General features: G+C 37.4%; 8 protein-coding genes across 14 annotated transcripts in view; 4 read left to right on the forward strand and 4 right to left on the reverse strand.

The window, feature by feature from the left end:
* Positions 1–6,010: 6,010 nt before the first annotated feature.
* On the reverse strand, positions 6,011–36,609 carry LOC147849245 (uncharacterized). Of its 4 annotated transcripts, none has more exons than XM_087337724.1 (9): positions 36,602–36,609; positions 8,947–8,998; positions 8,056–8,156; positions 7,883–7,959; positions 7,584–7,666; positions 7,365–7,473; positions 6,770–6,780; positions 6,568–6,669; positions 6,011–6,485 (listed from the first exon to the last, which is right to left on the reverse strand). In XM_087337724.1, exons 2-9 carry the CDS (start codon positions 8,983–8,985, stop codon positions 6,288–6,290), a joined length of 720 nt encoding a protein of 239 aa, XP_087193850.1. In that variant the 5' UTR covers positions 8,986–8,998; positions 36,602–36,609; the 3' UTR covers positions 6,011–6,287. The 4 variants fall into 4 exon arrangements, with proteins under 4 accessions (XP_087193850.1, XP_087193848.1, XP_087193849.1 ...); XM_087337722.1 differs by having other exon boundaries at positions 8,056–8,162; XM_087337723.1 differs by lacking the exon at positions 36,602–36,609 and having other exon boundaries at positions 8,947–9,054.
* LOC147849246 (transcription factor TGA2.3-like) lies at positions 9,866–13,280 on the forward strand. 4 transcript variants are annotated; one of them, XM_087337731.1, is made up of 9 exons: positions 9,956–10,068; positions 10,585–10,724; positions 10,823–10,891; positions 11,055–11,114; positions 11,196–11,273; positions 11,616–11,661; positions 12,149–12,423; positions 12,639–12,875; positions 12,973–13,280. In XM_087337731.1, the coding sequence occupies exons 2-9, from the start codon at positions 10,647–10,649 to the stop codon at positions 13,117–13,119; spliced, it is 990 nt and encodes a 329-aa protein (XP_087193857.1). In that variant the 5' UTR covers positions 9,956–10,068; positions 10,585–10,646; the 3' UTR covers positions 13,120–13,280. The 4 variants fall into 4 exon arrangements, with proteins under 4 accessions (XP_087193853.1, XP_087193857.1, XP_087193855.1 ...); XM_087337729.1 differs by having other exon boundaries at positions 10,050–10,068; positions 10,529–10,724; XM_087337727.1 differs by lacking the exon at positions 10,585–10,724 and having other exon boundaries at positions 9,866–10,068.
* Positions 14,213–16,028, reverse strand: LOC147849247 (uncharacterized). Its single transcript, XM_087337719.1, has 2 exons — positions 15,473–16,028; positions 14,213–15,057 (listed from the first exon to the last, which is right to left on the reverse strand). Exons 1-2 carry the CDS (start codon positions 15,931–15,933, stop codon positions 14,355–14,357), a joined length of 1,164 nt encoding a protein of 387 aa, XP_087193845.1. The 5' UTR covers positions 15,934–16,028; the 3' UTR covers positions 14,213–14,354.
* LOC147849248 (GDSL esterase/lipase At5g03610-like) lies at positions 21,551–24,317 on the forward strand. Its single transcript, XM_087337717.1, has 5 exons — positions 21,551–21,637; positions 22,507–22,698; positions 22,968–23,227; positions 23,590–23,896; positions 23,991–24,317. The coding sequence occupies exons 1-5, from the start codon at positions 21,577–21,579 to the stop codon at positions 24,200–24,202; spliced, it is 1,032 nt and encodes a 343-aa protein (XP_087193843.1). The 5' UTR covers positions 21,551–21,576; the 3' UTR covers positions 24,203–24,317.
* LOC147849249 (uncharacterized) lies at positions 25,896–28,510 on the reverse strand. The gene is made up of 3 exons (XM_087337733.1): positions 28,342–28,510; positions 27,181–27,386; positions 25,896–26,356 (listed from the first exon to the last, which is right to left on the reverse strand). Exons 1-3 carry the CDS (start codon positions 28,432–28,434, stop codon positions 26,092–26,094), a joined length of 564 nt encoding a protein of 187 aa, XP_087193859.1. The 5' UTR covers positions 28,435–28,510; the 3' UTR covers positions 25,896–26,091.
* On the forward strand, positions 35,464–37,842 carry LOC147849250 (uncharacterized). The gene has a single exon (XM_087337720.1). The coding sequence runs from the start codon at positions 36,113–36,115 to the stop codon at positions 37,391–37,393; it is 1,281 nt and encodes a 426-aa protein (XP_087193846.1). The 5' UTR covers positions 35,464–36,112; the 3' UTR covers positions 37,394–37,842.
* An 8,409-nt stretch (positions 37,843–46,251) lies between these two features.
* Positions 46,252–53,326, reverse strand: LOC147849251 (homeobox-leucine zipper protein PROTODERMAL FACTOR 2-like). Its single transcript, XM_087337726.1, has 11 exons — positions 53,055–53,326; positions 52,687–52,964; positions 51,834–51,975; positions 51,397–51,585; positions 50,398–51,210; positions 49,807–49,908; positions 49,516–49,722; positions 48,767–48,941; positions 47,782–48,062; positions 47,254–47,349; positions 46,252–46,637 (listed from the first exon to the last, which is right to left on the reverse strand). Exons 1-11 carry the CDS (start codon positions 53,100–53,102, stop codon positions 46,272–46,274), a joined length of 2,697 nt encoding a protein of 898 aa, XP_087193852.1. The 5' UTR covers positions 53,103–53,326; the 3' UTR covers positions 46,252–46,271.
* Positions 53,327–70,056: 16,730 nt separating this feature from the next.
* Positions 70,057–70,737, forward strand: part of LOC147849252 (uncharacterized) — a 1,797-nt gene continuing 1,116 nt past the window's right edge. Inside the window, exon 1 of the mRNA XM_087337732.1 lies at positions 70,057–70,737. This exon is cut by the window's right edge and continues 429 nt beyond it. Coding sequence (XP_087193858.1) covers positions 70,072–70,737 — 666 coding nt within the window. The 5' untranslated portion in view covers positions 70,057–70,071.

Consider the following 70,737-nt stretch of genomic DNA (forward strand, 5'->3'; position numbering starts at 1 on the left):
AATATGCGGGGGCCTTAATAACGACAAAATTAAACGCTTACACATAACTATTAGGTTGGTTCCCATCACATCAATCTTCAATCAAAATATATACATATGAAAGCTCGCAAATCACTATAATCATATTGATTGCACTACTTTTGATGTGTTGGCCGTTGTAATATATAAATACAAACAATGCACCAATCCATAGTGTTATAACTTGAAAATGCAAAAGATGCACCATACCCACAATGTGAATTGGAACAAACATTTCTTTAAACCTATCCTTTATGATGTTTTCTAATGTTACAGAGGTGGTTGAAAGCAAGAATATAAATGTGATCAATGAGCACCAACAATCAATTGCATGGATATTTTGTTGTCATCGTTGATTGGGTATTGGCTTTTACCATCCATAAGCATTAATGTTATATCACATTATCACATTAATACTCATGTCTTCATAAATTGGGCATGAATTATAAAATAATTTTCTTGTCATATCCAATTTCTTGTTCTAGATTAGTGCTTTAAACCATATGTATTGCAAAGGGTGCTCATTCTTTGAAATGACCATTAGTTGCAAAACATTGAATTCATAAGTGATTCAAATGTATGTCAAGTTGAAGGACAAACTTTTGCATGAGTGAGAATTCTACGTATTCACTTCATGTAAATTTGAAAATCTAGTTGTGATTATTCTAAATGCAAAAGAGGTATTTGTCACTTGGTTTTCATCTACTATTGAAGGTCACACATGCAAAGCAATACAAGTTAATGTAACAACTTGTCTAGTAAGTCATAATCTTAAATAATCTCATGTTTATTCTTTAAAGAAATACCATGGCAACATTAAACAAACTTGTGTAATACATATGTGTTTAAGTAATAATCATAAATAATTGCCACTTAAAGCATTTATCCATTGAGGCATCTCCTATGCAACGTAAGCACATAATCCCAGAATTTATATTGGCTAAATCCTTTAAAGGATCTTGGTGCATTGGCTATCCTAGTAGGCCGTTACATTTTTTGACATTGCATGCTTTCTATATGCATGCATGCTCACACACCCACGCACCTACACAAACATGTGTGCTCTAGCCCGATCAAGCTCTCGAAATACATATTTTATTAAATAGTCATATTTGTAAAATCTCAAGATCCACTAAGGTGAATCCTTGCCAAGAAATGTTCAAAAAAAAAACTTTGTGATCTTTTTATAAACAAATAAATTCTCTTTCAAGTTACCATTGAGTGGTCAATATATTTTTACGTCGATTGATGCATTTGAATAGGAATTTGAGTGCCCATTCCAATGGAAAATGGTATAAGCTATTGGTCGTACAAAAAAACCCCATTACTGTAGCTATAGATTATCTTGTAATAATTATGATGTTGAGATATTTTATGTAGATCAATGTGGTATGAATCTTCAGGAACCACACCATCTTTTAAACAAAGTTTTCATATGCTATGCAATATTTATTGCAAGATGGTTAGGGTTCATGTATGGAAATGATCATGTTTGTACAATGTCGATATTGAGACGTCTAAAGTCTCAAATGCATGTTTTCTAATTGCAAGCATATGCAAATTAATTGCAACAAATAAGAGATAAGGTTTTAAACTATATGGTCTTGTTGCTTCATTCCTTTCATAAACCAAAGATGGATATCTCATCCTTTCATAAACCAAATATGCATATGCAAATTTGGTTACGTTTTGGACCTTTTGAGGTTATTTAAAAAATGCTTTGAAAAATGTTGTGCTATTGAACTTCGTATCGTGACTGCCGTGATGATACATACAACAAAAGTGATAAACAATTAACAAAATAGGAATAGGTCAATATCATCCCATTATAAGCTTCTCCTCCCATTATAAAAATAGTCTAAAACTTTCTCCTCCCATTACAAGCTAACTAAGGGTACAAGTGTATAAGGAAAATAAAAGTTCATTCTATGGAATAGTGTTAGTTTTAGGGAATTGGTGGAGGGTGGGATAAATAAGTTGTAAGATTAGAAATGTTCAATGATGACTTAGGAAGATACAAAGGTAGAGTTTTAGGTTCATTTGTCTTCCATGTTTGGTTGTTACAACCCCAAGCATCGACTGGAAGGTGCATTATGCCTCCTTGTCCCTTACTTTGGCCACATACTTGTTGTCATATGTTCCTCTATCTCAATGAGTCTATCCTCATTTGCTCATCGTAGAGATGTCGTTTGTGTTGTCTCAATGTTCTATTTAGAAGGGGCTAGCCTTCTTCCTAAACAACTTATATAGGGGAGTTAAAGATAATTTAGCATTAGATAATATGAAATTGACTAAACATACATCCCATATAGGAATACTTGGAATACCAACTATCTTTGTCCATCATTTCATCAAGGTGCATATATATTCTCCCTACAAGACTTGATGTATTTCATCAAGTCTACGTTCCTACTAGCTAGAGAGTGTGTGTGAGAGATTTTGAGAATGCAAGTTGTTGTAGAAATGTAAATCGATAAAAAAATAAAATCACAAAACATGGTTAAAAGTAAACCATAAAAAGTGATCCTAAAACTTAAAGGGGGGACAAATGCAAATCAATGGCCAATGTGCTCCATTATGTATCGTTTTTCTTGATCTATGGACTAAAGCAAAATAAAAGAATAGTCCTAGCTTAATGTTGCTAGGAGAATTGAAGTTAGTATACTTCATTATAATATATATGATAGAAAAGCTATCATGCAACCCATTTGGCATGCCTAGCTTGTACATGATGTGTTCAACTTTATTACAAACGTAGTGAAAGATAATTATGTTGTATATGACTAAAACAATTCACTACTTTGTATTTCAAATGCATACATGGTGGTGTTACACTACCTTTGTCATTGTAATCATCAACCATTATTGTTTTTTTTTACCACTATAATAGAGCCAATAATATTGATTCCCTCAAGATTGCATTGTACGTAGGTTAGTAAGCTTGTTGTCACTAATCTCCATGTTGGGAAGCTAGAAAGTGGAATGAATTGGGATCTATATTGCCAAAATGTGATCCACGGCATATACAATAGATTTGATATCGAACCCCGAGGAATGGAATCTAGAAAGCACCTAATGTTTCAAGTGACAATCTAACTCAAAGACTGTTTGAAATATGGATACGTTTTTCTTTATCAACATGTGTGGTTCACAATATTCCATAAGGACCCGTTGCATAGTTGGATAAAGTGAGTTGGCTTTACTCAAGACTCCTTTCATAGTATAGTCACATTTCAACTTTTCACTTTCAACATACATTGCGGAATGAGATTTAAAGACTTATAATTCGTTCTATCCAAGTTTCCATGTTTGACTTTCAATGGATTCAGTTGGAATGAAAATATGAGATATCAACGAAATTTGGATCAGATTTAATGCAAACATGATTGTAGGAACGAAATCATGAACAAAGACCATGACCTGAAAATCAATTTGTGAAACCAATGACAATGTTTGCAAATAAATGATGGACATATTAGTTCCTTGTACACTAAGCAAATATGTTTTTGTACAGAAAAGACACGTCTGTTAAAAATGATGAGCATCTTGAAGGTTCCAATCCCTATTGGGCTTCTCATTCTTACTTTGGCTAGTTTCTTGCATATGTGTGTACACTCGACTCTACCTAGGTTTTCTTTTGATTCTTGATGCATGTGCTCACGATTCTCTATTAGTCTAGATTTAACTTGCATAAGTTGAGTAACATTTGTAATCTTAAAAATGTCATTTAATTCATTAGACTTTTAATACATGCACATAATCACACACAACTCTTGAGATTGCTCGTGTAGTCTTGATATATGAAATGGTTCACATTCTCATAGACCTTGCCGATTCTCAGCATTGTTGTAGGCATCTTTAATAACATTAAGAATTTTTATGTTCGGTCATACATTTGATGGTCAAGGAATGGTTTGGCATGAAACTTATGTATTCGATCATGAGTTTATCGATTCGACAATAAAAGTACAAAGGCTTTGGCATTTCTTTTTTGTTGTTGTTTTTTGCAATCTTTAGTAATTTGTGTAAACTTAAATCGGCAGTCCAAAATAGCATGTCGAGTTCTCAATCGGGTTCTTACACAACATGAATGTCTTACATGAGTAACGAATGCTTTGATACAAATCATTCTCTTTTGGGGGATACAATTTACAAAAATCATGTTAGAATAATGAAGAAAGAATAATGAAGAAAGGAAACACGTGTGGTAAAAACAAGTATTTGTTTCATTTTGTTTTTGAGTTCCTTCAAATACACACACAAATTTTAATGCTTGATTATGACACTCGTAAAATTGATCAGTATTTTTGAAATCATGACATCAATATTTTGAAATTTCTTACCTGATCTGAAAAACAAGGAAGCTTGCTATAAATACCACACTACATCTGTCCCTGTAAAACACATATTGATTCCAAATCACATTTGACAATCACGGAAAAATATTTCTACAATAAAGTTTCGATGAAATGCATGCACCTCAATATATTCACATTGTATAACATATCCGAACAAATAACCCGATTAAAGAAGAGTCACTAAACCAGACTCGTGCAATATCAAATTTAACATCCATAGCTTACACACACACATTTAGCCTTTTGAAAGGATTACTGAAATACAACATTAAAGCCAATATGACACATCAAGCAAACAAATAAACTAACATTGAAGTAAGTATAAATGTTTACAATATTAGAAACATCTCTTGTATCACAAATAGATTGTCAGTCATGCTAGTTTCTATGTTGATATCTTATATTGTTTGCAACACAAATCTTGCAAATCACATGACATCCCTAAGAAATCTTCTACATGAGAAACAAACATGTAAACAACATACACAAATGTAAGGAAAACACGGATCACGATTTTAAACACTTTTTAATGATAAATCAAGCTCCTTTTTCATGTGTACAATTGGATATTCAAGAATATTGAAAATCATGATAATGTTTTGGGATTTTAGAATACAATACTCACATTGAAATTTGGATCCTCTTTATATATAGATAGAAAGCCAATACCCATGAATAGAAATCTCGTAGAGAGAGAGGGAGAGAGGTACATTATAGTATTGTCTTTGGAGGTCAAATATGACCTATGAGACCAAAGATATTACATTTCACGTTATACATGTGAAAGTGAGTAGCGACTCTCGATGTTCAAGAACTTTACCAATGATTGTTGCAATCAAGAGTGCACATTATGGTTGTGAGAGAAATTCGTGCAAGGATTGGGCTTGGTCAAAGATGTGTGGAAAGCATGGTTGAATATGATCACAAGCAGAGCATTGTATCAAAGTGTGATATTCAATCTCTCGAACCTGTTTAGGGCAAAGTGAGCAAGAGAGAGAGAGAGAGAGAGAGAGAGAGAGAGAGAGAGAGAGAGAGAGAGAGAGAGAGAGAGAGAGAGAGAGAGAGAGAGACGCACGTATAGATATCGTCTGATCTTCAATTTCCTTAAGTTTATCGTGAGGGGTGACAATAGCACTAACACATTCCACACATTTAACCAAACTTGACCTAAACAAACTTACCTTGGTTAGGATTGAAAACCTAGTTTTAGGCACATACTCCAATTGTGTAGATTTCTTTGGATCAAATAAATTATGTCACCTCTCTAGCTGAAGAGTTCCTCTCCCTTACCCACATTAACGACAAGAATTTTGACACTATTTGCTAAAACAATACATAGAATCATAGTTTAACGTTCCTACTTGACTTGGTTGGTATTGGAGTAGCTGCCCTATACAAATGCTGAATTCTTAATATTTATGATTATATGAGTACATTGAATGTTTCTTTGACATCAGTGAGGATTGCTTCTGGCTTATCTTTGTGAGTATTCACTTAAGTTCTTCTATGCTTTGCACTAACACTTTCTCTCTACTTCTCTGAATTTAATAATGCACCAGGCTCACCATAAGCATTGATGCACAGATGAAAAGCCGTTAGTTATACAATAAAAAATTGAACAAAAAACAAAATCGTGAACCAAAATGAATTACAGCCATTTCAAGTGACTGCATTAAGATTAGACAATTTGAAAAGAATGAAATTCCTCTCGTTCCCCTTTGCAGAGTTTGAAAGTTCTCATTTTCTGTTTGTAGGCTTTAATTTTTTTTATTTCGATCGAGATACAAAAAAGGTAATTCACGCATAAATTATGCCTCAATGAGAATCTGAGCATTACAAATTGTGAAGTATTTGCCTCCAGGTTCTCAATAAAAAATATGAATCAGCCATGCCACAACTCTAAAATTGCCTTTAGGTCTCATTGCCTTCCAGAGTAGATTCAGAATCTGAAACGTTTAGGTTCAAGGCGGAAGATTCTGAACCTTCGGTTTCCGATTCCTCTAGCTCCACAATTGCATCAAAGCCAAAGTCTTTTCCGGCCTTGAACGACCCTGCTAGCTCATCATTTGATTGCACTGTCTTGAAATCATTCTTAACTTTGATTCCTTCCTGGATTTGAACCCAGGAGAAATAACAAATCTTTCAGTACAAAGTTGTTAGAAGTCCTATAGAAGTGTAAATAAAAAAGTACCTTCTCCACATATTCAAGAACAGATGATGTGACTATTTCCTCGACGACGAATTTATCTACAGTTTTCGGACCCATCATTCTATATAAGATTTCTCGTGGAATCTGGGACGATAAAGGAAGTAGTTGGCAAAGAATGCATTAGAAATATGGGGAAGATTAACATATTTGCTTCAGGAAGGTTTATTGTAGAACAAATACTTACATCAGGTTTTCCTGCATAGGTTTCAGTTCGCAGCAGTCATAAAAGAGGTTAAGAATTAGTTAGATAAAAAGACAAGGTGAAACAAAGCAACCCACACGATTAGAGAAGAGAGAAAGAGAGAAGGGAGAGGCATTGAAAATCAAGCATAAATCATTAAATTAATGGTTATACGAAACGAGAAAAAGGAAATAGTGTTTTTCTAATTTTTGGTAAGACGAATGAGTAGGCTATAGCAGTGCAATACCTGTACCTTGTTGGATAGGAACCAGATACCTTTAACTTCCCAAAAATGATGAGAATACCCCTTAGTACTGGAAAACTTTATACAGTGGAGGGGTGTTCTGTAACTTAGGCACATTGTCTTAGTTTTCGATAACTTAAATATTGTCCTGGTTATTTTTTGAAACTTAAGGGCATTCTAGCTAATATTAACAAGATCGCAGTATTTTGCTGTTGATCCTTAACAGCTATCACTAGTATTTGGAGCCCTTGTACCGTAAGCCATAAGTTCAAGTCTCACCCTCGCCACTAAGACACTGCTAAATGAGCACTGCATTGGGGAGGACAAGAAAAGCTGCAAAGTTTTTGGCCTAACCTCCTTTGAGCTTACGAAACCCTTCAACTGGCGGTGCTGATCTCCTTAAGCTCTCAAGAATTGAATCAAAAGCTTTCCGTGTTGCCTTGGAATTGAGATTAACAGTTACCTAAATCAGGTCAAGATGGGTCAGCTTCACATTGTAAGGGCAATAAAACAGTGAAAAAGCACATGCGCACACATCATCATCATCATCATATAGCTCCCACTTGTTCTCACTTTCAGCTGAGTTGTTCCAACTGGCTCTGAGGTAACTGTAGCATTATTACCAAACCGAATCTTCACAGTTCGATCCACTTGCCCTGCATGTAGCACAACCCATTTATCAACAAACCACAGGCATGTCTTTTCTAATGAGCAGATTAATAACTAATTTACTAGGTGTTAACCAAGGCTAGAATATGCTCATTAGCTATTGGATGAGTATAGTCTGAAATGGTAAGATCTGGACAAAAACTGTGATCCTAACATATTGACACAGAAACTTTGAAGTAAGAAAAGTAATTAGTTGCACTAACCAGTTGATTCGGCGAATGCAATTCCAATTTTCCGATGTGATTTCAATTGGAGATGGTTAAAGGAAAAGTTTGGAAATCTACAATGAAAAAAGACCAATTTGCACAAGCTACTATAAATACGGAGCTAAAGATATATGGTATTCACACATCATAAGTTTGATTGAACCTTGCACCTCAATGGTGGAATGAACCCTCTGGAGTAATTCAAATGGCTGTGACTGTGTATGAAACCCATGCATTGTGAGCATCGATCGCTTGATGATGATGCCTTGAACTGAACCTCGAAGTCGATAAAACCAAACATTTCATCAGTAGATTGCATATGAAGACACACATATACATGCATGCATTTATGCGTGTATAGGTTGTTCAGTCATAGGTTATCGCCGTATAAAATGTTATCAAGTCTATCCAATTACTGGACCAGCTATATAGATTTGCCAAACATACTATTTTTCTTATTTTCTTCTCTTACACGTGTTCCAAATAGCCCCTTTTATGATATGTGTAACCGTTCCTGAGCAGCTTGTACCAAGGGAGCATTTGTTTTACAATCATCTTTCTTAAGAATTCCACATAGCTCTTTCCGTGATATAGTGGTAAACTCTATATAGTTGGAGCCTGGTTATCTCACATTATAATTTATAAATGTGCAAAACAAACTTTACGCAAGCTATATGTGTATGCAAAATACCTTCTTCCCCAGTTGGTCTGTGGGGTTATTCGGATTTTAGGAAGTTAAGTCCACGAGTTTGTTTTAGGCACAGTCTCTAGGCATGTATGGGTTTGTAAGATCAGTATCCCCATTCGTGGAGATACGTTTGTAAGGCTCCAAGAAAAGGCCTTTTGATGGACATTCACTAAATCCTTCAAATGGTGATGGCACAGTAAATAGCTTAAATTTCGATTCCAGATTTTCGATGTAAGGTTTAAGCATTCGAAATACCTATTTATGTATATTGAGAGCAGTTCATCTTTTCATCTTTTCATGAATAAACTTTGGGGTTGAGGTAGAAGCTACAGAGACAGAGGATTTTGTGGAAGGAGGTGGTATAAGCACATACCTGGCATGTGGTAAGAGGGAGGGGGAGGATGGCAGCCATGGCTAGAGCAGCAGAAGGAACAGGAACGGAGCGTCGTCGACCATGGCCATGGAAGAAGGCCTTCTTTCTTAGATAATGCACAACGTTTTCCTAAATTACAGGGACTACCCTCCCTCCCCTGGAAGCGTCTCTATGTAATTGCCGGGACTGCCCTTCCACACCCTCAGCCTAATGCACCTAATGAACATGATTAATTCAAAGAAAAGCAAGCACGTACATATACATATGGTTGCCATCTCTCTTTACTCCCAATTCTACTACACACATGTTCTACTTTAGGCCGCCATACATATGTATACCATACCTAACAATGACTTTGAAATTCCTAATGCATATCTCCAAACAATCGGTGGGCTACCGATCCATATACCGAAGAGAGTGCCATAATCACAATCATCGATAATAGTGATGCATACCCCTTATAATCCCCACTTCCTACTAATAATATGTACCATTGCTTCCATTTGGCTAAGCTCACAATCCATTCTATGCAAGTGGGGATATCGCGGCACCATTATAATCCATAGCCCAAGCATGTTTATGAATCCAACTATAGAACTCCCGACCGGTTGTCAAAGCAATGTGGACTCTTCGCTAGTAAATTCCTCGAGAGCCATACGCAATGTTTTACGTGGTGTTATCCCTTGGTTCACAAATACGATCGTCTCTTGTCGTCGAGCTATGGAAATTGCATATGTATATCTCTTTGAAATCGCATGACTGAAAATAAGGTTCCATCGTGTTCACACCAGCCCACCCTCCATGTTCTGTTCTACTGCTGTGTCCGGCCGGGCAACCAACAAACTCCCCCTCCTCCTCCACCCACGCAGGAAACACATCCTTTTGTTATTATTGCTACCACGGGAATGCTTCAATTATCCTCCTCCTCCTCCTCCTCCTTTTCGCGCGTGCAACAGAACAGAAACTCAGAGACATCCCTCCCTGAAAGTGATGGTAATGAGTTGTAATGATAACCCAACCTTTTTTTTCCCCAATGTGAAGGCATCTCATTTAGATGAGGCCGAATGGGTCATTCCCCCTCTCATCGCCATCTCTAGACATGCAATTCTCCTTGGATACTCTGTAAGTGCCCTTATATCCTTCTTCTTCTTTTCTCTTTAGTTTAGCTGCATTTCGAGCATGTGTTTTCCTGTCATTTCTGTCGCGTATTGATCTTCCCAAAACTTAGAAGAACATAAGCTCAGGTTAGATAGTGGCAACTCTTTATTCATATCAAATATAAAAATATATATGTTTTGAAAATAATGCATTTGGTTGGATTATTGCATATACATTCGATTATAGATACATTTGTGCATTATCACCATCGTTCATGAGATGTGTGTTTTGCTATTTGATGTGAATTTTGCTTCTATTTACAGTCATTTCGAATGAATCATGTGCTTTTTGGAGGGCACTTTTTGCATAGATTAAAATCAGAAAGAAACAAATTCTGATCATTTTTATTTATACCCTATGATAACGGTGTTCCTTCTTTTTGTGCATACAGTTTTGCTAATTAACTCAATTATATGCATTTCAGGTTATGTTTTCTGTTTTAGCCATTGTTTCCTTGGCCGTGGTTTTCATCCTCACTAGAAAAACATGTTATGGGCAAGGACAGATATTCAGTTCATGATCATTTATTTTAGTCAAAATAAATGACTGAAACGTGGGCAGAGAATAATCCATATGCTCAAACATCAGAAAGCATGGAGCAATTACTAAAAGATGAACATGTATGTCATCATGTTTTCCCTATCATGTGCAAAACTTGTCTCGAATGATTCGGCTTTACCAAGACACTTCTCATCAGATTAAACTTTTCTTTTTCCAGTTTGAAAATATAAATGGTACAAAATTGAGGAATTCTGACTGTGATAAAAGCAATATTACTGATATCAAGGTAGACAAAATAATGAAAAATCCCCAAAATTAATGTTTTCTCTTATTGAGAAAAGCAAATTGTTAAGTCAAATAATTTTAATATATCATATAAAAAATTAAAAAGATGGTGTTGTTTTGTGTGCATCAAATATAAAACATGATAATATGCATGGGTCTTGTAGGTGCTCAGAAGGCTTGCTCAGAATAGGGAAGCCGCTCGTAAGAGTCGTCTCCGGAAGAAGGTTTGATGACTGGAATTGATTACTTACTGAGCTTTGGTATGATTGGTTATTGTGCGTTGATATGGACCATCTTTATTCTAGGCATATGTTCAACAATTGGAATCAAATAGACTGAAGTTAAATCAACTCGAGCAAGAGGTTGATCGGGTTCGTCACCAGGTATAGGAACATGAATAGTCAGAAAACTTTTCAATCATCTCAGCATAAATGAACACAAGCGTAAACTTGGTTTTGCAGATGAAACTTTTAAGGATAAACCAATGTGGAATGTCAAGTATTCACTAAGCATACATGATCGGAAAATTTTATATGCTATAAAACTTTAGAAATCTTTTTGTAAGTTTGGGCATGCCTACCTAAAAATATTTCTCTTGAAAAATAGCCAAAACTTTTTGAAACCCTTGGAAAGATAGCCATTTGGTGAAATATTAATATCTTTCGCTTCTTTTCATCAGACTCTTCCTTTGTCTAAATGATAACTAAGACTCCTTAAGACCTCAGGGAAATCATGCAAACGGAGATATTTGCAGCCGATCAATGAATGCAGGTATTACTCCATTTCTTTGGACAGCTAATTATCGATATATGGGATGGTTATTGGTTTGTTATATACAATGGTAACCTATCCCTTTTCATTGAGAGGCAGAACGATATGAACCCAAGTCTTAAGGATTATGAAACATATAACTTACCACTAGAATACAATCCCAATACTATTAGAAAAACGACAAATAAAGATGTGTCTTTTGTCTATTAAAGGCCAAAATCAGCCTACGAGACAAAACATAGACGTGTGTATGTTGCCTACGTTTCCAAAAACATTGTAATGTGAGCATTGCTCAAATTTGAAAGAGAGATAGTGTTAACATCCACAGAAGATTGATACGATCTGTGAAATGGGGCCAAGCCCACGTTCGGGATTGAACTTAATTTCCCAAAATTTTATGTCTTTTGGTGCTATTATGGACACCACCAAGCCAAAACCAACAGCCACAAAAATAGGTATATTTATGTAAATAGCTATGCTGTATCAGGAACTGCTGCCTTCAACATGGATTATGCACATTGGGTGGAGGAGCATATCAGAAAGCTTTCGGAACTTAGAGCTGCATTAGCAAATAATTATGCAGGCGATGCTGAATTGCGTTGTCATGTAGATAGTATTGTAGGCCACTATGATAAACTCTTCCGATTCAAGGGAATTGCAGTGAAATCAGATGTTTTCCATGTGATGTCTGGCATGTGGAAAACACCCACAGAGCGATGTTTTATGTGGATGGGTGGATTTCGGCCTTCTGAACTCCTTAAGGTGTGTCAATTCATTTATAAGTACTTTTGCATGCAGATGTATGTACCTGTAAATGTATGTATATACGTATTCTTATATATCCCACATTTCCTTTTTCTTTTTAGTTTTCCATGCGTGGAAGTTTTTACATGTTTGAGCTAAAACATTAGGTGAACCCATTTGGTACATCAAAGAAAAATCTCTAATTTTAGGAATAATGTAATGGCTTGAATCAGATGGTTAATCCTGAGCTTCAGCCGCTCACTGAAAAGCAACAGCTAACAATATGCAACTTACAACAATTCTCTCAACAAGCTGAGGATGCCCTCTCTCAAAGTATGGAGACACTTCAACAAAATCTGGCCGATACATTATCAGCTGGTTCACAAGAGGTTCACAATGTTGCAAATTATATGGGCCAGATGTCAATGGCCATGGGGAAACTCAGTACATTAGAAAATTTTGTCCGACAGGTTGTCGTCATGTCATTTGGATTTCTTACATTGTTGTACAACCATATGGATTTGTTTATCTTTTTAATTCTTAGTATGACTAATGAATCTTCAATAGGCGGACAATCTCCAGCACCAGATGTTGCATCAACTGCATCTTATTTTGACACCACGACAATCAGCAAAGGGTTTGGTAGCACTCGGAGATTATTTCTCACGTTTACGTGCCTTGAGCTCTCTTTGGATTGCCCGACCTCAAGATTAAAATCTCAATTTGTTTTTTAAGTCTGCTGCTTCTCAGCATTCTACAATGATATTGCAAATATATGAACCTAGGATCTAACATATTGTACATAAGTAATGGACACACTAAATCCAGATGTATAGATGGTGAATAATGACAATAAACATTTTGTACAAGTTGAATGAGTTATAGATGCATTATATCAAGATATATAGATAATGAATAATCCCAATTATGTATGCCTCCAAGAGACTTGATATTGTCAAGGACTCTCCGGAATATGCTTCTCTTGATGTTGATGCCTTTTCCATGAAGGGTACCACTTCTAGTAAGTTTTAAGATCCAAAATATGTAACGTCCCTATTAAATTTACTTGGTGTTTTCAAAACCCTGCGTTGTTACACATGAGTACTACCTTCCCATGTACTCACTCTCTGGTTTGGCTAGAGGTCATGAGCTAAAATGGTGATATTGATAAATTTTATGTGCGATTACTATTTTGTGGATCATGTTTTATTTTCAAACAGCAATTTCTAGGTTTCCAATCCTTTGATGAACACTAGTCCCTAATAATTGAATATAATGCCATTGATGTTGAAAAGCTATATGCATAGGGAAACAAATTGGAGACTCAAAATTCAGCCACCTCGCTTCAGAATAAAGTTGTGCAAGGCATCAGAGTAGAACAATTAACAAAATCCATAGATTCCTTGTGACAGTGCAACACTCTATCATGTAAGTTAAGTGAAGATACCCATATTCAAGCAAAAGTTTGGAAAGTGACTAATAAATTAGTTATCAATTATAAAGGCATGAACAATTCTAATAATGATCTAAAATCTCGAAGTAACTTTACATGAAAAACACAGTACATTGATTTTCTGAAACCATGCCCTCCCATCCACTTACTTCTATTTAAATTTTATTTTCTTCAGTTCGATCCATCATACGATTTAAACAATTGAAGATTGGCCTTGAACTCATAAAATATAAAGAACTGAGATATAAAAAGCAGAGCGATGCATGAATAATTCTTTTAGTAAATTAAGAAATGCATTACTAACAGGCATATGTAAGTTGTAACAAATGGCAGAGAAATGCATTACTTAAAAGAACCATGGAAAGCATTGAATATATTCACATCAATACAAAAAACATCATTGTGCTGAAATGAGTACCCATGGGGCAGGAAGAAGAATATTTGACGAAGTTTAGAAGAACATGAGCAAGTAGTTATATTTAAGAGAAGGTTCTAACTAGATGGTATTTCTAAGTACACAAACAACTAAGAAGGGTTTGGGAGTGACCTTGCCTTTAAGAGACTTCTTCTCTAATTCCAAGTCCTCATCAAGGGCAATCTCGATCATGCGGTGCCGATGTTTCACACGACCGGATGTGGAAGGAACATTGACAAAGTAAGCACTACTAGAGTTCGGAAGTTGGCCACAAGGAATGTAGCTAAGGTAGGTCTTGTGGGAAGGCTCAGCGATATTATACCTAAGGATAGGTTGAACTATCCCTTGCTGTTTCCACCTCCCACCTTCCCTTGTCATTCTATTCCTGGTCATGTTCCCTTTCTTTGTATACTCCGTAGTGCAACAAAAATAAAGACAACCCATAGTTGATGTGCCCATGAAGTGCCATGGATGACTGTTGTATACATTTGCATTGATCACAATGTTATCAAGGGCGTGAGGTTTGTTCTGCTTCTTTGCGCAAAGAAACTCAACCAAGCTTCGCTCTTGAATCAAGTGAGCATCGAGGTTCATCCGGCCAATATCGACATCGCTCGTCTGATACCGCACATCTGCATTATCAGAATTCATGAGTTCTAAGGATGTGGCTTTGTCTTCCCTAATGTCATCATCATTCTCCACTTGTAATTTGGGATACAAAACAGGCTGAAATATATTGGAGGTTGCATGAGCATGAGATGCCAACTGCATTTCTCGCTCTGGCCTACACAAATAATTGTACCACACAAGTGAGATCAATCAATATGCAAAAGGAAGAGCTCACTGAATTCAGTTATGTATTTCTGTATCAGAAGAATCTTTAGATAATAAGTAACAAATAGCTACTTATGTTTATCTATGGTGTTCTAGTCATGAACTTATTGAAGCACAGCCAGCACAGTGCAGCCTCGTAAACAAAAGCTCATAATGTCCAAACGAATCCTGCAAGAAAAAAAAAACCTAATCCATACATAATGTGCCTCTACACTGTGATGGAAGTATCCACAAGACTCTAAAACTTAAACCATAATGCTAGCACCAACTAAACCCTGATCCCAACAATCTCAACCATAACTTAAAACCACACCTAAACCCTGTAACTCCCCAAACCCTCAAAAGCGTCAAATAACGAGTCAAACCTTTGCCATTTGGAAAACCCGCTTCTGTCGTCAGAATGGATAGACCTCTTCATGATATGATGAGTCGCTGCAGCAGGGCTTCTTATACTGAGCTCAAGACACAGCTCTTCATTACAGGTTAGGGAAGAAGAATCCATACATTCATTTTCATCGTCATTACTAGCATGGTGGTGGTGGTGGTGGTAGCAGTTACCATCATCTTCCTGATCATGGTCGATTATCTGGATATGGCTGTATAGACCAGAAACTCTAGGAAGGGTACTGGGATTAAAGGCATCTAAATTCTCTGCATTCATTTCTTCTTCTTCTTCTTCTTCGTCTTCATTTTCCTCTTCTTCAATTTGGTGTTCTTCTTCTTTGAGCTTGGGATGAGTAGTCGTCGTCTTGGAGGGTGACTTATGCAGGAAAGGGTTCATAGGCCAAGTCTTCTTCTTCTTCTTCATCATCATCATCATCATCATCAGATTCTTCTCCCTTCTTCTGTCTGTGGCTCATCATCCTCCTCCTCATCATCATCATCATCGTCATTATCTGAATGGATGAATTGCATGAGAGGCGTGAACAGAGGCATGGACAGAGAGAGAGACAGAGAGAGAGACAGAGAAAGATAGAGAGAGCGTGTGTGTGTCACGTGTGTGTGACACGTGGACAAAGCCCATTGGTAGGGCCACCCTATGTGGCGTGATTCGATTTGCCGTCTTCATCTGCCTAAGTGACCCCACCTCACCTCACCTCCTCACTTCACTTCACAAAGGCCACAGAGAGAGAGAGAGAGAGAGAGAGAGAGAGAGAGGCACACCTCTGCATTTGCAATTTGTCTTGTCGCTACTTATGTATGTACATGTATATAGGTATGTATATAGGTTGGATGATGTCTCTTCTCATCCTATATAGGGCAGGCACATACATACATACATACATACATACATACATACATACATATGCATCCCCTGTGCCATGCATGCATGCATGCTTGGTACATGTTGTGTGTTCCATACACAAGACCAAAAAGAGAGATATCCAAATTACGAAGGATGGACAGACATTTGGCGTTGTGTGCACTTTTGGTCTTGTGTATGGAACACACAACATGTACCACGCATGCATGCATGCATGGCACAGGGGATGCATATGCATGTATGAAGCATCAGCGATCTTGTTGTTGGGGAACACTGAGAAATGGTGATCTTGTCCATGAGTGATAGTAATGAGGCAATTCATCAAAAAAGAAAACATGGAGCAACATAGCTCCCCGACCCGGTGCAACACTTGAAGGATTGATTGTAACTAAGTGAAGCATTGGTTTTTGTTTCCAGTTTGTCTTTTCACCTACTCATCGGTTCAAATGGCTTGCTACGGAAATGTATGAGTATTAGTTTTTACAATGCAATCCTGATATTTTTCAACCCTGGTGATTCCCTTGTGATGGAAAGCTTATCGTTGTCAATGTTAATTGTAAAATTTTCATGGTTAGCTCATGTACCTATAAACTACTAATAGTTTTTCCATATGTCTATAGCTTTGATATGACATATAAAGGCAATACTTCCACATTGTGCATTCATTGGTAATGTTGTCTTCTTTCTAGGGATTCAAATCTTGGTGTATCACATCCTGTACACATTCAAATGTGCACTTACAACCTTGTACTAGTGTCTAGCATGTGAATGCACTTGTAGTTTGAGGGATGTACATTGTAAAGTAGTCCTCTCACATAATCCCTACACTCTTTCCCCACTACAATCTTTCTCATCAAGAAATGGCCACCACAAAGGATTTCGCATCTTGGCCTTACAATCATGTGCAAGGTTGCATCGATTGATCGTATTTTAGGATGTAAGTTTGATGTATCCCCATATCATGTGAACATGAGTTTGGATTTCCCATGGCCAATAGCCATTGCTAAGGATTTTACCTCTTGGCCTTACAATCACGCATGACGCGGCATGAATTGATGGTATTTTAGGATGTACATTCAATATATCCCTATAGGGTGTGAACATGGGTTTGGATGTCCCATGTTAATGGTATATCGTTTTCTCTTTGAAACTTATTCCTAACATCGTTCCAATTAGTTATTTGACATATATCCATAGTTCAATCCAAAGAGATTCATTTTATTGCCAACCAAGTCCTAGAAAATTGATAGCCAAACTTAGTGGGCAATGGTTTGGGGTACTAAGACAAATAATGAGAACCTAGTGCCATTCTTTGAACTCCCAATTGCTTTAGACTTAAACATGGGTGAGCTTCAAATATCACAATCATGTAATTTTCAACAACATATGGTTTACTTATATGAAGCCATATTCTATAATTGTATACCAACATTACCAAATCAGCAACAAGCAAGTATAGTCACTCATGAACGGGATATCCGCATTGTATGACAAGTGGAATAACCATTTCGTTAAAATAAACATAATGGGCAATGTTTGTGCAAAGGTGTGATAATGGAATACCATTCTTTATGCGTGTTCTCTAGGATATCCCTTGTGTGGATTCGAAACAAATTTGTTTTAGATTGAAAATATTTTTATCAATAAGGTCATTAGCCTACATAGATTTGAATTGTGTGTGCTCTTCTAAGCATTTAGTGTGCTCATCATTTCTAATTGATAACCCATCATAGATGCAAACCTTCTTATCTCAAAATTGCACAATCAACTGATTTTGAATTTTGAATTTTGAATATCATGTAACTTGAGGTACTCCAAGGTACATGACGGAAAAGCATGTCCAAAACAAGTAATGAGGGTTCCTTCTCATTTGTGGAAACATGAATCATGATGCTTTCGTGTGATGAAAGATTACAAGAGTACCATTAAGCTAGTTTATGTAGACCACTTCTAGATCATGCTAAAGGTATACGAGCCTAATCAAATCTTTATAAAATCTGCGTTGAAGTTCAATGAATTCGTGGATGAAAGGTTTCACAATTGATTGATTTGTTACTAGGAATACATATGGCAAGAAATATGGCACTAGTACGAAAAGATACATGACATGAATTTTGTCGACGAGATGGCATGCATATTTATGACAAGAAACCATTTGGCTTAGCGTGCATGCATCATTTTGAAAATATATTGAACACATCTTCAAATATACGAATTATCGCATTGTGAATCATGAAATGATTTCAGCATTGTATTGGGTTGGTGTTGTCTGACCACTGACACCCATCTTCCCCAACCATAGTTGTCCAATATATGTGCAATTTACATCACCATCAAAGATGAGGCATTGATATGAAGGGCAACATATGACTCATAATTTATATAAAGCATAGCATGTGGTCATGGTTTTGAAGTGTGTATAATTATCATTCATTGTATTTATCGACGAGAGACAACAACATGAGTTCCGAACACTTGTTTCCTTTGTCTTTTTATTATCTTCAGACATTAGCACACATGCACTTGTCCTTTATCGGTAATGTCCCTTCTTATGTATCATGTTTTAAATTAGAGGTATGACATGATAAGTTTACAATGATATCTATTAGGTAACATATACTATAGTCATGTTCATAATTTGTTCCTCTAGTTATTTCATCTCTCAACGTGGATGTATAATATACACATTTTGTACAGTAAAATTAAGAACTAGAAACATGGTATGGTTTGATTTTTATTATAATCGAAACTAAACAATGGTTTAAAAAGGTTTTCCCCTATACCTTGGATCCATTGTGCAATTCTAGTTTGAGAAGAGTTTGATATGTGATATCAATCCTGAGTTTATATTCTACCAAATGTTCCTAATGGCCTCCGTCTATTCCCGTCTATCTAAGCGATGATATGGTCAACTCATCGTCTTTTTTTCTTTTAGAGATTGACTAAGATTGTTTGGGAATTGACGAAAAAGTTAAGGGCATTTGGGAGGCTATGATGGATCATTGATACAACATACTTGCGAAAATAATGTGAAACGACTTGCGTCGTTAAATTTGGCATGAATACCTATGTATTCGTATAAAAGTATGTTTGATAATGAAATGTGAGACATAAAAGAAAGTTGGCACACTATTTAGAAATTTGAGAGCTACTAAAAAGAGGATATTCTTAGATAATTTAAGAATATCATTCATTTAAGCACTATTTTAGTACTACCATATGACTAAAATTGATGATATTCGACATAAATAATTGGCTATTCTTGGAAACAACAAACTGATTAAGCAACGAGATTATCTCCTAGACATGAATTTTGAGTCTTGTCATATTTATCGACACAATGCTAATAACAAGCATCTAAATTAACATTTGGGTTATGTACAAGAATCTTACATGTCCAAGAATTTTATCACTTCCACACTATGAATGTGATTTGCTATCTTAACAAAGGTGGTGCACTCTATGGTCATTGCATACCTTTTCATTTTCACACTCGAAGGCGCATTTATATTCAAGACCATCAAAGAGAATCAATGTGATCATCACGTATCTCCTAAATAGAATTGTCGTTCCATGGAAAGAAAAGTGTTAGATGGTGAACCACCCAAATATGAACATGCCATTAAATACATGAGCCTCATGTTAGACATATTGGATGCAAACACCATGTAAATTCTATTTGTAAGTCAATCAAATGTCGCCGATAATGTAGAATACTCGTCAAAAGTTTGGTTTTTGTGCACATTTGTACGACTTCTTTTTTTCATATACATATTCGATACCCTTTGCTGAGGAAAGTTGATATGACATCCCCTGATAAACTAGTATAACCATTATTTTTGGAGGAATATGTCGACAATGAATGCTATATCAAACTCATTGTTAAAAGGGGCACTTGTTGCATAATAATATATATGTGGTCCATGTTGGAGCCCAACCCAAGGGACTCTCCTATGTCATTGAAGCTTCAACAATCAAGATTTTTTTCCCTAACGTGTGGAGAAATCTCAATGAAGTATCAAAAGCTCATAATTGTGTGCAAACTTATAATCAAATTGGCTTCTAATTACATGTTTGATATGTTATTTAGCAACTTCGATTGGGAGATCAATTAATCAAGATGGTTAGGTTTATTAACCAAATACAAAATCTGCAAATGTTTGGGGGTATGCTCTATATGTAAATAATGGACATCTATCTAGTTTCACTAAAAGTGTTATTAATATGTTGCTAACTAACGTCATAGGGTATTGGACTAGTTTACTTGTCCTGGGATTTGTATCGATTTCCAAAAGAGGGAAGACATATGAATGTCCACATTAGTATAGTAGCTAGTTAATAATGGATGGCATTTGTTAGGTAAGATGTGACAAAAGTAAGGACCACGAATAGTTTATGCGAAGATGGATTGGATGACTTTAAGAATACGTCACATTCTATAAGTATGTCAATAGCACCACGACACTTTGATATACCATGCTATAGGTGGAGTAGTATTATCATCACATGTGTGCTTTAGAGACAACTTAATGGTCCTTTTGTTTACGTACATGTGTCAACGACAGCTCTATATGGGGTTTGAAGGATCATGCGTAAAGGAAGAGGGGTAATTTCAACCGAGTGAGTGAAGGGTAGTATTGAGGGGGGGGGGGGGTAATTGGATAGATGGCATGGGAAGAGTTTTTGCTTGGTTCTCTTGTGTGGGACATGTTTGAAGTACATTTGGCAACAAAAATACAATCAATCCGAAGGGGAAGGGGGGTATTTTAGGAATTAGGGTAAAGGCAAAGAAAAAGGGTATTTCTAGAAATTGTCCTAAAAAGGGTTGGAACTTTGGGGAAACATGAAGGATTTTAGATGTGTTGCTTTTGTGAAGCTTTTTAGGGCTGAACAGAGCTGAACAGAGCTGAACAGAGAAGCGCAGAAAAGAACAGAGCAAATTGTATGTATGATGTACATATAGAGATTATTCATTCATTCATTGAATGCAAATGACCCACCTCACTCATGGATTTATGAAAGTCGACACTACAAACAGAATTCTATTCTTCTGTCTTTGCTTTTCGAAAAGAAACACCATAAAATATCATGTGATGAAGAAATTGAAATAATTTCCTTTCCTTCTCCTCCTTCTCAAAATTAAGTGGCTATAGATCAATCACCGAAGCAACAGACAGACAGTCACAGAGCTTTTGAAAAACTATAATGGATCGCCTCATGAACCTCATTTTCCTCTTCCTCTCCCTCCCCCTCGTTTCTCGTTCAGGTCTCTCTAAAATCAATTTAAAAACTCGCCCCTAAAACCCTAACAATTGATTTATCTTCTATTTTCGCTTGCATTCAGTTTTATACAGATTCTCTGTGTCCCTTCATTTTCGCTTCTTCTTTCCTTCGTTTTAACTTGATCTTGAAATCGGGCTTACAAATTCCTTCTATACTCAAACATAGTTTTTATTTTTTACTTCAATTTGTACGCATTTAACTTCCTGTTTTTTTCCCCCCTTGATTTTAAATAGAACTGAACCCAAAACCCTAAAACTGTCCTTTTTCCCTTTATTATTTACACAGATTGTATCTTAGATCCATAATTCCATCTTAAACCCTACTTCCTTCATCACGGTTGTTTTCCTCCATTTAAAGTTTCACGGATTAAATCCAGAATTGTTTGTCTTTTTACTTGATGTTGGTCTATACTCTCATTGCATTACTGTTTTTGTTTGTAGTTAAAACTAAAACACATCATGCAAACCCCCACAGTTCTAGTACAGTTCTTACATATATATGAGTCATGACATTGGGGCCTAAAATTTAAAAAGAAAGAGCACAACAGTTGCATTCCTTTTTGCGGAGTCTCTATTGATCAAGACCTACTACCTAATAGGGATGTCTCTCTACAGTCATTTGACATATTCTCCTCAAAGCATTTGATGGGTTTTCTATAGGATTTTTGCTTATTAGAGCACATTGACTTGTTATCAGGTTAAAGCCCTACTACCGACTCTCTGTTAAAGATTTTCTGACTATATGATCATTCTAAATGAGTCTGCATTATAGGGGCAATAGTAGTAAATTCTTACAACGGTGATTTCCATGTTATGGTAATTTTGACATATTTCAATCTTCAAATCCTCACAGATGAAATTATAGTGGTGGAAGGGGCAAGACCCCCTGCATTGTTTGTGTTTGGGGACTCCTATGCAGACACAGGGAACCATGACAAACAAAACCCTAATTTGTCACAACCTTGGAAAGCGCCTTATGGCCATACTTGGCCCGGGAGTCCAGCCGGCCGGTTCTCGGATGGCTTCGTGCTCACCGATTACATCGGTAACTTCTCTTTTATTCCCCTTCAAGTACATATTATCATGAAGAAACCGTTATATCCATACCTTCCTAGGTAACTAGGAGTCAATTCATGCAGACTAAAAAATTTGAACTAGGAGACAAATTTGAACTTACTGGACATATCCCCAAATTCTGTTCCTCCACTTGTTGAAACCTGCTGATGGTATATATTGTATGCATGTGAAGAAGAGACAAAGGAATGTTTTAATTTGGGCTCCTGATTGAGGTGACATTTCTTGTTTAAACTGCAGCAAGATTTCTGAATCTACCATCGCCAGCAGCATTCCGATCGTTGCCCGAAGGAGAGATGCTGGAAACCGGAGTGAATTTCGCATACGGCGGAAGTGGGCTCTTCGACACCTACGGCCCCGATTTCGTCAACATCAGTACGCAAATCGATCAGTTCCAGCAAATCTCAAGCGGCAAGCCCATCGATTACCAGAACTCTTTGGTGCTCTTTGTATATGGTGGTAATGACTACAGCACCCACATTCAAAAATCTGGTCGAAAGGTATGGGGTTCCTTTTTCTGTTTTTTATTTTCCAAAATATGTAATCCATATGTCTCTCTATTCATCTCACTGAATCGAATCACACATGTGTTGGGGTGGGGGGCCAAGGCCATCTACACTATTCAGATTTGTATTGAGATAGGTTCGTAAGTTTGGAACCCTTTTGCCTCAGTAAATTTAAACCTCACTTAATGACGCCAATCTACTCTATTCAGATTTGTATTGGGATATATAGGTCCCTAAGTTTGGAACCCTCTTGCCTCAGTAAATTTACCACACTTAATGGGGCCAATCTACTCTATTCAGCTTTGTATTGGGATATATAGGTCCCTAAGTTTAGAACCCTGCCAATCTCATTTCAGGGCATACCTTTCCTCATCACAAGAGTGGTGAGCCGAATGTCGACGGAGCTCATGAGGTTGCACGACATTGGATTCCGCAGGTTTGCCATCACAAACTTGGAGCCTGCGGGTTGCTTGCCATTCATCACCACACCGAAGAGCATGGCTAACTGTAGCCGGACGGACAACGTGCTGAGCTCGGTCCATAACCGCATCCTCGCGCAAATGCTCGTCACAATGCGCACGTTCCGTGGTCGCGACTCTAAGTACATCATCTTGGATCAATACAAGACCTTCCTTGACGTGCTCTCGTCGAGCTCTGACTACGGTAAATCCTTCTAGATGATTTGTCATATAATCTACTTTTGCCTCCATGTCGTTGTAAAAGAAACAAACAATCTTAGCAAGTCTTGTGGTGCCAGGTTTTTCTAAGGACGTAGTATTACAATCATGTTGTCAAGGTATGGAGAAGGGAGCAAAGTGTGGAAGTGTGGATGATCAAGGGAAACCCCTCTACTCGGTTTGTCCGGATTCCACCCGAATCTTTTTTTGGGATGGTGCCCATCCCACCCAAGCTGGATGGGACGCAGTTACCCAACACTATCAAAGCCAAATCATTGATTCCTTCAATTAATCCTTCTCAATTCTACAATGAAAGGATAGGAGTTGCTTGTATGCACATGCCGAGGTCTATTATCCTCCCCCGCATCTACATTGTATAAAAGATAATGATAAAAGGGTCTTGGTTTCCCTACCTTTCAACAAACCGCCAAATATAGTTTTTTTCTGAAGTAAAAAGGTATCTCTTTTCCGTGTTGGTATCTTGAACCACAATAGTTAATCGATCTTTATGAGGAAATTTTCCTTCGATATATTTTTCTTCTTCTTTGAGGTGAGGTTTTGAAGTTAATGTTGAATGTGTGGCATAAACAAAGGAAAACATAATCTCGAAATTTAGTAGTTGATGTCTCAATTGAAGATTGGAATCAAGCCACTCCAAAACTTGTAATGCTACTTCAACCAACTAAACCAGAATAACAACCAAAACGTTTTTGTGGGGTGGTGCCAATAATAAAACCATAAAGCTCAAGCAAGCAAAATAAATTAACAATACAAATGGGTGCTACCAAAATATTCTATGAGATCCAAGTATGTTCTTGAATTTGTTCTTTTTTTAAAAAGCAATTGCAACTTGTTGGCAAAACTAGGCAAAAATTTCCAAGACAAACATCATCTAGGTTTTAACCTTATGAATGAATATTTCCAAGAAGTTCTAACTAGAAATTGATATGTCACTGTAGCCATACCATCATCTTGAGTTTATTCTTGTGAATGAATGCAACAAGGTTGGTTGTAACTACATACAAATTGAGATGCCAATCAGGTTTTCTCGCACCCATATCAAACAATACAACTTCAATATAGAGTTCTTCACATTTGAACTAAACTAAATAAAAATTTACCTGTGGAAGTTGAGATAGGTTGAATTTCTTTTGATTCTTGTATAAATCTAAAATTTTAATAGGTTGAAATAGCATTAATAGACCAATGTATATATAGACTGTAGCAAGAGATTGAGATAGATTGGAACCTTTGAAACCTGCAACGCTCAATGTTATGCTTAAGAATTTTGCAACGATGATAAAAAGTAGCTTTATGAACTTCACTTACATATCGTTTCAGAAACAATTAAGTCTTTGGATAGCTTTACATGAGACAAATGACAAAGGTCACACAATATGCTTCAATGACATCAGGTGGTTATATAAATCGTCTTGGCCCACATCATCAAAACGTGGACTAAAGTGATAAAGTTAGTACTTGTACCACCCCTTGGAAGATGATGAAAACAAGGATTACTATCTGGATTCAGTCATTCAGGTGGATAAAGTGGTTACTTTCATTTAAAATAAACCAGCTACAACCTGGGAGATTAGCAGAAAAACAGGCTTACAATAGATGGAGGCCTGGATATTCCACTCAAGTAGAAAAGAGGCGTTTCTATCAAATAGGTTTAATGGACGTACGTTCCTGAGTATTAAAAGTTTAAGAAGAAAGAGAGCTTCATTGCATTGTGGGTGATGTGGAACAACATAAGAAATTCCTTACATTTTCTCTTACCAAAGCATTTACATACAAGGACGTTCTTGTGCATCACTTTCAATTAAAATGAGGGGCTCAAAGTTTGTGAATTCCTTTGGTGGTTTGAACAGATTCCCTATAGCTTATCAAGAAAAGGTTATTTCACCCAAATGATCAGATTTTAGGCAAATCTAAGTTAGAACTTAGGAGCACTGATCTATCATTGATTAATCATGTCTCTTACCACAAAATATTCAGATATATGTTATAATAAAAGGCCTTCGTCCATACAACTCACATCCATAGGGTGGATCTAGCAGCTTCAACACAAAAAGAAGGCCATCAAAAAAAGAGCCTAAATAGTAAACGGGAAGGGGGGGTTACCGAAGGTTCAAATAGAATGATTTTCCAAAATAGAACAATGGTCGGAGAAACAAATCTTTATGAGTAGGAAGCCATATTCACACCAGCTTCTCTATTAAACTGGTTCTTCCAAGATCCTCCTTGAGCTTTTGAATGGCAGAGATAATAAGCAATACTGAGGATAAATGTGAAGAAAGTGAATGCTACACCCGAAGCAAAAGTATCTTTGCGAATTGCCCCACATGATATATCAGTGACTGCAAAATATGAAAAATATCTTATATGTTTGGCATTCTGTACTGCTCCTGCTAAATAGCACGCTCCAGCAATGATAAAAGATACCCTGGATCATTGAAAAACCACAGTTAAAACCATTTGTGAAGATCTAAGGGAATCTGCCATATAGCCCAGAATTCTATGCACAATTGTTTCTAAACTATATTGCGCCTATCAAGAGAGCATTATTACAATCCAAATTTCAAATTAGGTACAATGTGAAGGAATAAGGAATGAGATCATGACTTCTAACATATCTCAGGTAGAGAATCTCAAAAACTATGTTTGGTACATATTTACAATCTATTACTCTGATGACTTCATGCGTGTCACTGTGGAGTAAATATGAAAGTTAAAGAGAATGTCGGGATTTGTAACTGCCTCACAAAGTAAATACGTAAGGCATAAAGAAGTTAAGGAAGTACATTTATCCGGGCATGGCCTCTCACATTATATTTTTCTTTCGGAAGTAAACAAATAATGTCGCTTAGTATTAGAACAGATTTCAAAGATGAACTAAGGATTATCAAATCGTAATGAAATGTATTCTCCTGGCGGATCCAATACATGATGGTAAATGCAAACGAAAGAACTTCAACAGTCTAACTTCAAAGAGAAACCAAAGATTACAAATTCAGAATAAAGAAAGAGAAAGACATCACAAGCTCATCTTCCTACATGGCGAAATGCATGATGTTAAATCCAAGGAGCAGCAGTAAAGACAAATAACAACATATTTTGAGAGAGAGAGAGAGAGACAATAAAGATTATGAGTAGAGGATGAGTAAAACAATGGCAAACAAGCATACTCCCAAAAGGATGAAATACGTCAACAAATACCAGAAAAGAACAGGTTTTCAGAGAGAAGGGGAGAGAGTAACGATGTATTACCAGTTGAGGATGAAGAAAATGATAGCAAAAGCTCGAGCTCCCCCAGGTTTAAGCGGATTCCCACAGCAAAGACATCGTGTTGCAGCCCCAATAATCACTTGGCTAGTTAAGAGGAACAATAAGGCTCCAACACTCAATCCAGAAGCTATATCAGATGAATAATAACACCAGTGGTGAGTACTTGTATCATCATTTTGTGGCACACCCTGCAAGAAATTCGGAAAAGAATGGGGTTGAAAACCTCATATCAGGAACATGGATTTCATACTTGTAGCTGCCACATCTTGGGTTAAAATAAGTAGCTTTTAGATTTAGTTGTTATTCACAGATACTATGAGAAGATCATAGACTCCCGTACAACACACAGAAGATATCAGAATATAGAACCCAACTGAATTCACAACTAAAATAGGTTAGCTTCATGTACATGGAGCGTGTGTAAAAAGTACGAAGTTAACTCCCTGCACATTGATAACCATAAAACAAGATAGTTCTGTATTTAGTGGTAAAACATTCAGTGTTAGGGTTTTCCCTGCACATAAAGCATGTATAACATGTACAACGACCACAAATAATGCTTTTCTCCATGCATGAAGACTATCTAGTAGCTGTAATACAAATTTAGCTAGAAACTGGCCGAATTGAAGGCTTGGATACGGGAGCAAAATAAATTTTTTTTCTATGCCCACCAAGAATAATCAACTGTTTACATTTCTCGTTTGGTAGTAAGAAATCTAGCAATATTAAGGTGTAATAAAAACGGGCGAAGTTGATGCTCATTTCCCCTTCAGAAGGGGAAGAAACCAGCAATACTAGAAGCTCATAATGCCTGATAGTCGTAAGTAGCTCTAAAACCTAAGGACATAAACACGTAGAAATCAGGAAATATAGTTACTTCTGATTTACATAAGTAGCTCTAAAAACTCAGATGTGGCGATTAACTCTCTGAGACAAAAAAAAAAAAACAGTAAAGGAGGAAAGGAAACCAAGAGATCTAGTTAGAAAGACAAACGTTGCTGAAATTTTTAGCAAAGAAACTGCAGAACTTGAAAAAGAAAAAGGCGAGAAGAGTTCCTTTAAACTCATAAGTCAGGAAAAGAAACGGAAAGGAAGAGAAAAGGAGGAAGGAAGGTGGGAGAGAGAGAGAGAGAGAGAGGTTACAGTGGCGCGTCTCTGCACTGCTCCGATGCCGAGTCCGAAGGCGATGAGGTCGAGGATGAAAACCAAGACGATGACGAGCGTAGTAGAAGCCATGGAGCTTTAATGGAGACCTTCAGACTCGAAACCACGCCGCCGTCAGAGCGAGATCGTCTTGTGCGAGCGACGCAGCTTTAATGGAGACCTTCAGGCTGAGATACCACAGTATGTATGTATATGAGAGAGAGAGAGAGAGAGATCGTTCCCGCTCGAAAGGAGAATTTATTTACTACTTATTTTTTTCTCATTTGTTATTTCTTATTTTGATATCTATATTTATTATTAATGATGATTTATTATTTATTATCTATAAACTTCATTATTCTACTTTTTTGGCTTTATATAAATACATATGTATGTAGACGTAATACAGATATGTATTTATGCTATTTCTTATTTGATGTCTTTATTCATTATTCTTTATTATTTACTATTTATTGTTTATTATTTATTATTGTTTATTATTTATTATTGTTTATTATTTATTATTTATTATTTATTATTGCTTATTATTTTGGCAAAAGTACCATGATACCCCTGGAGGTTCGTCTATTTACCAGAATGCCCCTGGAAGTTCCAAATTTACCAAACTATCCCTATGTCTAAAAAATTACACTTTATAAAGTAATTATACACTCAAATCTACAAGCCCTATTTACCAAAGATGAAAGAAATGGACCCGCACTAGCCCTATTTACCAAATATTTGAGTATATAGTTAATTTATAAAGTGTAATTTTTTGGACATAGGGGTAGTTTGGTAAATTTGGAACTTCCAAGGGCATTCTGGTAAATAGACGAACCTCCAAGGGTATCATGGTATTTTCCCTATTATTTATTATTTACAATTCGTTATTTATAATCTTGATCATTCTACTTTTGCTTTCTCCTTTTCGCTTTATAAATATAAAGATATTTAGCTTTTCTTATTTATTCCCCCACTCCACCACCACCACCCACCAACAACAAACAACAAAATGAATGAATAAATATACATATGTAGATCGATCGATCGATCGATAAAGAATAAGAGGGCCCCCTTCCCACGGCCTCGTTTTCACACCCTTTCAGCCTTGTGCACAAAAGAAGAAGAAGCATAAGCTCTGGGCCAATGTTCGTCCTTTATCTCTCTTTACGAGTGTACGGTCCGGTCTTTCGCTCTCCGTTTTGTTTCTGATGTGAACTTGTCGGCAATCTCCTTTTGTAGTGAAATTCCAAAAGAAATGTGTGTGTCTTATGACAGTGATGAGTAGTGCCTATTACAGAATGAACATAGATAGATAGATAGATAGCATTAAAACCCATTTTTAGATAGAAAACCTAAATTTTGAAAAGGATAGTGGGAACGATCTCCCACCACACTAAGTTTCTTTTAGAGGGAACAATCCTCTTTGCCCTGTGAAATGGGAAACTTCTCTTTTACATCGTAAGCTCGTGAACATGAGACTTGAGAGTTTAGTGTTTTCCTTGCATGAGTCTTCAATCTGTGTCGAACATAATGTGGCTTGAAAAAAGTCAAGCACATTTTTCGGCTTTAGTGAAACTTTACCATGGATATACCAACAAAATTTACCATGGTTGCCTTGCCTATGTAGTGCACACCTCATGGTGAGCTTTAGACCATACATCATTTACTTCCCAAACTTGTGTATTAAATGTAAAAATATTAATCAAAGGTTTTTTTCCTTGCATTTTTTCTCCTATTGCTAAAGTTGTTAGGTCCTTTCCAAACAACTCAGGTAGCAAATGATGCATGTTTGCCACTAGTGTGACAAGTCCCCTAGATAAGTAGGAAAATGTTGGTAATTTAATGAGCAAACGAGGAGAATAGTGTCATTTTGTTTTTGTAGGTACACGATTTTGGTGGTAAATTAGCTAGAGTGAGATGGTTGATGTGGATTAATGAAGCACGATTCATGTTTTTTATAAGAATGAGTGTTGGAGGTGTGGGGGTTGAAGCATAGTCTCTTCAAAAGAGTAGACTCATTTAGTTGTTTGTATGTACAAGATTTTGGCGGTAATCAACAAGAAGTTTGATGTGGACTTGATGAAGCAAAATGGATGTTTTTTATAAGGATGAGTGATGGTGGTGTGGGGGTTGAAGCATAGTCTATTCATAAGCTTAGACTCGTTTAGTTGTTTGTATGTACAGGTATTGGCAGTAATCGGCGAGAAGTTTTATGTGGACTTGATAAAGCAAAATGTATGTTTTTGGATAAGGATCAGTGATGAGGGTGTGGGGAGCAAAGCATACTCTCTTGAGGGGATGAGGAAACACGACTCATTGTATTGTTGTATGTGCAAGATTTTGGTGGTATTCAGTGAGATGGATGATGTGGACTTAATGAAGTAGAATTGATGTTTTGGATAAGGACGAGTGATGATGGTGTGGAGGTCGAAGCATATTCATATGAGAATATGAGGAATTTAGACATATTTTATTGTTTATGTGTAAGAATTTGGTGGTATTCAACGAGATGGTTGATGAGGACTTAACGAAGCAGGTTTTATGTTTTTTATAAGGACGAGTGATGATGGTATGGGGACCGAAGAATAAGCTCACGAGGAGAGGAGGGAACTTTACTTAAATTGTTGTTGTATGTACAAGGATTTGGTGGTAATCTGGCAAGATGGTTGACGTAGAAAGAGGAAGCATAATTGTTGTTTTTCAATCACAAATGTGAAAAGTGATTCTCTTGAAAAACCAAACAACATAGTTGGTCGCCTTCAAATCCAAGATGTACATGCATGGAATACAATGTTATCTACCTTGAGAGCTTGTGGTAGCATTTGTTTTTTTTAATAAAGATTATGTTGAACAAGAGCAGGTTGAAGAAGTATTGAATGGCTCATAATTATGCCCAAAGAGGGTTTGTTTCCAAATAGAGCTACTTTCATTGTTGTCTATGGATATGAATACCTTGGAATGTGTCTAGGGAATAGATTGTAATTACTAGGTTGTTTTCTCTATGTTGGAGTACATAGATTTGTTTCCTCGACCATTGTCTTACACAAGAGGGCTTGGGAAAAAATACTTTGTATGTTGTAACCATTATGATCTTTCTATATAACCAATGGAAGGACATTTTGTTTTGACAAAAAAAAGGTAGGAAAATGTTGTCCCAGCACTAATGAAACAAGTTCATAATCAATCATATAAAAAGAGTGAAGCCTTCTCTCGTTTTCAAAACAAACACCTAAGATGTAGACATTAACGACATCGAATAATGGCCATAGGTTATTTGTGTTATGGCATATTTCCCTAATTCAATGTGATGATGGCTACACTATAAACCCCATTTCAATGAACCTACTTGAATGCTATGATTGCATGTATAAAACATCAACATAGAGCATGACACAAATTTTGCCTTTTTCTTTGGAATGAAGAAAACAGGATTCCTCGAGCTGCTTGTTGATTCACCGCAATGGGTATGTGGCAATCAACTACACTCTATACATCATCATGATTTACCCTCTTTGCAATCCAATTTTTGTTGCCCTTGTAACTAATAAAAGTATGTTGCATCTCTATGGTTATGATGTATTGTCTATATAACGTTGATTGTGTTTGTGATTGCTTGACATTGGTAGTGGATACCTTGCATTGACACATAAGATCATGGTATTCTCATTGTAGTTTTTATTTGGACACACAACCATATCTACTGAACCTCCTTAAACCTATAAAAAAAATTATCATTCAAATCTTTGTTATTTTGTTGCAATCATGTTTAGTTTTGTTGTTTAAAAAGAGCAAAAGTACTGGGATTTATATATTTGGAAACCCATAAGTAAATGTCGAGACAAAACTAGATGATAATAATAGCTGGTTAACATTCATATACAAATAGACATTCGGTTTAGTGTGCACTGAGGGGTTTTCTAAAACATTTTAGGGGTTTTGGAAATTTTTAGGGTTTTCTGAAATATTTCCTTCTGTGCTCTAATCATACAATTCTTTGATAAGAAAAGTGATCAATGTACGTGATATAATTGACTTGAAACGTTTCTGGTTTCAGCATACATACTCTTCAATTTCTTTCTCGATTCTAAATTACCTTTAGTTTTCGCCTTTTTGCTATGTCAGAGGGATACATTCATTATGCAACAAAACTAATAAACTTCCTTGGATGTGATGAGTTTTTTTCTTGCGTTTTCTTCCTAGTGGCGGCAAGTTTGAGGAATTGAAGTGCAGATGGAGGAGAGAGAAAAAGAGAGTGGGGGAGCAATGGACAAATCACAAGCAGCAACTTCTGCCATCTTTGAGAATAAACAAGATGCATAGGAAGAGAGAGGGAAGGAGAGAGGTTTTCTTCATGCAAGAAAATAGCATGCACGCACGCACGCACGCACGCGGCACAAGCACACACAAAAATAGAAGGACAATAGATGGAAGTTTTGTTGCACATGGAGAAGGAGAGCTCACGTTCACGATCGATCATTGCACAAACTTGACTATTCACAATCATCAAGAATTGTTTGCCCTTCTTTGTGTATGTTCGTTAATCAAGAATCAAAATCACATCACCAACATACATGTGGTACCTAAAAAGGGTGGTTTGTGCCCATAAGTGACGACGACGAAGATGGTGACGGTGACAACAATGACGGTTTCGACGATGAAGAAGGTACAATGTAGCCTGTCTACGAGTCTCATCATATCTTAGAGGTCATCCTGTGCATGTATCTCACTCGTACCATTCGGTACACCCCCTGATGGACTATTTACTGCTAATAAAACATGACTTCGCGTGAGTTGTAGCCTTCGGGCAAGCCAAAGATAAAAAATACTAAAGTAGTATAAAAAAAAGAAATAAAAAAAGAATCAAAATCACATACTCATAATTGTAAACACTCACACATAAACTCATTTTGTTGTTTCTAAATGTTTAGAACATAGTTTCAAATTGGTTTAATGTAATTTTGTCATGAAACAATGTAAACTTTTTTATTTGGATTTTGACCTCTATACAAAAAAAGCGCACTTAATAGAATGGTGCAGTTAAGTGGGCACACAGTTAACCGAATGTCTATTGTATTTGCTTTCATGACTTGTAAAATAGCATTGTATTCTAGGAAAATATAACAAGCAAAGGTTGCACTATCATGCCAATTGTATGTCACAAGTTTCACACATTTTGCCATGATGTCATAAGGGTTTGAAATTGTATTGTCGATAACCTTCTCAAGGATGTTGTTATTTATCTGGCAAATATATATCTCCCCACTCATTATGGCTTTGGAGCACACATGCATAAAAAATTGTTATACTTGTAAATTGTGATTAGAAGTTCCCATGAGAAACAAAATAAAACAATATGCACTACTTTTGCATTCTCGACTCCTTTTCTTCATTGTCCTCTCCGGTCTCTCCATCGGAACAAAACAAATATTTCTTCATATCGATATAACACCTCTTTCATTTGCTTACAACCCCAACTCATTTTTTACTTGAACATCCCATTATCTTGTTGTGCACGTATTTTTGTGTGATCATATTCCTTTCTCAGCTTAGATAACATCAACATTTAGTAGATTCACTTTCATAATGATTCAGTCCAACTTTGTCTTTGTTATATCGACGATAATTGTATCTCTAACTAATTCTAAACTATATATGTAACTAGCACTGAATGGGAGATAACTTATACGTAGAAGTACGAGGCCATCTACGTAAAGTAAGGACTATCACGCACCATTGTATGACAAACCTTATCCATTTACATCATGCATAAATTGAATGGATAAACCGTCACTACAAATCTACCAATCATGTTGTAAAAGTTGTTAACTTTGGATACTCCCAAGATGGTTGTGTATTCGAGGAGTGAGAATTAATGAAAATTTTTAACCTACTTTAAGTTCTTCTTCAATCGCATTATGGATCAAAAGCACGCGATCTAGCACATGAGATTTGTATATGGCACATACTAAGGATTTTATTAGTGGAGGAAAAAGAAGACGCGATGTTCATATCAACGTATTGTGAATCTGGAATCATCAAGTGTAAGATCGTGTGACATTGGACGAGCAAGCTTTCACAAGTAAAGATAGGCCGATGAGTAAACGCGAAGAAGAAGAGCTAATAACATGTGGAAGTGAGTCCATACACTTAGGGGGAGATTGTAATGAAGGTCTAATTGGTGGAGATTGTAATCTCAAAACCAAATATTGAATACATTTTGTTTGCTTTTCCTCTTGCACCAAGGTTGCACTTACGTCCCTTCTTGCTACATTTTGCGTATTTTTTATAGTTTGATCTATTGCATTTGACATACTTGCAAGCCAACTATCTTTACCTAGCATGACCTCTTCTAGATCCTTGTCAATAAGCCCATCGACGGACTTGACCATGTTAAAAAAGAGTCTCTCGAGTGATGAAATTCTTGAATCAAAGAGGTTTACAAGCCATCGAACTAGACAACATAAAAGTCCACCATCAACACATTTCGATTTGTAACTATAAAATTTGATGGCCATCCCATCCATCCATAAGGCCACAGTAAGGTAACGATGACCACACGGTGCGATTATATAGGTAATATTTTGATAGATCTGGACATGTGGCTCTCGGGAAGGTACCCCTATATGCTAACCTAGTGGTAAATCTAAGATGACGATGCGTTGTCCTATCGACACAGATATATGGGAGGAAGCGCAGTGGGTCGGGTGGACACGAGGCATGTGTGGTGTTTGCAAATGAGATACATAGATGTATGGGCGAAAGGAGGAGTAAATATGAAGCAGTTCCAACGGATGAATTCAATTTTAATTAAGGCTTGCGGATGGATGGAGGAAGAAGAAGAAGAAAGGGGAAGGCCGGACAGGTGTGAAACGGACGGACCATGGACACACAACAGACCAAAAGCAAGCAAAAATGTCAGAGGGAAGAGGAGGAGGAGATATGGATAAAAATCATAAATTTGTGTAAACTTGAGCTTTCATGGCATCATCATCATCATCTTCATCTTCTTCTTCTTCTTCATCGCCTTTGGTTTTCTGTCTTAACTCAGAGAGAGAAAGAGAAAGAGAAAGAGAAAGAGAAAGAGTGAGTGTGTGTGTGTGTGTGTGTGTGAGAGAGAGAAGACAGAAGCTAGAAGCCTAAAACCTAACTAGAGCCCGAAACCCCTCCTCTAAATCTGTCAGAGAGTTATCCTTTTGTAACTTGTTGCATATTCAGAGCGAGGGCCAGAGTGTGTGCGTGCGTGCAAAAAGCAAACCCTAAAATTTCCTTTTTTGTCCAGATTTCTTCCCCACTTTTTTGGTCTGCAAAAGGTTAGTACTAAAATCTGACCCAAAACACTAAAATCTATCACCGGTTCATACTCTTCTGTTGCATCAGATACAGAGAGAGGGGCAGAGGGAATTTTTTTTGCGTTGTTTTGGCTAATTTTTATTCCATATCCGGATCACTTGGATAGGCACTAACCTGATCCAAATCCCTAAAGCCCTAAATCTATCAGAGAGGTAAAACTTCCTTCGCTTGCATCATAGATAGAGAGTCCATAGTTTATTTTCTTTTGTTTCGCTTATTCAAATATTTCATCCCCCACTCTTTTTTTTTATTTTAAAATCTTGTGGGTCTGCAAGATTAGGCATTAATCTGATCCAAAATCCAAATCTCTGAAATTTTTCCCATCAGAAGGTTATAGATTTCTTCTCCCACTGTGTTTTCGTTTGTGTTTGTGCTTTTATTTGGGTCTGCAAGGATAGGTACTAATCTAGATAAGAAGATGAGCCTTCGGGCTGAGCATCATCAACAACAACCATCGCCATCAACATTATCAACATCATCAACATCCGCCTCCTCTTCACCATCATCATCATCATCGTCGTCGTCGTCATCATCATCATCATCATCATCATCATCATCTTCAGGCTCTGAGATTCGTCTCCCTGCCGATATTGACTGGACAATGCTCGACAAATCACGTTTTTTTGTGCTAGGTGCTGCCCTCTTCTCGGGTGTCTCGGCTACTCTCTATCCAGTAGTTGTTCTCAAGACACGCCAACAAGTCTATTCAGGTACCCACACCACCTCTAGCCTCAAATTAGGGTTTAACATACTCCGCAATGAAGGTGTTTGTGCTCTATACAAAGGGTTTGGTACATCGTTACTGGGAACTATACCCGCTCGAGCTCTATATATGACCACACTTGAGATCACAAAAAGCAATGTTGGGTTTGCCGCTCGGCATCTACTTGGGCTTCCAGAATCAACTGCAGCAGCAGCAGCGAATGCTGCCGCTGGGTTAAGCGCCTCAATGGCCGCTCAATTGGTGTGGACGCCTGTTGATGTCATTAGCCAACGCCTTATGGTTCAGACAAATGTAAAAAACCCCAGTCCTAACCCCAATCCTAATCACAATCCTAGCACCAAACCTAATGCTAATCTTATACAAAATTCTAGCACTAGCACTAGCACTAACCCTAACCATTCCCCTAATACAAACCTTAACTCTACTCCTAAGCATGGAGTTAATAGCACTAACTACCGAGGTGGGTTTGATGCATTTCGAACCATCGTTCGAGTTGAAGGCATCCGAGGTTTGTACCGTGGCTTTGGGATGTCTATCTTGACCTATGCCCCTTCAAGTGCCTTATGGTGGGCATCTTATTGTGTGACTCAAAGAACAATATGGAGGAGCTTAGGGTTAGGAATTGGGAGAGAATCTTCTAATAATGATGCTAATGTTAAAGAGCAATATGTGCCGAGTTCGAGTCTTGTTGTTGCTGTCCAAGGACTGAGTGCTGCTTGTGCAGGCGGCGTGGCAGCCATTGTGACCACGCCTTTGGATACTATCAAGACGAGGTTTCAAGTCATGGAAAGTGATGAGAACAAAAAGCCACCCACTGTGAGAGATACTCTCCGAAATCTTCTTAAAGAAGGAGGGTGGAAAGCTTGTTATAAAGGGCTCGGACCCCGATGGGCGACCATGTCAATGTCCGCAACCACCATGATTACCACCTATGAGTTTCTAAAGCGAATGTCTGCCAAGCAAGAGAGAACCTAATGAAACAAAAAAAGAACACAAGAAAAAGAAAAGACTCCCCTTTTTTCTCATATATATATCTATATGTATAGTTGGAGCACATGATGCAGATTTTTTTGTTGTGGATTTTTTTTTGTGATCCAACAAGGAATGCAAGCATATATTTATATATATAGATGTATGTATATGCTTTTTATGTACATTGGTTTTGCCATGGCTTCTTTTCTTATGGGCATGCGCTGGCCACCTGAGAAAAAGAATGTGAATATATACGAAGGAAGGCACATGTGCTCCATGCAAAAAAGAAATTGTGTTTTGATTTGCCATTCATTTTCGTAGGAGAGAATTGGATGGAACACTTGTAGAGTACATCACATCTCCTTTCAGCTTACTTTGTATACAACTTTTTTGTGATCTATACATACCCAAAGTACATTCCATTAGGAAACAAGGTATGATGAGTTTCTTCTTTTGTATCTCAAAACTTTCCAGATAAAATGTGATATATTGTTAATGCTGCCATAAGTGTGCTATATCATGATTTCTGCCATAAATTCCTGACTTTTTATCGAGCTTTGTGGCTCTAACTTTCTGGATATGATATATTTCACTATCATGTTGCATCATGCATTGATATTGTATCTTTTAGTATCACAGGATGGTGGCGTTGCACAGTGGAATAGATTGAGATTTAATAAAGGATAAACTCCCATCCTATTGTTTCATATTGATTTTAGCTACTATTTTGCATGAGCATATTTGGCTGTTAATTCCTCACAAAATGAAAGACAGATTGCTTCAAAGCTCACTATAGTGCTGGATGGAGACAGAATCCAAGGACACAATTACGAGCTATGAAGATAGGAGCGCTTTCACACTGTTATATTAATCCTGTCCATTTGTCTCATCGAGCTAAATTGTCTTAATAGTGGGTTCTGGTAACTAGTTATATTGGTCTACATTAACACGTTAGGCTGCAGTTGTTTCATAATCTTGTTGAATGTCACTGCGTTGTTGGATTATGATGTGTAATTGAGAGGCGAAGGAATATGGAGGTGAGGGTTTGCTTTATGTTTTGTGGTTTCATTGTGTTTTCAAGTGAGATCGTGTTCAAATTGCAGATTGCTACTTTTGTTTTGTTGCGTTTCCATAAGTCTCTTCTGATGCATTGCCAAGACGCTGTCTCATTTCAAGTCTTTCAACTTGTCCAAGTTAACCGATTTCGTGCATTTGTATGTGATATCAGTGTAAAATATTAGCCTATGTGTGTTTTGGTTTGTTGGATTACAGTGTTTCTGATCTGTAATTTATGGGAAGCACAAGAGTGATGTGAATTTCATAGTTGTGAGGAGTTAATACACTTTTAATCAGTTCCCCAGTCCACTTTTGAAACGAAAATAGAGCAGGGTGTTTGGAAATATGAAAACTGCCTTGTGATTCAGGGAGGAGATATTTGTAGTTGGGTTATGAGCTCAGATCAATGCTGTCTTGATTCTGACATGAATGTTATGTATGTTTATCTGTACTCAGAAAGCATCCTATCGACATGTTTATAGACTCTTGCTTGGCTGTGAATAAAGGTATGTCCTTTGTATAATTTGTTAATGTAAAAATTGTTTCTTGCTTCATGGACACCATTGACGCAACTTTTTTTGGGTCTCATTGCTTTCCTATATAAATTTCTGAAACTGTAAAACTTTTCATTTTCTATGATTCCTTTCAATGAAGATATGCCTCGGCTAAGATGTAATCTTTTTGAAAATGTGCTATAAAAATGGTAACAAATGATACTACATGCTATATGGAGGATATGGCTAGCCTCATGAAAAATTTAAATTTCACAAACAGCTAAGTAAATAGAGAATCTATACCTTTGTTGACATCATGCTACCCAATTTCCCAAAGGAGTTGCAAGAAGAAAGCTATAAAAGACCAACTTGACCTTAGGAAAATGCCTTTGTAGGTAAATCGTCAATACAAAGGTTTATTGTGACACCTTCGAAACTCGTTAATTCGTAAGGTAGGAAAGGATAAGTTAGATCATCATTTTTTCATTGCACCAATCACAAGTAGAACCATCAACATAAAGTTCCAGTATATTGAGACATCCTTTACATCAATCTTGACGCAACGTACTCCTTTTAGACATAATACTTGAAGATCTAATCTCCCATCACAAGTCTCTTAAAAAGACAACTCCTTCGAGTGCTATTTAAGAAAGCCTATGATTCTACTCTTTTATCATATGATGAGTACTCGATTTTGAATATCCATCATGAATCAACAACATGTTATCCTTTGGCCTATCAACAAGGTCTCAAGTGTAAGATATTTGATATAATGATCATACTTACAAGTGTGACATAGGATCATCACATACATCTGCATTCATTATTTCGTGTCACTCCATTTTTTGGCCTTTGATATTCATTGTAACAAATGTGGAGACATACTACAATAGTGACATAGAAGATATGATGGCGTGATCCTAAACCACATAAATGTATTGCATAAGTAACTTCTTTTTTAGATCCTTGAAAGAGTAAGGTACACATTTTCCCAACACGAATCATTCATCACTCCGCAAACCAAAAGGTACTTAACCACATTGGGATTAATTAGTTTTATTTACATTGTGAAATAAGCAAATCTAATATATGCAGGGACATCTGTCATTGTCCTATAGCCCTTGAAACATGTATATGACTTCCTAGACAAGTGAACCATACCATTGGCCAACATTGTACTCCAAAATTTTCAAAACATAATAGTTGGGGTCTTAAAAGCTACTCAATGACATAATATTCTTCTCAATAAGGTATGGTTAAGAAGAAGAGTACATGAAATAAAGTAGACACATTTGAAACAATGCTTCCCATTATACGTTTCAATAAACATCAAACATGTTCTAACCTTCACGCAGTTTGTGCGTTGCAATTTTGTCCCGTTCCATAAATAGTGGTAATGTTAATCACGAAAGTAACCTAAAGTATGCTTTGGAGTTTAGAGTCTTGTTTAAATGAGATAAAACGACAAATATGTAAAAGAAGAAAAGACATCATGGATAACATCTACATGGGAATAAAAGTTAATAGAAGTATCCCTTCCATGGATAAATCAAGTGGGAATAAGTTGCAAGAAATTTAGGAGGTGCACTTATTTGCTCACAAGGCTTTAGGATTCATCCTCGCGCATTGCTTCTTTCGTTGCGTAGTCATGAAAATTTACCGGTTTTTGGAGGGTCGATTGTGAAAGTACCCCCTCTTTATTTTCATAATGTTTTACAATACCCTTAAATTTCAGAAATGGTTGTGGATGGAGAATCTTTATCCGATAGTCAATGTGCGTCAGAAGTGGTGTCGATGCTGGCTTCGCGTCCTCCATATTGAAGCGCTTCACCACCTTTTCGGATGTAATCGGATTGGGAGAGCCAGAAGATCTTCTTTGTCCGATTTCGCTCTATCTGCATGCCTAAAGGCTAGAATGTTTCGGGCTACTCCAAGTTCTTTCATTGAAGACTCCACTTTAGCTTTCTGATTTCGGCGATAAGGATTATAGGATCATGTAGATTCGGAACTTGTAAACTATTTGCCGGGTGTACATACATCGGCCGGAGTTCGAGCAGTTGTAGCCGAGTTGCCAGATGTAGGTATTGAATTTCTAATACCACATTCTCGGCGCTTGCTTGAAACCATATAGGCTCTTCTTCAGCTTGCAGAAGAGGTGACCTTGCTCCCCCGTTGTCGTGAAGCCTGCTAGTTGAGACACAAAAAACCTAAAAACACCAACAAGGAAAAAACTTTTGGCACCACTTTTAGCATTGTTCTAGCACATGCCACCAATTTGAAATTTGGGAGATTGCAAACAAACTTGTCGTGGGTGTCCAACAAATGTGTGATGTAGAAGCTTCTTTGACTTTCTTCACAAGGAAATATACATTGGAAGTTAGAAAACTAGTTGATTATGAGTTCCCTCTAACACCCACAAATGTGTGATGTAGAAGCTTCTTTGACTTTCTTCACAAGGAAATATACATTGGAAGTTAGAAAACTAGTTGATTATGAGTTCCCTCTAAGTCGAAGTCCATTGTACTTATCAATACAAGAGATTAGAATCTAGATAGAACTAGCTTCCCTCTAACATCACTCAGTATGAGGATCATTCAAGTTCCAATAAGATTGATTACTTTCATGTCATTGATTGTGCACCACTCCCATTTTTCTTGCCTTTTTAAAACCTAATTTGGATTGAATTGGGGATTCGTAGTTTTAAAGTCACACTTGGTTAATTGGCTATGTTAAGCGAATGTGCACTAAGATACTCACACACTTACATGCATGAGGTCATATGTTGTCTTTCACATGATGGTGTACTGGTAAATCTTGCAATTCAAGTTGTGGTTCAAGTCCTATTGGATGCATCATGGGCAAAGAATTTTGTATTCATTCCTTCTTGTTAAAAATTGCTAAGAGGATTTTTTTGGGTAAAATAACTAATATGACCTAACTAAAATTTGATTAGCTTGACTAGCGAATTCTGTTGTTATTTGCATTCATGTTTGTGTGTTTCTTCAAGGAAAAGGCCGACATAATATTTTCATGCTAAATTATAATGTTTATCCGTTGCACATTCATGTTTTGAAATATGACAATGTTGGCCCCATTGATATCTGTGGCCCCATAATTGTGAGCTCATGATCCCCTACATCTTAAGAAAAATATAAATATGTCTAGAACATTTTCATTTCCTTGAAATATGATGTAATATAGTCAAGGCACAAACCAAGAGATATGCAAGTCAAATACATTGTCGTAAGACTTATTACTGCATTTTAGTACGTGTTGACATGACTACACATGGAAACTACGTAGGCTTATTTGACCATGGACACATGACTATAATATCGTTAGTGGACATGCTCATGAATTTAGTGTTCAATGAATTAATGCAAGATGTATGCTGAAAGGACAGCCTACCCTAAAATGTAGGTTTAATGTTATTTTGTTCTTGAGGTTAGTGATGAGAAGGAACACCTAAAGTTATTACATTTGATCTTTAGCATGCACATGGTTAAGTTCAATGAGGGTGTGTGGGTGTATCATGACACAATCATCTTGTCGCACGCAAGAGTTGAGGGTGAGTGAGAAGGGTAAAACTAGTGACATTGACGAAGGCCATGTGGTATGCCCGATCGATTCTCAGGTGTCTTCGAGATCTTATGGTCCACCTGACCAGGTGAAGCGACAACAAACACTTTTTGGTGGTTCACGTAAGACCAACATGGTATATGCCCATTTCTGATTTGTTTTGTGTGCGTGTGAAGTTGGAGTGGGGGGGGGGGGTGCGTGACATGGTGTAATTAATACTATTAATATTAATCTCTTTAAATACGGTATTAAAGGCTAGAGGAAATTGACTTAAATGGACCCCCCATATATTATTCCTAGTCCCCCGTGGACATACATAATTGGGAATTGAAATCTAAGAGGAACTTTCAAACCTTTGACAGTGGACAGTGGACACATGGAAAAGAGCACACGAGCTTATCTAAGTATGTACATATGTATGTATTTATATATATATGTTAATAATAATAACTTATAGGGCGTGTTTAAACTCTAGACGTCAATTTCTTATTTGGTTAAATATGGGCTTGTCCGGACAAACAAAGAATGTCTGTCCGTCTTCATTCATATTATTATGTATCCTCGTGAATGTGGCACAAATGTGGCACACGGTCCCATCCATCCATCACTGACTTACATACATACATACACATACATACATACATAACCTGTCTGTCTTCATTCAATACACATCATCAACTATCCTCTTTTCCTTCTCTGCCTTCTTTTTCTTCTTCTTCTTCTTCTTCTTCTTCCATTCGTGCACTGCTTACTACTGCTAGCAACATCATCAATCAATTTCAATCAATCAATCAAATACATATATTGGACAGGAAACGGAAGACCCATTTAATGATGTACATTTCTCTCTCTCTCTCTCTCACACACACACACACACACACACACACACACATATATCCTCTCAAAATATGGGCCTGCCCAATGCAATGGGATCTCTTCAAAATTTTAAATACATACATACATGCATGCATATATGTATATACATCTATGTAATGAGAGAGACAGAGAGAGAACAGAGAGGCCCTTATAAATTCTAATGCGACCATGCATTCTTCCCTAGTAACGTTCCTGTAGGCTATATATATATATATATATAGCTATTTCATCAATTAAGCAGTATATGGTTAACACCTCTCTCTCTCTCTCTCTGTGCAGTGCCTAGACATATATCTATATCTATATCTATCTATCTATCTATCTATCTATCTATCTATCTATCTATCTATATCTATATATAGCTGTGTCCATATCAAGGAGAAGTTCCCATATATGGAGGTCCAGAGTATTGTGGGAGTAATCAGCAATAGCAATGTTTATTATAATCATCACCATCATCATCATCATCATCATCATAATAATAATGAGAACGGAGGTGGTGTTGGGTCCGAATCGTGTACTAATGCTCCATTGCTATTGCCTGATGATCCTCATCATGTTGGCGCAATAATTAGCAACATTGGTGGTGACCACTTCCACCAAGACCTTAATCATCGTGCAGTTAACACCCATTCCTCTACTGCATTGGTTAATTATCCCCAGGTTAATAATAATACTCATAATTACTCCCACTCCGGTGATGAGCTACTCGCTCCACCATCACTACTATTACCATCGGCATCATCGTCTGGCCCAATCAAGCATCTTACTTATCCCTCCTCTGCATTCACATCGCCCCCAAATTCTGCCCATACTAATTACCTCTCAATAATATTAGACTCTACTTATAATGTCAAGGAGTATGATAAAGATCCCTGCAATATGATGGGCAGCAGCACATCATCATCGCCATCTCATGAATCTACTACAGCGCTACTAAATACAGCCACGCACCTTCTTGCTGTTGAGGAGGACCAGGACCCAGTCGATATAAGCAATCTCTCCTCTTCTTCTACATACGATATGATTAATTCAAGTAATCACATTACAAGCCCTAATCATGAGGCTACCTATCTCCTGACCCATCATCCCTCAATCCTCCCTGTTATTAACGCAAGCAATCCGTGCGAACTCGCCGGCCTGGCGGATGCCAAGTGGCAGCATCTGGTCCCGCCACGATGCCGCGGTCGGGATAGCGGTGCCAGCTGGCACGATACGGATCGCGACTCGGGGGACATATCCTCCGTGGTACGGCCTACCAGCTGGTGCGCTGGGCGTGAAGCTAGCGCTGCCACCTGTCCAGCTACGGCGATGGCCGGGCCTGGGAGCTGTCATATCGGAGACCCTATGGATTATTGGGATGGGCGGAATATGAGTGATGGGTACGGATATACTTCTGTCGAGCAGATTGGAAATATCAGTAATCCGAGTAATAATGGTGATGGCGATGATGGTAACCGCATGAGCAATGACATGGTGTCGATGAGGTTCACCAGGAATATTCCAGGCCAGAAGGGATATTCTGTGCTTCCCCAGGGAATGACAGCCAGGAGGCGGCGGCACCGAATCAGCAGGAAGTTGAAGATTCTGAGGAATCTGGTGGTGCCGTACTGTGGCGGCGCCGGCGGGAGGAGGAATATGGACACGGCGTCCATGCTGGATGCGGCCATCCACCGGATCAAATATTTAAGGGCCCAGATTCATATGATGCACCTGCAACTTGCTCGCGAAGAATCTGCTTCTGCCGCGACCGCCCATATCAATAGTAATTACATGGTGATCAACAATAGTTATAGAATTGACATTCCATTGGATCATCCTCAGTTTCAGCTTCATCTTCATCAATATTATGATAGCCATCGTTACATTGTTGACCCACCTGATCCCTAATTACGCCACTTATGATGTAGTGATTACCCTAATTAGATGGACTTTTAAGAGCTTTTCATAACCTTGAGTTTATAATCGAAGAGGATGTATGATATGTGCGCTATAATTAAGATCTTCCTATTTAAATGGCGAGATGGATTCAGCCCGTTTTGAAATTTGGGCATGGATATATTATTCCACCGCCAACAGAAAACGAATGCAATGTGGGCGAATACTTGGTAAAATGCTGAAGTTCAGCTAATTCCTCCCATGGAGGTGTTTACACGAAAAGATAGCCTCCCTCACTCTCTGTGATTGCTTGAAATGATATGGACACAATTATATTGGAGCTCCACAGAATGATCACGAAGTAGCAATATTCCTCAATCCATTAGAATCATACATTAATGCTCAATATGAATCGCATTCTACAGGTACATCCGGCCATGCTCATATCATATAGTTCATGTCTTATATGAATTTGTTTGTTTACCTCATCATGTGAACTCTAAGTTATAAATTTACAAAGATATTTGAAATATGAATGAAGGATATGTGTCCGGTTTGTAAGTCTTCATTCATAACGAAAGGATTTGCAGGGCATAGTGGAGTGGATATAATTCGTTAATGGTGCTATCCTACATTGATCCAAAATTTGTACTCTGAAAGCTTGGCCTAAGTAAGCATCGTGCAAGGTTTTGAGAAGAGTTCTACTGGATGTATGATATTTTAGTAAGACAATGTGCGATAGATAAGTTGTGCATTCAACTAAAGAGAGAGGCATTAATTTAGCCTGACAAGGCATTAATTTAGATGATAAGAGGTTAAAAACTTTTGGCCATGGCCATTGGAAATGGTAGGTAGGAGGATGGATATGCCACATTTGGGATGGAATCAAAGTGCCAAGAGTTTTTTTTCTTTTTAAATGTACCTCCAAATGAATAATGGTTATGAGTGAGATTAAGAAGAGGAGGTACACATTCATTAGATCATGCATTGTCAGCCGGTCAGTCATAAGAGAGAGAGAGGCTACTTTTGATGCGGGCGACGGTGTTGGAGATTAGCTTGTTCACCGTAGCAACCGATCCGAGGGATAACCTGGCAGTGGGTACATGGTCCACCAGGATCTGGAAGGCCAATGTGAGCAGAGACCCGCCGGTTGGCGACGAGGAGGAGGCTCGATGAGGATGGAGGGGGCCATCGGGGAGGATGGCAAAGCCCGAAGGTAAGAGAGCCACGGAGTCGGGATCTCCCCCGTTCAGAATGCCACTCATTGCCGCTACGTCTATCGGCGCGTACACCACCAGCGAGCATACCTCGTCCGTACAGCACTCTTGCAGGATCAGCATGTTGCTCTGGTTCGAGTTGATGGGCTGGTGTGGACAATAACAACAAATCATGACCAAAAACACACACACACACACTTATAACATGCTTTAGTAGTTACTTTCAAGCATATAACCTGCTTTAATCATGCCTAACATAAATTCCAGTCACCTCACATAAACTGAATCTCTGATGCCAAACTTATCATTCATTGTTCAACTTGGTCCTTCCTAATTTTGTGTCATTTGACATATAATTTGATGTTTATAACTTAAAAGTCTAAGTCTTGCTTGACCATCATTGAAGGTTCTTATTTAACATTGGATGCAAACTCACAGCTAAAATCAAGCATGCATCATAAACCCATATGCCCAGAAAACCCGTTAATGTGTTTGGATTTCTGAGGTTTATTCAAACATTAAAAATCAGGGTATGGTGACCCAATGTATAAGATCTTGACACAACAATCATAATATCTAAAACACACTTATCATATCATAGCCTGGCTAACGTACAATTGATTTATTTAACTTTTAGCTATTGCTAAAACTACTTCAGAAAATCTTGAGCACATAACATATGCATCAAAAAAATAAAAGATTTTGCAGACTACTTTACTCTCCGCTACAAAATAAAACAAGGAAGCAGGAGTTTGTTACTTACGTTTACTCGTAGAAGTGAGACACTATTTCCAGGGTCTGGTCCTTTGGCTATGTAGAACATCTCCTTAATGACACCATTGTTGGATAATATATCCCACTACAAAGACACAATCAGACCTTTTGTTGTCAATAGTGATGGAAGCTAAATTTTGTTCTCAATAATAAATGCATTATTCGATGGAAGCTAAATTTGGTGATGAATGACTTCCACTTGGTGATTGTTTTTTTTTATTTCCTACAATGGTTTATATAATGTTTAAAGCGATTTACATGAAATTTAAGCATAGATTTTTACCCTTTCTAACTGCACTTGGACTGCTATTATTATGTACCAAAGCATTAGTAATAACAGTTATACATGGCCACCCACTTCTAAGTGTGGGATGGATGAGAACTATCACCACTTACTTACAAATGTAATGGATTTTATTTATTTTGATGTATACGTAGAAACTCCTTCACTCTCAATCTTATGAATCTTTTTATTTGGTAGGATAGATTACAAGGTGGCATATGTTATGGTTAATACCTCACTACGAAGGCGATCTGTACGCAAGAATTGGAAAATTTGTCGTGGGGAGGAAGGGAGCCAAAGAGAAGTAGAGGCACTCAACACAATCCCAGGTGGGTGTCCAGGCTCATCATTGCTCTTATGAATCACCACGCGCACATCCTCCGCACCACTGCAATTGTTACCGGCCAATGTCACCCAAGCCTCAGATGTTGAGGACCCTACACCTCCATTGAAGCTCTTTACCATCCTCTCTGCCAATTTTAACATGCTTCGTCGACCCTCTACATTTGGAACCACTACATGATCATCCCAGTTTTAATTAGAGGGTCTTCTAGATTCATACAATCTCAGAGCATTGGATTAGAAGATCCAACTTAGACATCTCAATTATAAGCTTTTGGAGTTAAATGTGCATATTGATCAAGCAACAATTTCAGCCTCCTCCCTATGGGATTCATTCTTGCACTACCTAATGTTTGCTACATTTTATGTTATTCCATATGATTATGTGTTTTTTTTCAAATGGTTTCCCTTCAATATGAGAAGAAATTAACCTCCAAAACAGTAAATTAACAATTAAAGGGTCAAACTCCATAGGATGCCTCACTACCAAACATTCTCCCTGAATCATGACCCCATGTAAATCCAAAGATCAAAATTTTCAGGTGTGTTGTATTTGATTGCTGCATCTATTCGAAAATGATATCGCATGCACCTGGTGCAAAATTTGCTCAATTGCCCGAAATCCGTCATGAAATGAAACACATTATGTACATAAATGTCGTACCAAAAAGCTGATGTGAATATAGTTAAACCCTTTCTATATCTATACATATATGATATATGTATATGTACATATTGTCTCTCCCTTTAATATGTTTGTTTTTCCCCTCCAACTATTATAAATGAACCAATAAAAAATCAATACTAGAGACTCTTTAATACACAAGGACACTTCTTGAAACATATTTCTTTATGCAAAATATTTAGGAATGCTTACCAGTTGAGTCACCAGAAGGGACATTGTTAGCAAGCACACTTGCAATCCTTTCACATTGTCGTTGCAATGTTGACAACCACCGAACTGCACCAAATGCCATCCCACTATTAACAAATGATTGATAAAGATTGTGAACGCCTTTAGTATCAACCTCTACGTTCTCCACCCAAGTTACCTGAATTGAAGGCAATATACATACAAATGTTGAATGTAGACTTTGGAAGGCAATTATATGAATAGATTATATTGTAACATTACCTTAGTAAAAGAAGAAATGTTATAATGTAGTCATGCGATTGCACAATGCGTGTTGAGATGTTGTTCTATCTATCCATTTTCTTTCTTATCATTTATCCTAGTACATTGAAATAAAATGTGTGTCGTGCTAACTATGGTGAGGGTTAAACCGTCATGTAAAGATTTTATGGCCTATTTACATTTGTTTCTTGATTGTGCTTGTTGAATTCAAACATTCCGCAACCAAGAAAGTAGCTTATTAAGAAAACTCATGTAATAAATTTCATGTAAACCTTATTGATGGCTTACGAAGTGTGGAGGATGTAAAAAAAGATGATGCAATATGAGTTGTAAATAGATCCACGTACTTCAAAATGGGCCTAAAAGTGATTAGCAATATTCATGCAAACAAGTATTTCTAGCAACACAGTTGTGAGTAGCACATGTTAATCTCAAGAGGCCAATCAAAATCACAATGATAAAATGAGTAAATGCCCAATAATGCTTCTTACCTTTGAGTAACCATTTGGCATCTCCTCAATAATGCAACCAGAAGGTCGTCTCCTACAACGTAGTAAAGAAGGAGGTGGATTCCCACGGAGGCTATCAATGGAAACGTCTACCACTACCCAAAAGTGGTCGACATGCTTGGAATAACGAAGAAAGTAGTTCTCTCGTGTTGGTACAAGAGGTGTTGGTATTTGGAACTCTGCATACATCTATATTCGAATTGTTATAATCACCATACATCATATACTTGATGTTAATATCAACATAACATGTCATTCCGAAAATAATCTCACCAATTGTATAGCACCATCATATGTTCCGGCGACACCCATGGAAAGAACTTCTACTATCCGAGCTCTCGAGATAATTGAAGAAAACATTTCTTTCCATTGAGCCTAGCATGAAGCAACATGAGATGAGGGGTCACTTGCTAGTGGGAGGGGCGAATTGCACATCCCTTAAAAAATATTTTATTCGCATAACAAGTATTTTTACCAACACTTGATGAACATTTTTAAAAAGGGACCTTGCTTTGTTCCTATGATTAATTTCTTACACTTTGACATTATTATTTGTGCAAGCTTCCTATATATATATGTACATACTACTACTACTACTACTACTACCACTAGTACTATAGCCTTACCTTGATATAGCTATATGTAATATGTATATGTATCTATGTATCTATGTATTGCTTGATTGCATAAACACAACTCACTTAGGTGTGGTGCGATAATGTGTTGTGTCAAGAGATTGATCATTAGCGGCTTCTATGAGAGAGAAAACATGGTGTGTGTCGGTGGGTGGGTGGGTGCAAGAGAGATTATCTAAGATATGTGTGTTTGCAGCATCAGAATAGATTAGAGAGGTGTTTTTTTTACCACATCCATGAAGGTTTCCACGAGAGAGGCAGAGTTCATGATGACCAAGCCAGAATGGCGAGTGACCTCGGACGAGAGGCCGAGGGGAGTGGGTCCGATGCCGCGAGGGAAGCGGCGGAAGTAGGCTTGCAGATCCAAGCAACTCCCTCCACTACAATCGGCATCGGCATTACTATAAGTAGTAGTGGTGGTGGTGGTTTGATGATTATTGTGGTGGTGGTGTTGGGCGTCATGATGGGCATGATTAGTGGGCACCACCCACAATGGGTGGCCATGTGAACGCGCCATCTCGATGAGCTCCTCCATGGATGCGACCGCCAGCTCCACGACCAATGGCTTCTCCCCCTCCGTCAACCCAAGTGGCCTCGATGCGATCTCGGCAACCGTAGGCCCCAGCTCCTCTACCTCCCCCTCCTCCTCCTCCTCCCCCCCTTCCTCTTCCATATTCTTATTAATATTTCTATAATTCTCCCCCACATGCTTCATTATCTCCTCTTGCCCCCCCCCACCTCCTCCATACATCATTGCCGCTGCCGCCGACCCACCATTATTCCGTTCCCCCCGCATCATCCTCATCATCATATTCATCATCATCTCGCCGCCTCCTCTTCCTCCTCCTCCTCCTCCTTCTTCGCTCGTTATTTGTCCCCGGCCTCCTCCTCCTCCTCGTGATGCCCGGCTACCCCCCGTCATCATCGAGTTGTTCGTGACCGGCACTAGCCCATCACCTCCTCCTCTTGTACTTGCACCGCCACCATTACTCACATTCTTCCTGCCTATGTGCTTTGTCACCATATTCGTTATCCGGTCGATCTGCGATAGCCATCCCAAATGCCACTCCGACATTTACATTTTCAGAAATCGGATGCTCTTTTTTTTTTCTTCTTTAAAACCAGATTGCAATTATATGGATTGTTAATGGGCGGGCCAAAGTAGTGGTTACAAATTGGATGGATATATATTGGCTAAGAATGGATGTGAATGAAGAATATATATTACCTCCTCTTTTAATCTCACGTTCTCGATCCGGAGCTGTTGCTCTTCTAGCGACATCTCGGCCACACTCGCCGGTCCACCGCAAGTTGGGCACGACACATTCCTCACTGCATCCCTCAACGCACAATTCTCGGCTTTCAGCTTCTCATTCTCCGTCCGGAGAACGCCATTGTCTTTCCTTTCATGGTGCGCCTAATCAGATATATATAATCAGTAATTAAGATCATTATTGAACCCCCGGGATAATTAATCAATATCATCTAACTACTAAATTAACATCATTATTGAAACCCCCCGCGATTAATCAATATCATCGTAGCAGCATGAGTATTCATCATCATCTAAATTAATTGTCAAATCAATGATCTTCACTTGTGATGCATGGAATGCATCATGTGACATTAGAGATCCTATGGGTGTTTGTTGGGAAATGCATCTACCTTCATCTGGGTCCTCTTGTTTTGGAACCAGAATTTGATCTGACGCGGAGATAACTTGAGCTCTCTGCTCAGTTCTTGCCTCTGCTTCTCATCCGGGTGAGGGCACTCCTTGAATACCCTGTGTGTTCCCACAGCCAAAAATCTCAATTAATCATCAAAATCTTCCGACGAATCATGATAATACCATCTCTTCATTACAATCTATACACGAGTGTGGGAAAAATTAACCCACAGTGAGAGGTCTCACTATAATTTGGCCACTTAATATGTGAGAATAAGATTAATAGAGGTTTCTACTTTCCGGAGCTCCATTATGTCTATTGTCTTAAAATCATTATTGCAGAGATGGAGATCACAATGGCAGCTGTTGGTTTTGTTAAGCCTCGGTTGCTCACAGAATTTCATGTATTGGAATAGATGATCCACCGAGTTTAGCTAAGTTTGTGAATTGCGATTACAGGCCCAGAACAATTGCTGGCTTTTAAATATTACTGTTAAATATCATCATAATTTGCTTCATATAACAGATCTATAATCCTATTTGACAACATTTTACATCAAAGGCACCTTAACCTCTCATGATGATAGGTTTGTTAAGTATGTGAATGAATCGATTCCCCTCTAGTGTTGTGATTCATTGATTGAAACAGGAGACAGAAAAGGATTAAATTGGGTTTTGAATAACCAACAGTCCAATTCTTCCAAAACTGTGGACCTAATACCCCCCCTGCCTCTGCAAGCTTTCAAATTATCGGTCAAATTTGGGGAGGCCAACTATTATAAGTAGGCCCAACTAAGCAATTAGCTACTCAATGAATGAATGGATTTGCTGGCTAATCAAGAGTCGACTTGCCTTTCCATCTCTTGGATTTGGTGTGTGGTGTGTCGATGGTATCGTTTCTTGGTGGGCCGAGTGACACCGTCACCATTAATCGTGTCGATCTCATCATCATAATCAATATCCTCCAAATTCTCGCTATTACTATCTGATAATTGATCATTGCTTGTTATATTAGCTATACGCTCCTTGTTCTTATCACAGTTATTCTGATTTGTACCCAAAGTAAACTCTGGGTGGTCGGCCTCCAGCATCATTTCCATCCCATGTTCATTCTGTGGTGGTGCCACTGGCTGTATCAGTCCAAGAATGGATTAATCATTATACACTAATAGAATTATTGAAAATCTGTAGATTAGAACTAGAATGTATAGATTAATTACTCGCGTGATCGTCAAGCCCGATGTTGATGAGGATTTGGGCAGCACCATATTGACATGATCCTGTGTACTAATTACAATACATCTGTCCCTCTGTATATAAGATCTAGGTCATTAAGGATGGATGAAATTAGGAGAGACAGAGATTAATTAAGAGAGGCAATTAGCACAAAACATTGTGGATCAGATGAGATTAGCGCTTGTTACGTCATGTGATAAGGCTAGGGACATTAGGAAGGCCTCCTAAGGCCCAAGCTGATTGTGCATGTGGTGGAGAATCTTATATTATTATATGAGGACATTATTATAATTATTTTGTCTATGTGTATGATATGAGATTGAGAAAGAACAAGTGTGGTAGCCAAATATGAATGTAAGATAGTGTTGATGTGGGACGGTGGGAATTGATCATTAGGTGTGTCGGAAGCGTGTGTCAATAATGGGGTAGAAGTTGTCGATTCATGGCCCCAGTGTGGCTCGTGATACGCTGAGAGAGAGAGAGAGATACATAGATTAGATCGGACAATATGGATGAATGGATGGATGGATAGATAGATAGATGGATAGATAGATAGATAGATAGATAGATAGATTTTAATAGTATATGTCCGCAATAGTTATTCGTCGAAAAAGGAACGTCTTCGTGAAAGGTGTTTCGGAGATGCCGTGAGATACTCGAGAACTCTACTAGAATGTGTTAAGTTTTCGCACCTTATAGTCCCCCCAATATTAAGACTAGGAGGTTTGAAATGTCGTGTCCGAGTCTGAGGTTTCGTCGCCCTCTCAAAGTCCCTTTCAAAAGTCCTTTAAAAGCACTGTTAGCTTCAGTCACATTGGTCATGTATTGCTTCCTTTTCTCCTCGTTAATGTGCCAACAAACACCTCGCTCTATGCATCGAAAAGGGAAAGGGAACACACGAAACGGTCTCATGTACATTGCACCATCGAGTGAATTAAAAGTAGGTGAACCATTCAAATGGATGTACCTAACCCCCATGGTAGTTCGGAGAGGGGTAGATATATTTCGTTACATTGCCTTCACATTTGGTAATCTTGCACAACATGCCATCTGTAAAAAAAACTTCAAGTCTACTATCTATTTTGCAAATGACACACACCCATCTTAATATTCCATTTCTCATTCATCCAATCAATGCTACTTGTTTTCTTCACACATCCAATCTTCTACATTAGGACATTGATGCTCGACATCCTCTCTCATCTACGCAATTATATTGTGAAGTGTTCAAATCGCCGATTCCTATGTTCATTATTTACCTATTGGCCATGACAAAGGAAGTGCACTAATGTAAATAATTTTCTATCATTATTTTTACCTTAGTAATTTCATTGCTCGATGTAGGGTGACCCCTAAATAGGGGATGGGTACAGAAATTTTGTTGGCACCATATTCCAAAGAGCGCTTCATACTTTCAAAACATCGGTTATGAAAAGCGAGTGACATGAAATAGTAAAATATCTTCGAAAGTAAACCCATTATGTTGGCTTTCTCGTGCGCCAGTTATTAGTATAGGCGGTTGTTTGGAGTTAAATTCAGCATAATAAAATATTTCATCAAGTTTGCACGGGGATGTTTGTGCCTCGCTTGTGTTTAAGCCGTATGATTTTATGATTCCTTCAGCTTGCTAGTTGATATTCACAAAGGCAAAAGTTATAAACTCATATGCAATGAAGTAAGCCTAACTATTTGTCTCAAATTTTCACAATGAACACCATTACCTAATGTCACTATTGCAAATGTACTTTATTTTGAATGTTACCTCAAGTTTGAAACTTAAGGTGTTCCTACCAAACTCCCTATAATGAGACAAAATGCTTTAAATTGTGAAGTTGATACAATATATTGTATGTTATCAACTTACGTTACTTTCAATTGATATTTGGAGTCTCTACAAATGTATATGCATTACTATTAGATATAATGGTATATTCAAAAGTTCTATCACTAGTACTCAACATTGTGATTTCTTTTCCATTCGAAAAGTTGAGAACTAATTATATCTATTGCTATCACAGTTGTTGTTGCATTGCTAGTACATACATGGGGAGTTTCAAACTTGATAACTTTTGAGGATGCTTTTCATATTGCTCCATTAAAGTTGCTCGTGACTAATTGGGAAGTTGTTATACATGTTATTTTTTGTGCACATGGCAATTGTTGCTTGTTCAACATAAATCACCCTCTTAGAGCTTGAAACAAAGTTTAACAATTCAAATGTATATTTTCCTCTTGAATTTCCTTGTGCATGTGTTAAGAACTTGCACACACACTTGAGCTTGGTTCATATCTAATTTAGTTTTGGTATTCAATTTGACGAAAAAAGTTACTCCATACATTTCGCAATTCTAACTTTTTTGTGGACACAAAAAGAATCAAATGACTTTAGTTTAAGCCGATGTCTAGTCAAGGTAGATAGTACAACCTCACATCCATAAAGTATGTGGTAAATAGAGCTTATTAGTTGTTCTTGATGAGGTTCTTATGTTTCCTCGTGTTGCTCTCTAGGTGTAACATACTGACGTTGTGTAGGCTTTGTGGAGAAAAGTTCCATTATATTATACCCCAAAGTTTGAGCAAGTCTATTATTATCAACCGGTAATAAGCGTTGATTGGTTCTTTTTCTATGTTGTTTCTCCTTTCATAACGTTAATGATCCATCCACGCTCCTATCCTTTGTTCCATAAAGGAATAACCGTTTGTACATGTGTTCGTTAATTCGAGGTGCACATGCTTCGACAAAGATCTTATACATAATGTTGTATATTATGGCATCTCTATAGTTGTGCATTCCCCCCCTTGTCCCTTTTATTTACGGATCCTCTTTATTATTGTTCATGTTAACGTAGTCAAGCAATACGTCTCTAATTATTGATGAAATTAGACAAACGTGCCCCAATTGATGAAAAGAATAATGCGACTTCCATTTACTAGATACTTTATCAAGGTAAATTGTACAACCATGCCACCATAAAGCTTGTCTTAAATCCACTTTGTTGATTGTGGCTCTTGCATTTCCTTGTTGTCTGGTTACCATTTAAAAAAGACCAGTGCAGGCTTTGTCACAAAAGGTCCATTATATTCTATCACAGTCTTTGTCTAAGCCTTAAATATCAATACTAATACTTGATGGCGAGTTTTTTTTCTATACACTTTGTTTCTTGGAATGTTAATAACTTCACCCAATGCATCTTTTTCTGAAAAAAGTAGAAGTTTACTACATGAAGTGAAGTGCACACATGCTTTAGCAAAAGTATTGTATATATTATTGTGTGATAGCATGATCATAGCTCTATAGTCATGTATCTTCCTCTCATTCTTTCTTTGTAACATGAAATGATATCTATGATAAACATGGTAGTGAAGTTGGGCAATGTTTTAGTATTAATAAAAAGAAGAATGTGATCGTTCAAATTACAAGTCATCTTTCTACCACGATGTTAGTCAAGTCGGGTAATGCTTTGCTATTCACTAGTTCTATAAATATTCCTTAGGTACGTTTTCCAAATATGGCTTATTTGGTTAGCTTTGTTGGGTGTATGTGTTTGCCTTATTTGGAGAGAAAACTATTGATCACCTTTTTCTTCCATCTTTTTTGCGGCAAATGTTGCTTTTTTAGAAGCATGATCTAGTCTAATGTAGGACCGGGAAAGAAGGCAAACTTGATTAAAACATATGTTGCTAGCTATTATTTGGGAAAAAATCTTGCCAAAAAAGTGAAAACAAGCTTGCCCAAACAAAATCTCCCTTATTATAAACAAAAGGGTTTGATAGGTTGTGGCATGTATGCCAATTTAATCCTAATATTCTCCCAAGGAATGTTGGAATTTTATGTTTGGTTGTAAGAATTTGCCTTGGGTTGTGGGTTGGGAGGGTCTCTCTTCCATTAGATTGATTCATGGGAAACGAAGCACAAGCATATCGGATAGTTATCGGAGATGTGTACCACCACCACCAAGAATTGACTTGTAGTGAGCATTCATATTTAATTTATTGAGAGCGTGTGTGTGTGTGTGTGTTGTGTGACACATGCTAATATCACATATGCTTAAATTCATGAAATCCCAAATGAGAAGCACTAAAATTGTCTATGTTTGTCGATGCCTCATTGCCTACTACCATTGAGTCATTTACATAGGGCAAAAGTTAGATTTAAATAGATTTGCAAATGCTTGCAACGAGGAAATGCATAATGATTTAAGCTAGATTGGCTATTGTTGTGGGGCCAAAGAACTATGGCATGTGTTTGGACATAGTTGTTTACCCCCTACGAAAGGATTGTTGGAGGGTTATCATTACGAGTAATTTTCTTCTTCCTTTTGATGCATTCTGAAAGATAAAAGACCTTCATTTGATATTGCAACTTTTTATTTTTGAGAAGCTTTAAAAAGTTTTGGAAGTTGATTTTACCAAAGGTAATGCATATATGTATGTACATATATTCAATGATATTCTAGCAATTTCATTTTAATGAATGCCACAACCATATGTAGCTTCTACTACATCCAATTGGACTTTCTCATCTCAATCTCGTTATCCCCACTCTTTTAATCCCGCAGGGGGTTGGGTCCATGCAACTGGATCAGTTTGGGTTAGCTTTTTTTTCTGCCCTTCTATTTAGTCTATCTCTCCATGTACGTGGTTGTGCTTCCCTCACTCACTCAGGGGAGAAGAACGTCCCGTAATCTTCAACCGATTCTGCGCTTCAATGTAATTACCAGGGAACGCTATACTGTATTTCTATAGTCGGCATACCAAGCTCACTTTGACCAACATGCATACAAAGACCTTTCTTTTTCAATGGATCAAAGTACATGAATTTACATATATTTTTTGGCATGAATATGTTTTTATGAATAAAAATTTCGTGAAAATCTAGCTTCACATATATAATGAATAAATAAATTGTGTGGTGCTTATAGGAAGAATTGTTCTAGAATAATGTCCCTTTTGAGTATTTTATTATCACAATTTACTATAACACCAGCTTCGGTAACCCATCCCTCCGACTAGCACAACTTACATGATCCCTTTTCTGTGACTATCTATGTTCCCTTTAAAGAGTATAATATAAGCACGGTTTAAAACATGGAAATGTCTTTTCCATGGTTTTATTTCTTTTCTTGTGAGAGTCACAAAGTTACTTCTTTGGTATCGGCTAATTTCTTCTTTTATTTGGATATTTATATTGTGAAATGCACATGAAGGCATGCACTTGCACTAAAAGGTCACCACAATATTATAGTTATGAATAAATTGCATTTGAAGCATATAGATATTGATTTAAAATCAAGGCTTCAAAATAATTTTGGGGTATATGGATAATGTAATAAAGTAAGTGAATCCATTGTTTTGAAGAGGGATCTACCAGCAATAGATCAAATTAAATGCATTAAGAGGAGATGGAATTCTAGTGAATGAATAGTTTGTACTATAATCACTCCATCAAAGATAACTTTCTATACAATTATAAAAATCAACTTATTATTGTTTCATGTAACATTGATTCAAATTAAAGGCCAGTGTCAATGTCTCAACATTTCAATATAATTACAACACATATGTTTTCAAATTTGGTTACTAACATTTTACCTTCGCGTGATATTTCAACAATATTTCCTTTATATAGTTCAGGGTGGGGAGGTTGTAAGTTAATCAAAGATGTGAATGTTACAATTTCACAAGTTGACATATGTATATGTAGATTCACTCCCCAACGTATATATGTATTTGCTAAATTCAACAATTTTGCATTTACATGGGTGGAAATTTCCAACAAGATGCTTAGAAGATTCCATGGAATGGATTAATCTCCTATGTAGTTAGTGCATTTAGGCACCATGCAAGTAAAAGTCGACCCGGAAGAGGAATGGTACAATTTTCTAAATCTCAATAATGAATTGGTGAACATCAGTATGTATTGATGTAGATTTTGGAAGTCTATAAAGTCTAACCCATCAACAATAGAAATGATGTTTGTACAAAAATAGTGGTTATGGATCCCTAGAGACCGTATTTTCATGCATTACATTAGATCTTTTGTTTTAAGCGGAACCATTTGCGTAAATGGTGGCCCTTCGGGAAACAAAAACACAACACATTCTCATGAAATTTATAGTAAATAAAGGGAACAAAAAAAACCGATGCATTACATCGGTTGTGGTGGAAAATTTTAATATATAATAATATTATGCACAACATCAAGTTGATTCGAAAAGCCTTAAGTACAACATCAATTTTATTTGAAAAAGTTGTGTTTCACATCATATTATTGTGCATCATCATCATCATCATGAGATTATTCATTGTGATGTCGCCATCTATGGTACAATCATTGATTGGAGGCAATTCAACAGCATTCCATACAATCCACATTATTCTCAACATTTTCAAGGCAATGTTGGAAGCATAGAACCTATAGTTTCAATTGGAAGACCGAAACACGTGTGAACCAAGTTGGGGATATCGTGGTTTGAAAACAAGCAAATCTATAGGACTTTCTACACAACCTGTATGACCCATATCAAATGAGGATGTGTTTAACACTTGAAAGTTGAAACCATGCATCTGAGTTGAGTTTTTGATACAATGAAGTACAATAGTGATTACCTTTGAAAACTTTTATCTTTTGGATTTTCAATACCCTACATTACTATGGTGGGGGCATTGAGGATTGAGGGGCCATTAAATTAAAGTATTCATATACATACTACACTTGAGGATAGGACAACCCTTTAAGGATCATATAGCACTTGGTGTTGTGTCGATAAAATGTCAATGTTTTCACTCCATTTTGGAAATGGCTATAACTTATTCCGTCACAAGGGTTTAGTAGGTTGGAAAGGTGTGGTTTTCATGGAATATGAGAGTTTTAATTAGTCATTTATTTGAAATATGTTTTAAGATATTGTAATGTAAGGCAAACAAAGATTTCAAGACGATTACGATGATTGTGAATTCTTATTTGGACTAATAAATGGACATTGTTTTTTTTTCCAGAAAAAACACTACTTCCCATTAGTTAGCAAACGAAATACATCAAGTTCAGCCATAATCAACAAGTTACAAAACTCACATTATTCCACACAAAACTAAGCATAATCCCCACCCTACTATTTACAACAAAAGTATCCCGCTAACTCTTTTTACATGGTAACCACATAATTACATCTTCTGTCCACTAATGGAAGCCAATGACGAAAACAACCATCTCAGTGCTTGGTAGTTCCATTTAGGCCCTGACGCTGAATTGTTATGTTCTTCTATGGGAAAACCAATTACCATTCAACTCAGTGTTATTGGAAGAAAAACAACAACATTCAAATCGGTTTGTGAAATTAGACATGAGTTTCAAGGTCTTATGAATCAACTTCCCATATTTAATCTTTCATTGCCGACAAAGAGACATTGCATTTCCTGGCTCAATTAAATCGGTTGATCCAGCCATCAAAATTACTTTGCAAAACAAACTCATGGAACAACACACTAAGCCTCTAGCTACAAATTTAGCTCTTCTGTGTGAAAGGCTTTAACCTTTAATAGTGCTACCAAACCATGTTTAAGAAGTGGGGGCATAGGATACTATGGTGCCGGCATGGGAAGCATACTGGAGGCAAGAGGTATGTATGTATCAGTATGTATGCATGTATGTATGTATGTGGGGAGAAGAGGCTAAGATGAGGCAATGAGACAGAAGATTTAACAAGATCGATAACAAAGCTACACAAATTAGTGTCCATGAATGGTATTGATCTACTTGAGATCAATCAGGTGGAAAACCCCTTTCCATACATTGTATAGGGTGTGATCATGAATTCTGTTTTTTACCCTAACATTAAAGAAGTTTTTTCCTAAATTTAAAGATGTGCTTTTTGCTTAAAAGTAATGATATATCTTTTCTCCTTAGAAGATAATGAGTCTAAGTGGATATAAACCATATTTTTCTAACTGAATGATCTGCTTGGTTGTCATGACATTATCTCTCCTGCTATCAACGTTTCAAGAGGAGCATGTTTGTGTGCTCAGTATTGAAGATCAAACTCCTGGACCACATTCCTGGAATTGTTGAAAAGTTTGGCTAGTTCCCAAGTAGATTCGGACATTTAGTATCCCTTTTGTGTAACCAGATATCACAATCAACGTCTTAATGCCATAGGGTTTATTTGCTTTGTGATGCAGAACGAACCTATCCACCTGCAATCCACCTTAACACCAAGACAAGCTATTGTGATGCTGCAGTATATAAGCTTGAACATATCTCCAACCCTAAAAACTAGGACAGTAGACCTTTGGCAATCAACTTGATCTTTATGTCAAGATATGGGTGTCGGTTGACTCTAGGATCAGGTCTTTCTTGTGTTTGATCACTCATAACTAGGTGGGTTTATTGTGTTCTCTGGGATGTCCACACTATACTGTGGATGGAATCTAAACTTGGCAAGGGGTACCATTTTAACCAACTCATCTTCGTACGCTACATTAGAGGTTTATATCCATTGTGTCTGACCATCTATTTGAGGACAATACTTGAAACAATTCGCACGCTAAAATGGGATAGAGGGAAAAGTTAGATGTGTCATCTTGTACAGTAAAAAACTTGGTCAAGTTCAAATGGAGGAGAGTAGGCCGTTAAGTGAAGGTTTTCATGGGCTCTATGCCAAACATGTTTTGATCCTTACTGGTAAGGGTAGTTAAAGATGCCATGATTGTCAAATAGTCCCAAATAAACCATCAAAATAGAAGTCTGCAATCCCACGAAACCTTTCAAAGGTTGGGCCACACACAGCAGAAACAGCCTTAGAGGAATTGCATTGATGCTTGATCGCTTGCATTTCTTAAAGTGTAAAACCCATGTTTTGCGAAACAATGAGAATATGTATCATATATGCCATCATGACCCATCCCTGTAATCATGAAAAATGGCATTCATGTTCTGAAGACGGTGCATTGACAAGTCTAACAAGCATTACTGATTATTCAAAATGCCCATAACATGTGCAAAAGCAGCCTTCCATTTATCTCCTGCCATGATGAGGAACGAACTTTGGGCACTGTGAAGGCCAAGCTTGAAAATTAATTGCATTGTCCAAAGGTGGTCTAGGAGCTCACTGATTGATGGTTAACAATCAGGGGCCACAATAGTTGACACATAGCCTCAAAGATCCATTGTAATCTTTGTTAACAATTAGGATGGGTGCCCTAATAAAAGACTTGGAATGTAGGATGAAGTCATTCATGACAACAGATAGCCACAAAGGTTCATCTTAAATCTTTGTTAACAGTTAGGATGGGTGCTCTAGCAGGGGACTTTGGATGTAACATGAAGCCATTCACGAGGTTGTCATCAATGGAAGCCCAAATATTCTCGAGTTAGGGTTCTGTAGGTCTAATAATCATTAAGGGTAGTATTTTGACACATGATCCACTTCTTCTTGTGTGGGGATGAGGATATGGTGGCAGACATATTCTTCCTTGTGCTCAAAGCTGTATATAAAAGCATCCACTCACAAAAAAACCATGTATATGGGTTCATAGGGGCAGGAACAACTGGGTTTCTGAACCGGAGAGATATAAGCATTAAGACAGAATGTCATCCTCAGAGTCAGGCAGAGGTTAAAATCAACAAATTGAAATGGTCGCCCTCATAGAGATTAAGAGTTTAATAACTTTGAATCTACTCAGGACAAAGTTTTCCTCGTAGATCAGACAAAAACCTTGGTAGAAAATGGTGAGAAGTCCTTGGTAGGGGTTTAGAAAATGCCCCACCTCTTCAAGTTGAGAAGGATTTTCACAAATTTATTGTTTCCCTTTATGTCAATCCTCCAACATTTATTGGATTTTGCAGTAGGTCTCCCACATAGTCTCCTTCGTTAAATTTGATGTGGATATCAAGATTTTCCCACACAATCTGTAGTGAAGAAGTCTTCTCTGGCGTTTTTATCCGATTGAAGCTCGATCTCATATCCTTGAACCGTTCTTGTGAAAAGAATATCTGGGCTGGATATCTGGAGTAGGCAATTTGATGTAAGAAATCCATGGAAGAACATAAACTTTCTGGAGTCAGAGATCATTGGGAATATAGGGAGACAAATTTCTATAGGGATCGTTCGTTACCTTCAAATTCCAATGGGGGTAATCAAATAAGATGATAACCATAGTCAAAATACTTCCACAAACTACATAGTTTATATCTCTTAGGTTAGTGGATCCTCCCTCACTGACCATATTCACGTACATGATCATGGGATGCCTTTTTTTCCTTCAATGCTCATTGACCAAAAGATTAAAATTTCCCCAAAACAACCTAAATGTCTTGGATCCCACCATTCCAGCAATGATCCAATACCTACAATTGCTGCAAATTCTCCTATTGGGACCTGGTTCTTGAAGCTACTGAGTTTCATGATTGCAACCGCCCTCAATGGAGGTTCATGTTCAATCTCACAAAGGGCTTACTTGATTGCAAATCAGTGGTCTTTGGTGTTGGGTCCAAATGTTGTTGCGCAGTTATATGCATGATTTCGAGACAATGATGAATTCACCTGACAAGCATTTAGGCTTGAGGGTGAGACTAGCAATATGTAAACTATTTTCCAATAACGCTATTGATTTGCTCTACATCTTCGAATTCTCACAAGACCCACACATCTCACCACTCGCACTCACTCACCTTCAATATTCACAATCTCCCGAGTCATCTTCGCCACACTCTATGCGTCGACTAACACCCCATCCTACACTACCCTCGTAGCCCCCTTCATCACTTCCCACCTCTACTCCTCACTCCTGCAATCACTCTCACATATCCAAACATATGGGTGAGAGAGACATGAAGAGAGATGAAGTGAGGCCTTAGAAACTTTAAAAAACCCAAAGAGAATTATAAGAAATCGGGCCATAATTTAAAACTTGTAAGACATTTTGAAAATGAGGTGTAAAAGAAAATTACAAGCTTTTTACTTCTTCATTCGCTATTAGTCTAGCTTGAACTCTCATTCTTAACCTTGTGCAATATTGTAGGCACTTCATGATCATCAAGCAATGATGAATATTGGTAACATTGTCTCTGTGATTTCATTGCATTTTCCTTTCTTTTCTTTCATAGGACTAAATTAAGTGCATTGTCGAGTCATTAAGTAAATGTTAGCAACTTATCATGTTTGTGAGGATTAAGTGTGTTAGAGACCAAGATAGATTTTATGAGTGATGAAGCACCTAATTAACATAGGCAATATTATTGGTAATTGACACCCACAATGTATGTTTTCTTGGTCCCACAACAATCTAATTGGAGGAAAATTGTTAGCTATTGCATTGACTTGATGTGGTAGGTGCACAAGGAGGAAATCTCCTAAAGGTCAAAGTTTACATTAGGTCAAGATTCTCATCAAAGTGAAGACCAAAAGGAAAAGAGAGGAACATGTCGTCAATATTAGACTCACCTCACAACAATTCATCTTAGCTTTCAACAAATTGGATCCGTAGGCTCAATGCAAGAAAAGAGCTTGGGTAAGGCTCTCTTGAGAAGATCACCTTTTGTGGTAATCGAATCTGCCAAATAGAATCCATATGCTCTTTTTGTGTTGGAAATTCGAATGGCCAAGCTTTGACAACTGATGGAATTGCATGGGAGGCCTACAACAACAAAGGGAACATGCCATCAATATTAGACTCACTGCACAACAATTCACCTTAGCTTTCGGCGAGTTGGATCTGTAGGCTCAATGCAAGAAAAGTGCTTGGGTAAGGCTCTCCTCGAGAAGATCGCACTTTTGTGGTAATAGAATCTGCAAAGTCGAATCCATATGCTCTTTCTATGTAGGCCTAATAGGTCACTCATCGTCCGCGTTGGTTTGACATGGGAAAAGTGTGTGGTAAGGCTCTCTTTGAGGAGGACACGCTTGTGGAACTTGTGGAGTTGCGCTTTTTGTGTAAGCCTAAGTGAATCATGTATATGCTTGTCGCTTGCTTCTTTTGTTAAAACAAATTGTTCATGAGTTGAGGAAATGAGAATTTTTTGACTTCTCAATTTCTTGTATTCAAGAGATCGATGGGAAAAGCGATCAAGTATCGACGAAATGAGAAAATAACCCTTGAACAAAAAACTTGGCTAATCTACAAGAGTTTAACCCACATCTCTAGATTAAAAAAAATTTGATTCCCTCCCATTGGGCGATACTCAGACACGAGAAAGTATCTGAGCATCATAGTCAACTCAATACAATGTGTGAACTTGTCCACGTGACACAAAATAGTCATTTTGTGGACTTTGTCAACATGATAAGACATTAGTCATCATATGAACCTGTCCATGTGAAGGAAATTATCAAGCAGGAATTCTCGTTGTGGGATCCCAAGTCATGTGGAATTGGCCACACAAAGGTTCTCCTAAAGGGTTCCTTCGTGGAAAATCCCCCACAATAGAGGTCATTGAGTTCTATTGTGTAGGGCCTTGAACAGTAGCTAGAGGGAGAGAGGTGCAATTCAAGCATTCACACACTATTCCCGTAAACCACTCCATCACTTGCAATAGATGACATCGTTGGTCTCTCTCCCGAGCCTAGGTTCACACTAAATAGCACTAGTAAAACCCTTCGTCTTTACCTCTATCCCCCTATTAGCTAATAGTCTAAAGTGGGGAAAACTTTATGTTTCCGGAAACACCCTCAGATTATCGACAAAATAAACATATACACAAATACAATTTCCTAAAGTCTACACCTGCCTTAAATTATGAAACCTTTGCACATAGACAGTTACTCATTAGCCCAAACAACCACACCCATGTACACATACACATAAATGCACACTCAAACACACATGAACGAATCATTTCACACAAACACAAACACATGAATTCTTGAGCACAAACATACAAGTAAAATGAACATCATTTCACGCTCAACACCAAAAGAAAAACTTACGAATTTACAAGTGCGCTCATATTAAAATCATGCATATATGTACATGTTATATTGAATTGGATCAAATTCATGTAAACACATATTACCTTGCAAATCATTTTCTTATATGTGTTGAATCAAATCACATTTCACATAGAGTAGCCTATTACGTTACATTTTTCGCACATACATGGTGCGTACTTCCAAGTGCATCTGGACAACTCAAAAAGGGAAGATCATTAGAAGCACTATCATCTTAACTGCAATTCTTGCAAAGATTCATCGACAATGTCATCAAAGTCAACTTCCTTGGTTCAAGTCCTTGATGGTCCCCCTTGCATTCATCACACGCACGTGCGAATTCTTGCAACAATGTTGATCCGCAACATCAATTTGAAAAACTTCTTCACGTTTATTACACTATATTGTTACAAGAATACCAAACTAGGCAGGTTGTTGGGTTTTGTCCACCTATAGTCACGACAATTGGCACAAGTTATGTATTTGGGGTTGTTGCAACCAAAAAATCACATGTAATATGATTTTTGGAAAAGTGGGGTTTTCATTATGGCTCTTATTAACTAAATGAACAGTCATATTTATTAAAGCCGTTTTCCAAAATTGAAGGGTTGAAAATTGATAACATCGCCAAGTTGGACTTCCAATTTTCAAAGTAATGTGTTCACAATGCTTGAAGTTGTAATAGCAACTAATGGTTAGCTTCTTGTGGACCAAAACAAATTCTATTTTCTCATGAGTTCTTTTTTTCTCCACAAAAACACTACTTCGCATTAGTTGGGAAACAAAATACAACAAAGTTCAACTCGAATCCACAATAGGGTCAATAGATACAACACGGAGGAACAACAAAACTCACACGGCCCTTATCCCCAACAAAACTGAAACAAACCCCATTTTACACCATCTCTACTCTTCCAAATAGACTCTTTGATAAGTTATACTCTCGTGAGTATTATTACCAAACCTATTTATCCAATTCATGTGTAATGACAAAGGAATTTCAGGAGGCTCTAAGGAATTGTAGTTCAAACTATCTATAGTGCACCAATGGTAGTACATCTACATTGGTGAATATTGTGAACCACAATAAAATAAGAAAACAAAACTAATTATCTTCTATTATATAATTTCCCTAACACATTAGGACTTATAACATGAAGAATTCATGAGATTATTCATCAAAACTATTATATCTTAGATGTGGTTCATCATTCTAAAGTCATTGTTGCAATAATTGTAATATAGATTGTGTGGAATAACTTCGACTTCACATTGTTGCAAAAAACACATTGCCAATTATTGTTCTTGCCGATTGTGGTCTTTGATTCAAGATGTACCACACATGTAATAGACAACATGTTTGATTGTTTGTATACATAATGTTGATATGGCATGTATTAGAGCAAGAAAATGCTACATATTGAAAATTCATTAGGTTTCTCATAATTAACACATGTACATAGAAATGTTCTTATGCCATAGTATTACTATTATATTAAAAGTAATCTATTCATGCCTCAAAGCAAGGAAAACAAAAAATAATCTTTACAATAGAGTTAAGTAGTAAGAAGACAAAAACATACAGGCCATGTTCATGATTGTCATGATAAGAAAATGAAAATTTAAAAGTTTTAATATTTTACTTCCTTTGCAAGATTTCTATATGATTATAGAAATGTCCAATACTTTTTCATCAAGCCTTGAGTCTTCACACATTCCAAAAGAAGAATATAAAAGCCAAGAATAGTTTCAGACTTTCAATTACATATTATGTATCTCTTAGGGGGTCAATCAATGTCAAAGCACAAGAAGGTACACAAGTTAACAAAAACAATTTGCAATATGTTATTACTTTCATCTAAGAACTCATAATGTTAGGCATCACAAGATGGTAAAAAAAACATGAATGTGTTGTGAAGCACATGTCACATGCATACCATCTAGAGGAATTTTTGTGCTAGAGAAACTAATTAATTCTTCAACTCTATTCACTTAATAGACAAATTGAATAGTAGCAAGGGTGGAGTTTCACTACCCCATTGTACGATATAGGAGTGAAGGAGCATATTATACCTCTTTTTTTATTCTTAGCAAGTTAATATTTGCTTGTGATAAGATTGAATCAAACTTTTGGAAAAACGACTAAATCCATTTCTAGGTTTTCTTACGTGATATTTACAAGCTTTTAGCTAATAAATGGCCTTATAGGGAAAAACTTGATAACAAAGGCTTGTAGTCTAGCAACTAGGCAATGGAGTACGACGTGGTACCATGTCAACGAGCAACAATTCGTCATCACCAAATTGTCATCTTCTCAGATTTGGTGTGAAAATAGCAAGTCTAACAATTGCTCGTGGAAAGTGAGAATAAAACGGATGTGGAAAAGTAAGGAACTTAGACACAAACTTTTCAATTGGGAGAGTTTTTTTGCTTGCATTTTGAGAATAAATAATAGATATTTCAAAAGTAAAGAAGAAGAGAACCATGTATTGACAACATGGAACAATTGTGGATCAGTAAATCCGGGGAGAGTCATCGTCTGTGAGAATGTTGTTTTGTGATCATCTTCTTTTTTCCTTTTTTCCTTGTTGACACATTTGCAATCTTGTTTGATCAATACTACGTTGCATGTGACGTGTTCTTTTTATTGTGGATGTAGTTCCTACATTATCCTACTTGTTTATTTTGTCATTGTTTAACCAAATAAGTAATAAGCTAAAACTGGAAATGTTTATCAATTACAACTTTTATATACCATCTTTTTGTGAATGGGATAAGAATCAATATCTTCAAGTACATGAAGATCAATTGTAACAATATGGTGGTTTACTAGTTTGCAATCGACGACAAAAGTGTCTACGATGTCGAAGACTTATTGACCTTGTGCAATAAAACCACACAATTTTCACTAACAAGGAGACTTTTGTGGATCAATTTACCAATGGTTACTACCACCATAATGGTCAATTCAAGCGTTGATTCACTCACAACAACTAACCAAAGAAACTAGGGAGCAATTTTAATCATGAGATTTGCAGCATGGTACATTCGAGAACGAAAAGTTCAAGACGTATTGAAGATAAATCAATAATACTTCAAGTAGAGTCCTGTCAACGACAATAGCAAGTAATAGGATTTGTGCACCTCTTAGTTCTACTAGCTAGCATGGGCCAAAGGGTGACAAATGGGATAAAATGGATAGTTTAAAATCGGGATAGAATGTACATTTCAAAGTTGATCCCAACCTAAGAAACATGATATCGATGTTTGCCATAGTCATCCAGTTGCACTACAACTATAGCGGCGTAACAAATCAAACAATGAACTTCAAAATTGGCAATCATATCGATAAGTTCAAAGTATGGCATCTCTCATTCAGAATTTATCATGACAATTCGCACCATCCCCCAATTACATTTATCCCAATTTTGTCGGATTCCTTAGTGACCCCTAATCTAATAGTTGGAGCACTGATATTGGTGCCTTTCCCTCCTCCCATGCCAACAAACAAAAAGAAGCAAGTGATGATACCATGACAGGCATGCACGGGAAAGCAAGGGATGGATGGGGCGGTGCGATGCATAATGGGTATGAAGAAGAAGAAGAAGAAGAAGAAGAAGGTAAGGTGTAAGAAGAGCATGGCAATGGCAATGGCAATGGCATTGGGTTGAAGAGGAGTAGTAGAAAGAAAGTAGAAGAACAGAGAGAGACAAAGAGAGAGACAGAGAGAGGGGTGAAAATGACAAAAACAGGGCACGGAAAGCACCAAAAGCAAAAACAAAAGAGAAAAACAGAGTCCCAGCCACAGAGAGAGAGAGAGAGAGAGAGAGAGAGAGATGAGAGAGAGGTAGACCTAACCCACACAAAGAACAGAGTCCTTCTCCCAATCTCTCTCTGTCTCTGTCTCTGTCTCTGTCTGCTCGATCTCGATGGATGGATTGATGTGGGTGAGCTGCCCTTCTGCCATTTCGATTGCCATTGCCATTTCCATTGCCATGGCCGTGGATAGGATCCACCATGCCTTCTAAGCCCGTCCCTTCCCCTCCCATGGTTTCCCTAGTTTCTAATTACCCTATCCATGGAACAGAACACATGGCCTCGAGCCTCTGGGGGCCACGCCTTCTCCACCATCTCTGCTTCTTCTTCTTCCTCTTCTTCATCGTCCTCTTCTTCTTCTTCTTCTGCTAGTAGATGGAGAGAAGCCATGGAGGTTGATTGGCAACAGATCAGCAATACTAGTAATAGTACTCATAATAACAATAACAGAGATGATCCTCTTCTCAATACAGATTTTGTTAAAAGTCGGGCTTCTAATCGTGGCCGGAAAGACAGAAAATTTCACTCGTCTTCTTCTTCAGGACACGGAGAAACTAAGGTCAGGTCAGAAGAACACGGTGTGAACTTTAGTAGACATATCAGGTCTCTGCTGTCGTCCCCACATACATCCCAATCGAGAAACTCTAATCTTATTAAACATTCCACTGTTTATCCAAATCCTTCTGCTTATGGACCTTCATCTTCATCCTCCTCGTCACATGGAAACCCTAATTTACATGAAGTTTCGTGCTCTACTAACCCTAACCCTACTTTTGGTTCATCTTCTTCACATCAAGCGTTGTTTCCTACTAGCTCTAGCACTAATTTTGGTTCCTCTTCATCACATCAGGCGTTGTTGCCGGCAATCCCTAATCTTGGTTTCTCTACATCACATCAAGTGTTGTCGCAGAAAAATCCTAAATTTGGC

The sequence above is a fragment of the Azolla caroliniana genome, unplaced genomic scaffold, assembly GCF_043228905.1.
Source record: "Azolla caroliniana isolate FFs.n. ecotype wild unplaced genomic scaffold, voAzoCaro1.0.p SCAF_105, whole genome shotgun sequence".
Taxonomy (NCBI): domain Eukaryota; kingdom Viridiplantae; phylum Streptophyta; class Polypodiopsida; order Salviniales; family Salviniaceae; genus Azolla; species Azolla caroliniana.

What these genes read in the sequence shown, in the direction of transcription:
- LOC147849245 (XM_087337722.1), bottom strand. Translation starts at nt 8,985, where the DNA reads ATGGCTGCCATCCTCCCCCTCCCTCTTACCACATGCCAG. An exon ending in GGGTTCATTCCACCATTGAG is followed by an intron (nt 7,960 to 8,055) that starts GTGCAAGGTTCA and finishes TTTTCATTGTAG; the next exon opens with ATTTCCAAACTTTTCCTTTA. An exon ending in TTCTTGAATATGTGGAGAAG is followed by an intron (nt 6,486 to 6,567) that starts GTACTTTTTTAT and finishes GTTCAAATCCAG; the next exon opens with GAAGGAATCAAAGTTAAGAA.
- LOC147849246 (XM_087337727.1), top strand. Translation starts at nt 9,937, where the DNA reads ATGGTAATGAGTTGTAATGATAACCCAACCTTTTTTTTCCCCAATGTG. An exon ending in GGCCTTCTGAACTCCTTAAG is followed by an intron (nt 12,424 to 12,638) that starts GTGTGTCAATTC and finishes GGCTTGAATCAG; the next exon opens with ATGGTTAATCCTGAGCTTCA. An exon ending in TAGAAAATTTTGTCCGACAG is followed by an intron (nt 12,876 to 12,972) that starts GTTGTCGTCATG and finishes AATCTTCAATAG; the next exon opens with GCGGACAATCTCCAGCACCA.
- LOC147849247 (XM_087337719.1), bottom strand. Translation starts at nt 15,933, where the DNA reads ATGATGATGATGATGATGATGAAGAAGAAGAAGAAGACTTGGCCTATG. An exon ending in GGGTTTTCCAAATGGCAAAG is followed by an intron (nt 15,058 to 15,472) that starts GTTTGACTCGTT and finishes TTATTTGTGTAG; the next exon opens with GCCAGAGCGAGAAATGCAGT.
- LOC147849248 (XM_087337717.1), top strand. Translation starts at nt 21,577, where the DNA reads ATGGATCGCCTCATGAACCTCATTTTCCTCTTCCTCTCCCTCCCCCTC. An exon ending in CGTGCTCACCGATTACATCG is followed by an intron (nt 22,699 to 22,967) that starts GTAACTTCTCTT and finishes TTTAAACTGCAG; the next exon opens with CAAGATTTCTGAATCTACCA. An exon ending in TTCAAAAATCTGGTCGAAAG is followed by an intron (nt 23,228 to 23,589) that starts GTATGGGGTTCC and finishes ATCTCATTTCAG; the next exon opens with GGCATACCTTTCCTCATCAC.
- LOC147849249 (XM_087337733.1), bottom strand. Translation starts at nt 28,434, where the DNA reads ATGGCTTCTACTACGCTCGTCATCGTCTTGGTTTTCATCCTCGACCTC. An exon ending in CAGTGCAGAGACGCGCCACT is followed by an intron (nt 27,387 to 28,341) that starts GTAACCTCTCTC and finishes AATTTCTTGCAG; the next exon opens with GGTGTGCCACAAAATGATGA. An exon ending in ATTTTCTTCATCCTCAACTG is followed by an intron (nt 26,357 to 27,180) that starts GTAATACATCGT and finishes TCAATGATCCAG; the next exon opens with GGTATCTTTTATCATTGCTG.
- LOC147849250 (XM_087337720.1), top strand. Translation starts at nt 36,113, where the DNA reads ATGAGCCTTCGGGCTGAGCATCATCAACAACAACCATCGCCATCAACA.
- LOC147849251 (XM_087337726.1), bottom strand. Translation starts at nt 53,102, where the DNA reads ATGGTGCTGCCCAAATCCTCATCAACATCGGGCTTGACGATCACGCGA. An exon ending in CGGGCTTGACGATCACGCGA is followed by an intron (nt 52,965 to 53,054) that starts GTAATTAATCTA and finishes GGACTGATACAG; the next exon opens with CCAGTGGCACCACCACAGAA. An exon ending in TGGAAACCTTCATGGATGTG is followed by an intron (nt 49,909 to 50,397) that starts GTAAAAAAAACA and finishes GCTTCATGCTAG; the next exon opens with GCTCAATGGAAAGAAATGTT.